Source organism: Cryptomeria japonica, chromosome 4 (assembly GCF_030272615.1).
Source record: "Cryptomeria japonica chromosome 4, Sugi_1.0, whole genome shotgun sequence".
In the NCBI taxonomy this organism is placed as follows: Eukaryota; Viridiplantae; Streptophyta; class Pinopsida; order Cupressales; family Cupressaceae; genus Cryptomeria; species Cryptomeria japonica.
In genome coordinates this window covers 147,507,697-147,579,785 of record NC_081408.1, presented here as the reverse complement: position 1 = coordinate 147,579,785, position 72,089 = coordinate 147,507,697, and the positions used below count along the sequence as shown (strand labels likewise).

Below are 72,089 nucleotides of genomic sequence, written 5' to 3'. Positions count from 1 at the left end.
CCAATAACAAGTGTAGAGGCAGAGGTAGAGAACAAGTGAATCACCGAGGTGGTTACCAAAGCAAGGCAAATGAGCAGAGAAACCAAGGAGAAGCCAAGTTGACTGAGCATGGTAGTGAAACCAATCTCAGAGGAGGACACTCTAGAGGAAGAGGTGCACAAGCTTGTCCAAATAGGGGTAGAAGTACCAGCAGAGGTAACACTTATTTTGCAACTATGAAGTGTTACAATTATGGACAATTGGGACACTGGGTATATAGATGCCCTAACAAGCCTACATCATCAAATAGTGACAAGAGGGTTGCATATGCACAAGAAGACTCTTCAAGCAGCAAGACAATGGATGTGGACTAGATTGAATAAGAAGTTGGTGAGAATCTGATGTTCAATAGGATTTTGATCAGACAGCTTGTTCAGGAGGAACCCAAACATAGGAGAGCATTGTTTAGGGTGAGATGCAAAGTTATTGGTAAAGTGTGCAAGGTGATAGTTGATACAGGCTCAACTGACAACATCATCTTAGAAGAGGCAGTTAGGAAGTTGAAACTCACAAGAATACCCCACACCAATCCTTACAAAGTGACTTGGTTGAACAAAGGACAGAGTGTGCTAGTCAATGAGCAGACTTGGGTAGAGTTTTCTATTGGAGGATACAAGGATAAGATCCTTTGTGATGTGTTACCTATGGATGCATGTCACTTATTGCTAGGAAGACCTTGGCAATTTGATAGGAAGGTGATCTATGATGGAGAGGAGAACTCCATATCATTTAAGAAGGATAGCAAGACCTTCAAGATTCAGTCTTTGATAGAGGATGAAGAGGGAACTTCAAAAACACGTAGTGTTTTAATGGCTACTAGTAAAGAGTTCCTAAATTTGCTACATGAGGAGGAGATAGTGAAGTGTGCCATCTTTGTGAAGCCAAAGGAGAAAGAAGACAAGTTGTAGGTAGAAATACCCAAGGAGGTGAAGCAAATGTTTCAAGAGTATAAGGACATAGTGAGTGATGGAGCACCTGCAACACTCCCACCAAGAAGGTCCATAAGTCATCAAATAGACTTTGTTCCTGGTGCATCCTTACCTAACAAGGCTGCATATAAGCTCACACCTAATCAGAATAAGGAAGTAGCAAGGCAAGTGCAGGAGTTATTGGAACAAGGACTGATTAAGAGGAGCATCAGCCCATGTGTAGTCCCGGTAGTGCTAGCATCAAAAAAAGGAGGTAAGTGGATACTTTGCACTAACTCAAGAGCAATAAATAGGATTACCATAAGGTATAGGTTTCCTATTCCTAGAATAGAGGATCTAATGGATTGTTTAGGAGGGGCTATGTATTTTACCAAGCTAGACCTTAAAAGTGGTTATCACCAGATAAGAATTAAGGAGGGTGATGAGTGGAAGACTGCTTTTAAAACCACAGATGGATTGTACGAGTGGCTTGTGATGCCATTTGGGCTTACTAATGCTCCAAGCACCTTCATGAGGTTGATGAATGACGTGTTGAAAGACTTCACAGGAAGATTTGTGGTAGTGTACCTAGATGACATTCTCATCTATAGCAGAACCAAGGAAGAGCACCTTGAGCATTTGAGGTTAGTTTTAGAAAGGTTGCATGAGGAGAAGTTATCTATCAACCTTGAGAAGTGTGACTTCTAGAAGCAAGAGCTGGTTTACTTAGGATTTGTGGTGTTTAAGGGAACCTTGAAGATGGATCCAAGCAAAGTGGAGGCAATCTTGAATTGGCCTGCACCTAAAACAAGGACTGAATTTAGAAGTTTCCATGGATTAGCTCAATTTTATAGGAAGTTTGTGAGGAATTTTAGTGGCATATGTGCACCAGTCTTTGACACCATTAGAGGGGGTCTAAAAACTAAGTTTGAATGGATTGAGTAGGCAGACAAAGCATTTCAATTGTTGAAATAGGAAGTAGCCACAAAACCTATCCTTCTCCTACCTACATTTGATAAGCTATTCACTTTGGAGTGCGATGCAAGTGGATTTGTAGTAGGCAGTGTGTTGAGTCAAGAGGGAAGACCTGTGGCATTTTTCAATGAGAAGCTTAATGAAGCAAAGAAGAAGTACTCAGCTTATGACCTAGAGTTGTATGCATTAGTGCAGTCTCTAAAGAAATGGAGGCATTACCTACTTCCTAAGGAATTTGTAGTGTTCATAGACAACCAGGCATTGAGCTACATAAACACTCAAGAGAAGCTAAGCAATAGGCATCTGAAATGGATGGAATACCTCCAATCCTTCACCTTCACCATCAAGCATAAGAAGGGGCAGCTTAATAAGGTGGCAGATGCATTGAGAAGGAAGTTGTTGACAGTTCAAGAGTTACAATTGCAAAGCATAGGAATAGAAGGTTTCAAAGACCTCTATGAAGGAGATGAAGATTTCTCAATAGCTTACAAGGTTTGCAAAGAGTTTGAGAACCATTTTCATGGTAAGTATGCAGATTACACTCTCCAAAATGGTCTCTTGTTCAAGGGTAACCAGTTGTGTGTACCTAGGGGATCCATGAGGGAGAACCTCATCCAAGAGAAACATAATGGCAGTTTAAGTGGACACTTTGGAGTTAACAAAACCTTGGATTTAGTAAAGAGGTACTATTATTGGCCTAAGTTGCCAAGGGATGTGAAAAGACATGTAGAACAGTGTGGTGTATGCCAAAGAGAAAAAGGTGGATCAAGCAATGCTGGTTTATATCAACCATTACCAATCCCAAATAGACCTTGGGAATGTCTAAGCATGGACTTTGTAGTAGGACTTCCCAAGACAAAAACAGGTATGGACAGCATCTATGTGGTTGTAGATAGATTTTACAAGATGAGTCATTTTATCCCATGTAACACTACACATGATGCAAGCTATGTTGCACATCTCTTCTTCAAAGAGGCTGTTAAGATTCATGGATTCCCTTTAAGCATTGTTTCAGACAAGGACAACAAGTTCATGGGTCATTTTTGGCAAACATTATGGAGGAGACTAGGAACCAACTTGTCATTTAGCTCAACTTACCATCCACAAGAAGATGGTCAAACTGAATTCATCAATAGGGTGTTAGGTAACTTGTTGAGGTGTTTAACTAAGGAGTATGGCCAAACATGGGACCTAATCATTTCTCAAGAAGAGTATGCATATAATGACAGTGTGAATAGAACCACTGGTAGAAGTCCTTTTGAGGTTGTCTATGGCAGACATCCAAGAGGAGTATGTGAGTTGAGAGACCTTGGTAGTTTGGAAATGAAGAGTGGGCAAGCAAAAGACTTCACTCAAACCATCAAGGAAGTTCAGAAGTAGGTTAAGAAGGCCATCATAGAATCCACTCAAAAACTAAAATCCAAAGTGGATGAGAAAAGGAGAGAAGTTCAGTTTAAGGTGGGTGACTATGTCATGGTACATTTGAGCAAAGCTAGGATGCAAGGAGGTAAGCCTACCAAACTGCAGATGAGAAGAGTAGGACCTTGTAGAATCCTGTCGCAATATGGTCAGAATGCCTACAAAGTTGACCTGCCTTCAGATTTAGCTATATCACCAGTCCTTAATGTAGCTGACCTGATCATGTACAAGGGTGAGATAGTAGGGCAGACTGAGAACCAAGCCAAGGTGTTACAAGACTTAGATGTAAACACCTTACCTCAAGTGAAGAAGCCTAAAGTAGAGGAGATCTTGGAATCAAGGGTGAAGAAGTCTACTAGACACTAGGTCTACCTAGAGAACTTAGTGAAATGGGTAGATCAACCAGTATCTGAAGCTACATGGGTGGAGGAGAGCAGGTTCAAGACACTTGGAATAGACTGGGCTCTCATCTCTTCTTCTTTTTCTTAATTATGTGTAGAGGGGGAGTATGGTACAGGAGCACCCTTCCAAACTCTTTCTCTTTCTTTTTTGTTGTTGGTGATATGCTTCTTTAGAAGCCATTGTACATAAAATAATGAGCCATGTGCTCATAGGTCCTAGGTAGGGTCCTAGAGGAGATCTTAGGGGTCATAAGTCAAATTGTGATTTTATTGAAAATAGAGGGTATGTGTGTTTTGGAGGTGTTTAGGGGTCCTTCATATCATGGTGGTGTCCTTAGGTTGGCCTATTTTGGGTCTAGGAGTCATAAAAAATAACATAGCGAAAGTTGCTCAAAAGTTGCAAGAGTTGCATGACAACTTTTAAAATGTCAAGCAACTTTTCCACCATGTTGTCAAAATCCTTAGGTTGGCATGGTCAAGAATAAATGTGGCACACCGACCAAGGTATGGGTGGTATAAGATGTTACAAACCCTAGGTTAAAGGGTTGGATGTTAGACTTTGTATGGCCCTGGCAAAGAGATCAGACTGAGACTGTAAAACTATTACCAATCAGTTTGAATGAAGAAAACAAGCAAGTTAATGGATTGAGAAATGTCTGAATCTATGTGGAATGTTTGTCATGGTGTAAATGCTTTCATTTTAAGAAATTAGTTTAGGTTTTTATTTGCAGATTGAGTGTGTTTGTAAATAGTCTGTAAATTGTCTTCTTACTGTCCAGTTTTGGACAGGATTGTGTAAATGAAGTCTTAACTCCATTCCCTGTTGTGGAAACACCATGAAACCATGGGGAATGAGAGTGAAGACCTTGTACCATATTGAAAAACAATAAGGGCCCTAAAAAATGTAGGAAGGCCAAGCAAAGACCCACTCCCAGGCAAACTGGACAGTGCCCCGGTTAGGAGAGGTTGAATTGCAGAGGTCTTGGAGAGCAAGGTTGGATAGAGGAGAGTACATCCTTTGGAGGAGGTGTAGAGGAGTGTTAGAATCATCATTGGTGTGAAGGAGGAGCCTCCACCAATATAAACAAGGTGGCTAACACACAAAACCTTCAGTGTGACCCAAGCACATCACAAAACCCTTAAAAACCCCCAAATTTTCCCTAGGCACTGTATGGCCACTTTGAGGACCAAAACCTAGAAAATCCTTGAGCCCTTGCCAATTGAATGGCAGTCCATTTTGGGAGTTAGGTTTTTTTATGCATCATTTGTGAGAGGGAGCCCTAGAAGATAGGTTAGGAGGCCTAATTTGTCCTAATCCTTGTAGCCCTATTTTGTAAGTAAAAACACAAAATAGTGAAATCGATAGAAAGGATGAAGTAGAAACTTCTTGGGAGCACATGGAGAGATGTAAAACATTGTTTAAGACTTGATTTAACCTTGCTAAGACCTTGGAAAGTGTGGAACAAACCTTAGCCCTTATTATCCATAGTAAGGGATTTTGAGTCTCATGAGTAGGTGAGACCTTAGTAGCAGCATAGCAATTCATTGGTGGGTGGATTGGGCAAGGTCAGGGGATTCCTCAAGTAGAGGGAGTCCTAGAGACCCTGGGGTGTGAGGAGAACACCAAGAGATCCAAGGAAAGGATCCAAGAGCATAGAATAGGCTAGTTTATCCCAAACCCCATCCCATCACCCATGCCATCTATATAGGGTGGTCTACCCAGTGACGTGTCCAATTTTGTTGTCATTCATCCTATCATCCTTTTTCTTCTCTAATGATCAAGTTCTTTGTGTATTGATGCACCAAGATAGGGGAAAGATGTTACAACAAGGTTCCCTAGAAGCCATCTCCTCTACACCCAAGGGTATGACCCTCTATCCCCTTGGGCCTTGGCCTCATTGAACCATCTAGTCTTCTCATGGAGGTGACATACCTAGAGGAGTACCCTATCATTGTACCCCCATTCCAAACCTTACTTCATCTACCATGGTTGGTTATAATAATCAAACAAAATATATATAGATTAATATTACATTATTTCATGTATTAAATAGTAATACAAAAAATAATATTATTAATCATCAATGAGTAGATAACATTCTTTATGATATGTGTAAATAATTCACAAGTTCTGCTATTTTCTGTTCTTAATGTTTTCTCCTTAAGTCTACTTTAAATCAGAATAATTAATTTCTTTTTCTAATTCCCCTTAATGCTCTCAAGGTAACCTTTATTTATAACCTCTAAGGTGTCCTTTCCAGACAATATTTATGTCTCCTTCATCAAGTTGGTTAGGTATATAAAACACTTTATTTAAAGTTATTAATTTCCTTGGCAAAAAAGGGTGCACTTATCTTTGGAGGTCGACTACCAAAATAATTAATTTTTATTTATTTATTTGCCCAATACTTTCTTCCAAGTCAAGCATCTTTATCCATGACCTAATTTAGGTCAACCCCTTCTCATTCCATGGATGATGTTTATATTATTACTAACTATTAGTGACCTAGTTTAATAAATGTCGTGGCTAGTTAAGTGGGGAAATGACAAAAAAAATCATATTTATCTTGGATATCTTGGATACAAGATGAAAAGAAGGTTTTGGTTAGTGAATAAAGCTTGGTAAAATTTAATATCTAAAATTATTATAATGAGGTTGTGTAGGATATATGTCTATGAATGATTGTCATATTAAATGTTAGGTAGACATTGTCAATTTGATAGGAGAGAAGTACATGATCGGTATGCTAATACATACTCAGTAACAAAGGATGGAATCAAACATAAGTTGAAGCCTTTATTTTTTCCTTATTTCTTATTTCTCTCTTACCTTCATGACTTTTCTTCAATCAACTCAAGTTATGGCCTTCTATTATGCTTCGTCATCAAGAGGTTACCTATTTCTTATCAAGAAACTCATTTCTTTACATTTGTCTTTATCATATTATTTCTTTGTTTTTTATTAATATTGGTCTACCTAATACATTGCTTTTAATTTATGGTTTGAATATTAATTTTCATCTTCTTATTGCATCCCTTATCTTCATAGCATTTATTTTTTTACCTTTCTTCTACTTCATTCTTTTTTTCATTCTCTTTACTCTTCATTCTTTTATTTACTTATTTTTCCTACCTTCTTCCATTAATTTTTCATCTCTAGATATTATATGTTTTATCATTTCCATCTCAAGTGTCTATTCCAACAAAAAAAATATAATAAATTTAGTCATTCTCTTTAATACTTCTCATATTATGCTTAATTTTATTCAATTAAATTTAAAGTAATTTTATATCTTGGTTTTCAATTTTCTCTACCCCCTTTTTGTTAGGACTTACTACCCAGTATGCCCTCTTTTTACGTCCAAGAAAACATCCCATTCTTCACTTTTCTCTATCTGATGATGGATCACTAAGTATGATCCAGAATTTAAATCAGGAAAATATACATAAAATAAATCCAAAATGTATCTTTATCATGTAGTAGTTTTTGTAGCTTTTAATCTCTACCTAGATCCATAATTAGATGTAGTCCTCTCTAAATACTTTTCAAAATGATTCTATAGTGAATTAAAATCTTCCAAACTCAAGGCTATGAAGAAATATTTATTTTTATATCTACCATTTCTCACTCATAAGGCAAAATCAACACATTAAATATATATATTAAATTTGGAGCCACATTTCATGGATAAAAAAAGATGGATAGCTTGGTGGAATAACATTTCTAGTCACCCTACCATACTATTTGCATAAATATTGGTGTTATATTTGACATTTCTACCCCTAATTTAGATTTTTATCCTTTTAACTTGGAATATTTACTTCACATGGCATCACTTAACGAATAGAAGAAAATTGTAGCTATTTTCTTTTTATGGTGCCCAAATTAAGCAATGACATCTCTAGCTTAAGATTAGAGGAAAGACCCCTAAGTTCATTTATAATACTAAAGAGGGGCTATGACTCTTTACAAATATACCATAAACTCTTTTCACCTTTATCTCACATTTTGAGGATGTATTTACTAGTTAAAATTATATTAAATCTTAAAACATTACTTTACAATAATGCCTTACTATAACTCCAAGTTGAAATAATATCATGAAGATGAGCAGGAGTGAAGGGTGTAGCTAGGGTTTTAGCTAACAATGTCGAGGATTTAGACAAAGGGGAAGAAGATGGTGAGACAGATGGATTGGGAGGGGGCAACTTTTCTGTTTTCTCTGAACTTGCTTTTCTTCTAGGCTTTTCCTGGGCTTGTGTTTGGAGGATTGGCTTGCTTGGTTTGGCCTCACACCCTACTTGGGGAATCGACATGCTTATGTCTTCAGCCCTAGTTTTCTTTTGGTTTGGGATTGCATCTGCAGGAGTAGATTGTCTATTTTTCCTCATGATCTAAGCAGAAGTCGGAGCCTTATGTGCCTTATGGGTGTTTTTGAAGATTTTATAGAGGGGTGTCATCTCTGGTCCAACCATGTTTGTGCAAGCTTCATTCTTTGGATGACCCTTTCTCTAGTATGGGCTTTGTTTTGGCTTTTTTTCTTTTCTTTGGAGGCTAATGCTTTTGATAAAGGTTTTATATTTTTCTCCAGCCCACTCTATATGTGATTGCCCCATTAGGATTGAGACTCTTTGTAGATGTCTAAGTATATCTCTAGGTCTTGTGAGTGTTTTCTCTTTGTTTCAATTTATGGACATGATGCTTTATTGGATAAATTTTTTAGGGTCTATATTGTTGTTCCTGTTGGGATCCTTTGTTGTCTCTTTGAATGCTCCCATTTTGCGGATACCAAAGCTATTATTTGGATTTTGGAGGATGTGGTTCATTTTTGCTATTATCATGTTTTCACCCCTATTCTGATTTTTTCTTTTGTGCGGGTATATTCAAATGTCTTTATCCACCTAATGGTGTTAATGATCCTACTCTTTGGGTTATTATGACTATTTATGTCTTTGTTGTCCCTATTGTTGGCTTCCCCTCTCTTTGTTATTTGATGCTAGCCTTCTTGCTTCTATCTTAGCAGCCTCATTTATCTTTGGTTTTTCTTATAAAGGTGGTTCTATCTTCTTTTGAGGTGGAGATAGACGGTGCTAGAGATAACCTTTCTCCTATTGAGGTGGAGTTGGGTATTTTGGTTGATGCTAGGAGGTACTAGTGGGAGGTTGATGGTGACCAATTTCTTGGTTGTATGGGAATAGAGGATGGTCTTTTAATTGGTTTCTCTTCTTTATCACCTATTGAGGTGGTGATCTTGGAGGGTATAATGTGCTCAACTCTCTTTATTCTCAAGATCAAGGCTATGGGAGGCTATCAATAACCCATTGATACAGGTGGTGGGAGCCTTGTAAAACCCACTCTCAAGGTTGAGGGGGCCAGGAAAAACCCTATTTTTTATGTTTCTCTGAAGGACAGGCTAGATGCTAGTAGTTTTCAAGGGCCCAGTTTGGCCAGTGTTTGTTTTTGGTTAGGTTTAGGCTTTGTGGTTTTTTGTGACCCAAAGAATTTATTACAGGTTATGGGAGCCTGGGAAAACACTTCATGTTGGTTGAGGGTGCTTCAAAAAGCCCTCATTTTTTTTTTTTGGAGTTCTATTATTTTCTAACTTAGACCCTCTACTTAGGCTAGCCTATTTTGTAATGTTTTATAGTTGATGTTTGGCTCGTGTTTGGTTGATTATGGCTGCTCTGAATTTTTGTTTGTTTTATGTAGTCTTTGGGTTTTGGGCTCACGATGCTTGTAAATCCAGAAGGCTTTAGGTTCTTTCTAAAACCTATTGTTCGCTACCAAGTAGTAGAGTCCATTAATTGATGATATTTCTCTAGATGTGAGGGTTTTGGGGCCCCTTCAAAACCTATTTTATGCTAATAAAAAACTATAACTCCAAGTTGAGTCTTCACATCTTATCATATTATTTGTAATTAGCTTCATAAAGGAATATGTGTGTCAGGTTATATATGTCCAATAACAAATACCCTAGCTTAGATAAATTACAATGAGTGAAGAACATTAGAAGGTCTATTTGGAATCTTTCTATAAGAATTTTTAAGGAAATATGATTAGTAAGGGAATATAATAATTTTTTTACTTAAAGATAGTAACCTATATGAATTACACAAGTGTTGGTTGATTACCTTAATAAATGTGTCATGAATTCCATTATGAAAGTTCTATCTCTAAATCTAGGGCCATTCATTACCTAGTTATATTTTCTAAAGTAATCTTACATTATTGTGTTTTTGCACATCCTTCACAACATTATCTCTCTAGGAAGTGATGAAATGAGCTAGATATTCTTAAAAACCTAAAATGTTTCTTAAAACTTACTTCAGTAATTCTTACATCCACATTGAATATCACTTCATTCTTGCAATACTTTGGGAACATAGCTTTAAGATTAATTTTATTCTTTCTATTTTAATACTATTCATTGATTTATGAACTTGCACTATCATTAACATTCAATTATCCAAATCTTTTACCAAATATTTCCTTTAGGCCCTATAATTTACATGCTTGGCCGTATTTTTTTAATGCAATCTCAATAATCCTTGTTCAATATATAGCCTCACCCAATTTATCTAATTGATTGGTTTATACGAACCATTTTATGAGTATTTTATTATTCTTTCTTTCAAGGAGAATGATCTCAACTTCTCCATTCTTGACCATGACATATTCTACCAAGCCGCTAACTATTAGCATTGTGTTGTCATTGATGTCAGCCAGTATAGATTGTAAATCAGTATGGGAGATTCATGAGCAATTTTGTCATTGATGTCAACCAGTATAGAAGGTTACTGGTATAGCCTATCACCGGTAATGAGAGGATGTCAAATAGTAAGCGATGTGTTGATAGTGTATGGTTGCCAACCAAAGAGCATGTGACCAGTGAGAAAGTAGGGTAAGCTAATGCAGAAGTGGAGAGCCAGTATATTGTTGGATGTCAATCTACAAGAATCCCATTGGATGAAGAGAATACTGACAATGAGTGTTCCAAATTGAATCATGTGTGCCTAATTAAAGATGTATATTCTTGATGTTAGCTAAGACATGTCATTCCAATGCCGAAAGAAGAATGAGATGTCAAGGACTCATTTCCACCAGTAAGTGGAGCTTATCCCCAACCTGCATAGAATGTAATTTAACTCTCAGGGATAAGTTAGCTAAGAAGTTGAAGGCAGGAGATCAGTGGCTCACAACAGATCTACCGATGAATCACAAAGATGCCTCTAGTGCATGAAATCAAAGATATGCACTGGACCAACAAAGAAGGCATGATGGGTTAGCAGGACAAATAAAGAGTGAGGGGTTTATCACTTAGACAAATGAGTCTGCCACCTTGACAAATTGATTAAGAGGAGAACCAAAGAAACGGTGAAGAAGGCAAAAGGTTGAGCAGTTGCAGATAGAGGATGTTGCTAGAATGTAGATGAAGTTGCCACTGGTGTGGATGGTATTTTACTAGTATACATGCAGAAGATACTGCTGGTATAAATATCAATAGGTAAGCTGGCAAAGTGCAAATGTAGAAGGCTCCCATCTATTGAAGATGTGCATAAGGTAGGTTGGCAGGTGTGATGACTAGTGAAGGTGTTCCACCAGAAGGGAAGAAAAGTGCAAGGGTGAAGACAAACCAGTTAGAGTAAAACTGGAAGGGTTTTTAAATTGGTAGATGAACCTAGTTCTATGATTTCTGGTGATCTCGTCTAAACCAACATATAGGTCTAGCTAAGGTGGATATCAACTATGATGCCATGTGAACTTGATGTGGAAAGTATGTAGAAGGTCGATGAAGTGTCTGATGATGAGGTAGATGGTGGTACGTCGATATTAATGTTGACTAAAGATATCATGGGATATGTTGAAGTGATTTGCAGCTCAATGACGAATGAAGATCTGCATGATGCTATGATCGAGGAAGGATATCCAGTTGCAAATCTGACTTGGAGAAGGAAACAAAAGGATTATTCAACATGATTGATAGAAGAAGGTTGAGGAATAGAGCCGTGTTTGCTAAACATAGAAAATGTGTATTGGAAGCCACAAGATTGGCGAAGCCTAATTGATTCATTTCGGGTGGTCAATCTCTAGAAGGAGATTTGATTGGATTTGGTTTTGTCTTGAGGTCAATGAAGAAACCATAGCACACCATAAGTTTGAATGTCATTTTGGTGGGAAAGCAATAGTATAAGCATGTAGATCGAAGACCAGTTCTATGTCGTTGCTGGATGAGAGAGTGAATAAGTCAAGTGAATCAGTTAATCAATTGCTCAACATTGATCAAAGAAGAGACTGTGTGTGCAAGTGAGAATCGAGTCGAAGAGTTCAACTCGTGAGAGTGAGACAACTGATGGAAGGGCTTAGCAGAGGTTTAACCGATAAGGCCAGAGCAACCGTTAAACTACAAGAGTGCATCAGTGAAGACAATCAATAGTGGTAGAATTAGAAGGGAGGTAGTTGAGAGTGAAGGGGTGAAGAGTGAGTGCTTGAAGAGATCCAATAGGGAGGAAACAAGGTGAAGATAAACCGACAAACAGAGGAACTGACAACAAGAGTCTAGTTTGATAGCTAATCTGAAAAGAAGAACTAGTGTGTAAGAAGGAGAACATGAGAAGAAGAGAGGAGAAGACTAAGAACTGACAGAAAGCTGAGTATAGGGTAACTGGTAGAGAAGAGTAAACTAGTAGAGAGATTATTCATAAGTGGTTGCAGAACTCATTTGTAATTTTTCTATTAATTTAATTTTATCATTTGTGATCACTGAGTTGGACCTCAATGTAGGGGTTGGTGCTCCTTTGGGTTGTAGCCCATAAATTAGTTAGGGGTTGGTGCTCCTTGGGTTGGTGCCCTAAATATTGTAATCAAATTTTTATTGTGAGGTTGAATTAGAGAAAAAAGTCTCTAGTAGCATTGCTCACCCAAGTTTTTCCCCACTATGGGTTTTTCTTGTATAACCAGTATTATGTGATGTGTAGCTTTTGTGTGGTTGCATTGTGTTATCTTCTCATATCTTACCTATAGGTAAAATTAGTATAAGGAACTGGTACATGCACCTTAGGATAGAGAAGGTAAAGTTTGGAAACTACTAATTCACCCCCCCTCTCAGTGGCATCTTGTGTCCAACAATTGGTATCAAAGCCTTGGTTCTTGGTTATTCAAAGCTTTCTCTAGCTTGGGTAGATTCTGGATTATGGACACAATAGTTTATTTCATATCAACCCCTACTCCAGTTTTGGATGGTTCAAATTATTCTATTTGGAGTTTTAGGATGGAAGTCTCCCTATCCTGTTCAGGGTTTGATGTATGGATGTCAGTAGTAAATGGCTGCTCTGGTAAAGTCAATCCTCTCATCGATTCAGATGCAAAAGGAAGAAACTAGTGCAATGATATAGCAATGAAGGATATACTTTGTGGGCTCTCAGATGATGTCTCATCACAGGTGGACAAATGCAAATTAACAAAGAGCTTATGGGATAGATTAAAGAAGCTCTATGGAAATGAGCCTAACACTGCAAAACAAGTTTGTGATGGAAAAAAGAGAAGTGTGTCACATGTGTCTATAGATGAAGGTAGATTTGTTAGCAACAACAACAATGATGAAGAAGGAAATCACCTCTTCATGGATCAAGACTTAGAGAATGAGAGGCACACATATGAATATGATCATGTAGACCAATCATATCAACAAGATGTGTTCGGTAGTGAAGAAGAATATGTAGAAGAAGAAGAAGACGAAGCTAATCTAGAAGGTGAGTTGCTAAGAGCCATTGATGAACTAAGAACTGTTAGGAATGAATTTAAGAATTACAAAAAACCAGATCATGAAGAATGCAACTGGTTGAGAATATACCTTGAAAAGTTAAACAAAAATGTTTACATGTTAACTATCCAACTTGAAGAGGCCAAAAGAATGACTGATGAATTGAAATCACTCTTGGATACCAGTGAGAGAAGATGCGAGGAACTGTAGCTAGAAGTGGAGACAATGAACAAAGAATGCCAAAACCTAAAAGATGAAATGGAGAACATTAGCAAAGAGCTTAAGAAGTTTAAGGATGAACTCAAGGTAAGAAACTAGTATGATGGCAGCACTGAGGCCCTGGACAAAATGTTGAATCAGCAAAAACATTCCAAGGATGCCAGAGAATTAGGATATGTTGTCAGTGAATGCTCCATAAGCAAGGTTGCCCCCAATAAAGATATTATTTTTATCTCCTAAAATGGAAAGAACAAGGGTCAGACCTTCACAGTTAGAAATGATCCAAAGAAGAAGATTGATTTGACAGCAACTGATGAAGATATAAAGAAGAATACTGATACTACAAGGAGGAATAATGCAGATGCAAAAGGAAAAGGGAATTTGTGAGAAGACAACTTCACCAGTAGCAAGAACTTGAAAAGACAGTCTAGAAGACTACCTACTAGTAGAGGAAACAAAAAGGATGCTATCCTCAAGTCAAGACAAGTGTGGGAAAAGAAGGGATTAGATAGAAGAGTTGTAGAGCATGGACAACCTAGGATCCATCCCCGGAGAAGCAGGAATGTAGATGCTAGATCGGTAAGATCTCCTCATGTATTGCAAAATAAATTTGTAAGTCATATGCCCTCCTTTACCGATTACTACTTCTCTTGTAAAGATTATGGTCATAGGGAAGTTGAATGCAAAAAGAGGTCTAGGAATAGAAATAATGTTCTCCTTAGAAATAACAATGTTATCTGCCAAAGATGTAATGGCTTTGGCCATAAAATTCATAACCGCATAAGGATGAATTTGCAGTCATATGACAGCAGGTATAGCAGCTATGCTCAACATGGAAATGGATATAGAGCATATGAGAGAAAACATGTTGCATGGAACAAAAGGAGAAGAGGTTTTGCTCCTACAAGATCAAGTGGTCCACTGATTTTGATAGCCAACCGCAATAGCCTGATCAGAAGAAGATGGTTACACCGGTTTGACAAAAGGTCCTCAAGTCAGCTGCTTGGTATGAACATTGTTTTCTTCTACAACAATATCTCCGATCATGTGGTAGAATCTAGCAAAGCAAGGACCCACTAGCAAAAGAAGGTAACACCTGCTCCCAATATTGAAAATGGGAAGAAGAATGAGACCAAGCAGGTATGGAAGAAGAAGTAAAAAGATGCAACCATGGACCGGTACTGTGCATTCAATGCACAAGTGATATCTCCTAAGGCTTAAAGGAGATACAGGACCTTAGGGGGAGTATTACACAAACCTTATCATTCACCCCCTCAGTGGAAGAGGACACATGGAAGAACAAGATGTTGCTAGTAAGAAAGAAGAAAATGAGATGGCAAGTGTGTGTAGTGGCTACCTTGGCTACACACCTACAGATAAAAGATGGATCACTACTATATGTGTCAATGGTTGGAAAATTTGCAATTGGGATCAGATGAAAATTGACACAAGAAGACATGAGTTATAGGAAGGTGCTTCGGTAGTGATGATCAATTGGTACATGAAACTGGTATGTGCAGGATGTTACCTGTATGAATGCTAACAGGTACTTGCAAGTTATGTAAGACAATGAGGTTTGAGATCATTGCATTAACTTTGGTAGCATGGAATAATGAGTTTATGTCTCAGGTGGTGTTGATGAAGACCTGAATGACATATGTTGGCTCAGTTGTTGATCATGTAGGCATGCATATTTTTGGGCTAACCAGTTTGATAATGGCATGATAGTGATATTATATGGCATTGTGTACATCTAGGATCATGTCATAAGTTGTGGTGGATATAATGGAGTAGATAGATCATCCGAGTGATCACATATTCTCAAATCAACTAGTATAAGGGGCAAATTGGAGCTCAGGATTAGAACCTGACAGACAATGAGGTCCTGAGATCTATGACTTGGGGGGAGTTGACAGCCATATCTTTTGATTGTTATTAGACATGCTGGACACAAGTGTCTATGGTTGTGCTGGTATGATTGTGTTTATGGAACTGTCTAGGGTTTTGAGGTATTTCAATGTCCATCCAATTTGTACTTAACTATAATCACAAATGGACCACTAGGAGTGTTGCCCGCAAAGAGGCAAAGTTACCCGCACAGGAGAACATACAGTTGCTCTAGAGAAGATACAATTGGTATCAATGTTAGCCTCAACACTTGGTATCAACAATTTGGGGTCAAAATGGCTTCTATATATCAAAGGGGAGATGATGTAGTCTAATCAGTAGGTATGTTGTATTCACTAACACATGTGCCTTCAATTGGTTTCAGACTTGTATACACAATAAGGTTTCGGGTTGTATATACACATGGTTGATGAATAATTGGTGTCAGTTGGTGGTTGAGCCCTCCATCTCAAGAGCTATGAATTGAGAGGATGCAAATTATGATGGTCAAAGGAGGATAAGAATTTGATAGAGAAAAAGGAGGAGAGAAACCCTAACAGTGTCCTTTGCCATTTTTGTTAAATGGGGAGAAAAAATCTATAGTATGTTGGATACTACATGTGTTGACATAAATGCCAAAGAGGGAGATTGTTGGCATTTTCTTGTCATTGATGTCAACCAATATAGGATGAAAACTAGTATGGGAGATTGATGAGAAATGTTGTCATTGATGTCATCTAGTATAGTAGGTTACCGGTATAGCCTATCACTGACAAGGAGAGGATGTCAACTAGTAAGTGATGTGTTGACAGTGTATGGTTGGCAACTGACAAGCATGTGACCAATGAGCAAGCAGGGTGAGCTAATGGATAAGTGCAGAGCTGATATACTATTGGATGTTAATCTAGAGGACTCCCATTGAATGAAGACAAGACTGACAATGTATATTCCCAATCGAATCATGTGTACCTAATTGAAGATGTATATGCTCAATATTAGCTAAGACATGTCAATTCAATGCTAGAAGAAGAATGAGATGTCAAGGACTCACTCCCACCGGCAAGTGGAGCTTATCCCCAACCTGCATAGAATGTTCTATAATTCTTAGGGATAAGTTAGCAACAATTTGAAGGCAGGAGATTAGTGGCTCACATTGGATCTACTAGTGAATCACGAAGATGCCTCAAGTGCATGAAATCAAAGATATGCACTGGACTGATAGAGAAGGAATGATGGGTTACCAAGATAGGTGAAGAGTGGGAGGTTTTTCACTTAGAAAAATGAGTCTGCCACCTTGACAAACCGATTAAGAGGAGAACCAGACAAATGGTGAAGAAGGCAAAAGGTTGAGCAGTTGCAGACATAGGATGTTCCCAGAATCTAGATGAAGTTTGGTGCCACTAGTGTGTATGGTATTTTACCAGTATACATGCAGAAGATACTACCGGTATAAAGGTTAATAGGTAAGCTGGAAAAGTGCAGATGTAGAAGGCTCCCATCTGTTGAAGATGTGCATAAGGTAGGTTAGATGTTGTGATGACAAGTGAAGGTGTTCCGCCTGAAGAGAAGAGAAGTGCAAGGCTGAAAATACACTGGTAATGATAAAACTGACAGGGTTTGTAAATCAGTAGATGAACCTAATTGTGTGAATGTTGGTGATCCCATCCGAACTAAGATATAGGTCTATCTGAGGTGGATATAGACTATGATTCCACGTGAAGTTGATGTCAAAAGTATGCAAAAGGTCAGTGAAGTGTCTAATGACGAGGTAGATGGTGGTAGGTTGACATTAATGTCGACTACGGATATCACGGGATATGTTGTAGTGATTTGTGGCTCGATGAAGATTGAAGATCTGAGTGATTCTATGACCGAGGAAGGATATCTAGTTGTAGATCTAACCTAGAGAAGGAAACCAAAGGATCATTCAATATGATTTACAAAAGTAGGTTGAGGAACAGAGCCATGTTTGATAAACATATTAAACATGTATTGGAAGCTGTGAGATTGGTGGAGATTGATTGATTGGTGCAAGTGGTCGATCTCTAAAAGGAAATGTGATAGGATTTGGTTTTCCTCGAGGTTTGATGAAGAAACCCTAGAATTCCATAAGTTTGAATCTCATTTTTGTGAGAAAGCAATAGTATAAATATGTAGATCGAAGACTAGATTTATGTCATTATTGGATAAGAGAGTGAAGAAATGAAATGAATCATTTAGTCAAGTTCTCAACAATGATCAAAGAAGAGAATGAGTGTGTGAGTGAGAATCGAGTTGAAGAGTCCAACCGACGAGAGTGAGGCAATTGGTGGAAGGTTTTAGTAGAGGTTTAACCGGTAAGGCCAGAGCAACCAATAAACTGCAAGACTAAATCACTGAAGACAATCGGTAGTGGTAGAGTGAGTAGTGAGGGGTAAAGAGTGAGTGCTTCAAGAGATCTAGTAGGCAGGAAACAGAGTAGAGATAAATTGGAAAGCAGAGAAACTGGCAACAAGAGTTTAGTCTGACAATTGATCTGAAAAGAAGAACCAGTGTGTAAGAAGGAGTAGGTGAGAAGAAGAGAGGAGAGGATTGAGAACCGATAGAAAGAAAAGTAGATGGTAACCGATAGAGAAGAGTAAACCGGTAGAGATATTATTCATAAGTGGTCGCAGAACTCATTTGTAACTAGGCTATCACTTTTGTATTGATTTGATGTTATTATTTGTGATCACTGAGTTGGAGCTCAGTGTAGGAGTTGGTGTTCCTTTGGGTTGTAGCCCATAAATCAGTTAGGGGTTGATGATCCTTGGGTTGGTGCCCTAAACTATCAGGGGTTGGTGCTCCTTAGGTTCGTGCCCTAAATATTGAAATCAGATTTTCATTGTGAGGCTCGATTGGAGTAGAAGGTCTCCACAACATTGCTCACTAAAGTTTTTCCCCATTGTGGATTTTCCTCATATAACCAATGTTATGTGATGTGCCCCTTTTGTGTGGTTATATTGTGTTATCTTTCCTTATCTTACTAGTAGGTAAAATTGGTATAAGGAATCGGTACATGCACCTTAGGATAAAGAAAGTAAAGTTTGGTAACCACTAATTCACCCTCCCTCTCAGTGGCATCTTGTGTCCAACACTAACTCCTATATTCAATAGTGAAAAACCTAATGCTATATGAAACTCTATATTCACAATCTTGTACATTTGGACTCTTTTGTTTGGATATATATTTATCATTGCTAATTTTTTCATTTCTACACACTCACTTCACTCTTCAACGTGTTCTTCCTATCTTTAGTAAGTTCTCATTATCTATAACTACAAAAAAGCTCTTGGATTATTAAGCTATTTTGAATTAATTTTCAAAGTTAAAATTTGACATTGGAAAAGAAAATTGTGAGTTTTGATTCACGTTTGGCCTCTTATTTATATGCAATTGTCTTCCTTATATAATGGTGTTTGACAAATATAATATATATATAATGATATACTAGTGCCTCAAATATCCCTCTATATGTTAACCTCAAAACATCATTACTTTTCGAATACCCATAGTAGATCTAGTTTCAAAGTAACTATGTAATTAAAGTCACCCATTACAACCGTAGTACATGGTGTGGGCTTACATAAACTCACTTGAGTTATATGAGTGGAACCTACAATAGCTAATAAGGTTACCTAATGGAAAAAATGAGTTGCAAAAATGTCTAGTGTTTGGATAGTTGGTTAACTTGCAACATTTAACAACTTTCAATGATTATGCAAAGTGAAGTTGGAAAAATCTTGGGACTATAGGTGGTTTGTGACCCCATTATCAATTATTACAAGGATTGAGATGTGATTTATCACAAGCTAAATCTACATAAAAAGTACAACAATTTTAAGTTAATTATTACAATTAAGATAGTTTACCTAAAATAGGATTGAAATATAAGGGAAAAAACTGAGCTTATGTGAATTCCACCATCATGCCCACACATACTAGTTATCTTGTATCTAGGAAAGTATTGTTTTTTAATAGATATTAACTTTTAACTATTAATATTTTTAAATCATTAAGGTTTTCTCAATGGTTTTAAGGTCATTCTAGATGGTACTACCACTAGAGTTTGTATGCACTATTTTTACATTGCTTTCCTTGCTTCCTCTATTGTTGTTGGCTTCTAAATGAGCATTAGGTTTCCATTACTTATTTACAAAGTGGTGATTTGATTAACAAAAATTCTAGTAACATGAAAAAAAATTGATCTATATTTCTCAAAAATATTGCTAGCTTACTTCATTTAGGAGAGGTATATGGAAGACTAACATTTAAGAAACCCTTTAACTTGAAAATCAAATAATGATTTATAGCTCAACCTTTAACAAAATTATGCATGACTATATTGGTTCTACATTTTGTTTCTAGCTTCTATTTATAATAGAATGTTGATTTAATGAAATGATAGTAAATAAATACTCTAGTTTAACACCCTCTAAGGTTTGTATTTCTTTCATGCATTTTGGTTTTATGAGGAATATTGATACCCAACTTATAGTAAGTAATCTATGTTGTAGAAATATAGAGACCTCTCTTAGTGGATTGATATTAATACACTATTCATATATTTATTCTCTTAATTAATTAATTTTCTTAATGAAGAGTTATTCCTAATTATCTTTGATTTTTGATTCTTTGCATCGATGACTTTTCCTCACATGCGCAATCCCGTGGTTGTGTATTCTGCGTGGATTGAACGCTTAGGCGTTTATTTATTTTGAGAGTTCTTTCATTATATACGACGCATAAAGGTTATGCTTATGCTTTTTAAATTTCTTCTACAGCATATCAGGCGTTTCAAGCCCTTGGATTTTCTTGACGGACGATAAACGTTTCTCATAAGACTTGCAACGAGTAGCAAATTTGTGCGTACAACCGACTGAAAACGCAAGTGATCTTTATTTAAATTAATCACCCGTCATTGTTATTACTTGTAGACACCCTAAATAACAGAGTCAAATATAATTGCACCGAAGAAACCTCCAACAAATTTACAAGAAAATCACTTCCTGGCTTTATTCGAAACAAAGAAATGCATTTGGATGGAGAATAAGTTGGTCTGCACGCATAATACAGTAAATAGTTCTTACTATCCTAAAAAGCGACGAATATTGATCATAACTATAGGCTAAAAACATATAAGGGTACTTGTCAAGTTACATGGAAATTATGCTTCACGCTGAAAAGTAAAATGAAGTTAATCATCGAGCCACTCCAAACTAAAGTGTGTCTCAACAATTTCAACCCTTAGCTCTGGAATAGAAATGTTCTTTGCCCGCAACCATTGTTTCCCAATCTTCTCATCACAGATAACAAGCTTGAGGGAAGTCAGTTCACAAACAGCTCTTGGTAAGCTCATCAAACGAGAACAGTCTCTCATATAAAAATCTGTCAGTTTCTTTAGTTGCCCAATCTCCTCTGGAAGTCCTCTTAGCCCCTCACACGATGAAATGTCTAGACATTCCAACCGTTCGAGTTTTCCAATTGATGCTGGAAGCTCTTTTAGGCCTGGTAAAGCTGATAACCTTAACATTCTCAGAGAGTTCATATTTCCAAGGTCATAAGGTAACATCTTAAGCAGATGACAGTTGCTAATAGATCACATCTGAGCAGAGGACATATAACAGAAACTAAGGGGCACCTCTTCCAAGCTGCTGCAGTGATCAAGGTTAAAATCTCGCAGCTTGATACTGTTGAATGTGGATACATATTCAAACCCCTCGCATAAGCTTAAACATAGCTTCTCTAAGCTGGATATTTGTTTGCTTTGTTTTAGAACAGGGGATGCAATCAACCTCTGCAAGCGGACACTCTTGAGTTGAGTCAGTGAAGACAGCACATCTAGATCTTTTATTGTTGCCCTCTTTGTCCCATAATTGAATACCATGAGAAATTTTAGCATTTTCATAGACTTCAGAAATGGAGGAAGAAATTACTCATTTGAAGTAAAGAATAGCAAGAGAGCCTCTGTCTCACGAAAATTCATCTGAAACCAGTGCTTAGCCTCCATAGGACCTACATGATTAAATCAGAAAGGAAATTGAATTAGATCATTATACATGATGGTTATGAATGCTAGTTTTATGGGTTTAATTTTCGTCATTTAGATGTTGATTCCAGAAAAGATGTAAGTCGAAATTAGTGCTCAATGTTACATTATGATAGCATAAATAGCTTCAGGAATCAATTGTCTGAGTTTATTTGCTTGACATTTCAGATTATATTCTGTGATCTATTCATGTTTCTCTTGTTCTGTTTTCTCTCAATGATGGATCATAGAGTGAAATGTTGAGCAAATAAACTCACACAATTGATTCCTGAAGCTATGTATGCTAACACTCTGAACTGTGGAAATCATATATCTACAAGTTGCACTATGATTTCTGAACAGTAATGTTTCATAATCCTTATAACGAAATAGTATGATAAAAGCAATACATCTCAAATTTTGAATAGCTGGCATAGCCAATTTAATCTACACCTAACAAGTGACTAGAATATCAAAATCTTATTACTACAATTTTTTAGAGGGAAATAACTTAGATTATATATATGTTGTTATCTCTATGTTTATATAGCGAATCAGAACAATTTGATTAAGCATACCTATAAATCAGATCCAACTGATTTGAATAAGCATACATATAAACGGGATCTAATCTGTCAAAACCATTCAGAAATTAAACCTATCCTTAACATAGACTAGTTTGAGTAAGCATACATATAAATGGGATCTAGTCTGTCAAAGCCATTCACAGACTAAACCTATCCCGAGTACTGATGACTAAGTTGTGGAAAATTTTGGAAATAAATTAGGAAGAGAGTTTTGGAATATCCTACCTGTCTGAATGGACAGCAGTTGAACATCACATGCTCTATGATTAAGCATCTCCCACTTTTCTGGCCAGCTAGCCTCTTTCCTAGGCATCATTCCACCATTCATAATCTTTAGGGTGGCAGACGAGAAACATTAACTTATGCCTTACGAAGCACGACAAAGTGCTTCAAGAGCAATTTTATACGGGAAAAGACAGGTTCGAAACTTGTTCTACGCTACAATTATTGTCCACAAATTGTTGTACAATATTCGTTCTTTAGTATGTATATCTGTCTGAACTTTCTTTAGGAGAGATGTCTCATTCAATACTTGCTGTACCAAATTATGAAATTCCCAGCTAAACAAATAAAAATGGTTAAGAGTTGGCCATTGCATTACCGATTTACAGAGCTGTAATGTAGTAAGAAAAGTAAATATGTAATAGTTATATTGGTCAAATATTACATAGGATGATTTAAACCAAAAAAATATAAACATAGAGTTCTGAGTCAACTATTTATGTGTATCTATCGATCATCCAATACTACCTTTCTACCAGAAAACAACAAGGAAAGAAAGCTCAAGGAAAATGGCATGAAGAGATTATCAATAATGTTCTTAATAATTGTATATCAAGAAGTAGTAAATGTGATAGAAAATTTATAATATAATTTTTTTAATGATTTTTAATCTTCTAAGCCTTCTTTAAAGAAAAAACATATATATAATTTTCTTTCTGATTTTATTTTTGTTATATATATATATATAATTGAGTAATTAAATTAAAAATTATAAATACTAGGGCTTCAATTAAATTAAAAATTATAAATACTAGGGCTTCGGCAACTTAAGGCATGGGTATGCTCCCCATGGTCTTGAGTTCCAATACTTTTTGAATAAAACAAACAAGTTTTTTTATTGATATTAAATGTAATTCTAATTAATTTAATTTAAAGTTATGATAAATTATGTAGCAAAAATTAGACATATTGTTCACTATTTTTTATTTTTATGATGGATTATTCACACTCTTCAACTAAGAGCCAGCAACCTGGGGATTGTTCACTATTTTGAATATAAATTATAAATTATAATCCAAAATCACAAATATTTGAATTTACAAAATAAAAAGTTAAATTAGTTGAATCCATGTGTATAAATGGGTCATAGCATATCCATGAGTGAAATGTTAGTTTTTCTTACCTTGCTTCTCCATTCCAAAGACAACAGTTTTATGCTCTGTGTATTCTGAGTTACTTTCCATACATTTCAAATGATAAATATTACAGTATTACAGAATAAAAGCAATTAGTAGAACATAAAAAGTATACCTCCTTTACTAGATTTGCGTCTACAGTGCTTGGAATTGATGTCCGTCCAAAGGCCCAGAAGCAGAAAAGTGACAGAGCATCCTCTTTGCACAACAATGGCAACTGATACAGTCTAGTAGTCTGGGTTGTGGGGATATTAGAACGGTCTCTGGTTGTTACAACAGTTTTGTATCCCGGCCCTTCGAATAGCAAATTTTCCAAATGTATTCTAGACCAAACATCATCCAAAATTACCAGAGTTGACTTGGGTTGTCTCAAAATCAATTGCTGCAGCTGCTTGTGTCCATCTTCCAAATTCTGAAATTCTTGTTTCTTCCTTCCACCAATCTTCTCCCACATAGTCTCTAAAATTCCTATCAGGTTTGGTGACTGTGACACGGTGATGAAAGCCACATTTTCGTGGAAGTATTCTGCCATCCATGAAAACATAAATTTGATTTAGACTAAGTAAATTAGCACAAAACATCAGATGTAATAGAACCTAAACCAGAGTACCATAGGGACAGGTATAATAGAGATGAGAAGTATACCTTTGATTTGAGGATCATTGCAGATACCCAATGCCAGAAAAGTTTTCCCCCCGCCCCCCATCGATTGCGCGCCAACGACTGACACGTCTTTGTCTAACAACATTCCCCGCAAGTCTCCAATACATTTCTCCAACCCCACGTAAAACTGAGATTTCCCAAGAACACCATATGCACAATCGTCCACTATTTCAGAAATGTCAATGGAACGAACTAAAGCCATTTCTGCAATTTGAAACTTTGAAACAGCGTGGTCTAAGCTTCTTTCTTCTTACTAAATTTCATGTCTCTTGTCATTCTAAGGCTATTAGACATTGCCTTTTTATAACTTCTGAGACGCATCATGAAACAACCGAGTTGGATTCCAGAAATTTATAGTGAAACAACCGAGTTGGGCTTAAGAATAAAATTCTAAAAGGCCATGATTTTGCTCCTCGAATCAAATTACAGTCACAACTATTTAGGCATCTCTTGACTTGAGAGGACTTAATGGAGCACTCTGTTGCACCGCGGAACACTCCTGTTAGCATAATCGCAAGTTCTATGTAAGAGGGCTTCCTCTTGATGGAAAATAATTGTAAGGAATAATATTTTGTTATTCCAAGTTGGTGGGTTTGTTTAGTCAAGTTGGTCAATATGGCTGCTAGGAAGGTCGCTTTTGTAAGAGGTTGTTTCATTTAATATATTGTTAGAGAAAACTTATTTGTGTAAATTTTACAAAGTGCAGAGAATCCATAGCGAAAGACTCAATTTTCTAACCTTTTGCATAGGTACTTATTTCAAAATATATAATGTCCATGTGTGTTTCAAATTTTTAAATATCTTCATTGTTCTTATTTTTACTTATTTTACTTATTGTAATTAATAATTTTATGGTATAATTTTACATCTATGTCAATTTGTATTTAATTTGATCAAATGATTTAGTAAAATTGCATATAGATAAATGACACAATCTTGTTTGTAGTTGTGATTCTTTACTCAATCCTTCATGCATCATCTCTTACATATATTTCTACATATTCAATCATATATAATCTACATCTAAATATAGGTTTCTATGCATTTGACATTGATTAATACTATTGTTTGCCTCAATTAGTACATTATTTTTGCATCTTGATTTGTCTCAAGCCAATTTTGCAACATTTAGATTGGAGGGTGAGAATCCCGATAATTCTTCTAAAAAAATATTTTTATTCACAATAATTTTTAAAATAAAAAAGACAATTGCTCTTATAATAAAATTCTAATTCTTATTTTTCAATTTTAATTTAGAGGATTTTGGATTGACTAAGTTATTGTTGCCTCACTAAACTCCAAAGATGCAAGATTTTAGGAGAGAAAAAGTAAAAGTGAGAAATGGGATGAATGATTGAAATATGTGTTCAACCATTATACTAATTATAGGAAAAAATAAGTGACTAGCTTTATAAGTACTCATGGACTTATACAAGAGATGGTGATCAAGTAAGATTTTGAGTAAAAGATTAACTCCACAATAATGATGGCCTCTTAGCAACAGATAAGACTCTTGGGTTTTTTTGTTTGAAATAATCTCAACTACCCCACACCAACCTATCACTTTTGTATCTTCCATTCTACAATGAATCCCAGTATTAAATACTAACAGTAAAAACAAAGCTTCATAAGGATTTGACTAGATCTCTCCTCTATCACATCTGCAATCTAAAATCCATTATTTTATATGTGAAATTCTTGAAGTTACATGTGATCTAGTCTAGAAAGATCTAAGACCTTCATAAAAAAGAGGCACTTGTAATTGAATTGGGATGAATAAAAACTTTGTCTTTCTCTTGTTCTACTCTATTTTTCTCCTTGCTCTATTTTTGTGTTTTGTTCTATCCCATTTCTAATAGTGGTATCAGAGTCAATGGTACATGATCTAAAAGATCCAAGAGGATGGGAATATTTAAAGGGTGGAAAGTTAAAAAGAATTATAGGAGTCTAAACTAGAGGATGGAGCAGGTTTGACAAGATTCTGAGTGCCATAATGGATATAGCTACTAAAGACCAGGATCAAAAAGAAGTCATAACTCTTGCTACCATTTTGAAATAATAGGCAAAGAGAAGAGACTACATCAAAGATACAAAAGTTTGTTGTGAAAAGAAAATGAAAAAGGCAAGAGAAGTCCAACGTGGAAGTGTTTGTAGTTGTTAAAAGAGATGGATAGTCCAAAAGATGCCACTGAATGCAAGATTTGGTATTCAATGATACTCAATCTTGTTTGTACTAACACATTGTTTTCATTCCCTAATGTGGCATCTGATTTCACACTCTCATCCAAATTTCAAGCCATTTGTGAGATATAATCAAATAATTGCAAAAACCCTAATTTGCACCCAAATTAAAATCATAGAAAACCTAACCCCTATATAATTCTAATATCTTTCCAGAAATGTAAGAAAATCTAAAAAATTCAGTAATTTGTTCTCAAAATTAATTTTTAATGAAAAATCACAAAAAATACAAATGTACTCCAAAATATTTGAATTTGAAACTGTATAGTCTTGATACCATTTCCAACCTGAAAAAAAATCGTACAAAATTTTTTAGCCGTTTGTGAGATCCGATCAAAGCATTGCAAAACCCTAATTTTCAAAGATCTGATTTTTCATGAATTACTGTACACCCAAATTAAAATCACAAAAAATAGAAGCCCTATAAAATTCTTGAAGATTTCCAACAATATAAAATAATCTAAAAAATTTGCTAATTTGCTCCCAAAATTATATTTTTTATGAAAAATCATAAAAAATTCAAATATGCTCCAAAAAATCTGAATTTTAAACTCAACATTCCTGATACTGTCCCCAATCTACAAACCAAATTTGATGTAAAAATTACAATCCATTTGTGATATTGGATCAAATATCTCCAAAATCTTAATCTCGTGTCCAAAACTCTAGCTACACAAGGTTATTCTCCAAATTGTTTTACAAAAAAACAATATAGGGTTATAAAAACCTACAAAAAACATAGATCGAACAAAAAGACATCTCCCACCGAGTGTGCCAAAATGTATGAGGTGAAAAATAGTAAAACTGATACGGTGGATGTTGACCTATTACTAGCTAATTCCACCTCCAATTAGGAGAAGTGCTTTCATTGGGTGATTATTGAAATCCTCTTCATCAAATAGGGAATAAATGATATTATTAATACCTTCACTGAGACCCTAATTCCTAACAAAACTAATAAACTCTTTAGAATGACCCAAAAATTGACTGAAGATGTTAAAGTCATGAAAACAAAGCACGAATCCAGAATTGCCAGTTTGGAGAAAGAATTGGAAGACCTTAAGGGAAGTCTCAGGAATTTGGTTGAGATTAGTAAACATGAAATGAATAATATTGTTGAAGGCCTTAAAAATTTGAATGAGAAAATAATAATCCATAAAACTCAACCGATCAACAGTATTCTGAAATCTGCTACTAGATCTAAAAGAAAAAATATGGATACTAATACACAAGAATCAGAGGTGCAGGTTTCTACCAGCCCGTCTACTAGGACTAGGAGAAGGAACTAAGAGAAAATTACCACAAGGAGCATCATGGAGGAGCTGGAAGACATCAATAACAACTTTATTGAGAAAATATTTGTGCTTTTAGGAGCTCTTATTTAGCTTTATGCTGGATTGCCTAAGGTTTTAGTGTAGTATTTTAGTTGGGCTCTGTAGGGTCTTACCATTGTTTCTTTTACTATTTGGTTGTTGCTTTTGGACTTTCTCACTATAGTTTTTCTTTTTTGTACTTGGATTCGGGTTTTGGGTCCTTGTAAAACCCGTTTTATCTTAATCAAAAACATATTTCAAAAGTCTTTTCCCTACTTGCCAATGTGAACATTTGGAGACTCCAAGAACCCTGAAATGAGGCTAGCTATAAATGTTATGTATAGCCTTGTGGTTGTTAAATACATGAGACTAAAAACAAGGTTTTAATATAAATTTGGATTTACATTGGATCCTTTATCATCCTTACTCAATTTTAGACCTGTTGCAATGAGTGTTGGAGCTGCTTTGTAATTTGTCATATTGAACCTTTTCAAAATATCATTTTCATACTTAGATTATAACATAAATATACCTTTATTATTTTGACTTACTTCAATACCAATAAAGTATCTCATTAAACCTAGATTAGTCATGTCAATTTACTTTTTCATAGCTAACTTGAACATGTCAGTTGATAGATCACATTTGAATATCAAGTCATCAAGATATTAGTATACAATTATGAGCTCACCTTGCTCATTTATCTTGGTGCATAGAGTAGGCTCATTGTTGCACCTATTAAAGCAATTTTGAAAAAGAGAAAGAATCAACACTACTATACCATCCCCTTGGGGCTTTTTTAAGTCGATTAATTGCCTTCTTGAGCTTGTACACCTTATTTTCATGGCACAATCTTATACTGAGGTGGTTGCTCCACATAGAACTCTTCTTCTAAAAAGTCATTCAAGAAAGCTAATTTCACATCCATTTGAGATACTACCCATTTATTCTAAGTTGCTATCGCTAATATTGTCCTTACAGTGTCTAAATGAGCTATTGGTGCAAATATCTCATTGTATCCTACCTTCGGTTGTTGTGAATAACCTTTTTCTGCAAGCCTTACCTTGTATCTTTTCACATCAACATTTGCACTCAATTTTGTCTTGTAAACCCACTTCTGTCATATCAATTCTTTTCCTCGTCTAAGATTCACTAACTCCCATGTTGGATTATTTTCTATAGCAAATGTTTCTTCATCCATTGTATGCACCCATTTTTCTTCCTTAATAACATCTTAAAAATGAATTAGATCAAGTCTATATGTGAATATAAGACAAAAAGAGAAATCAGACCTACATTATTTTTGCCTTCATTTTGCTCATAATTCTCTCTTAAACTTCTAATTTTTTGTCTTCTCAAGCTTGCTAGTGTGGGGTTTGACATGTCACTTGAACTTGTAGAATGTGGACTTGATGGTCTAGCACCAATAGTACCAATTGAACATGGTGTTTGCCACACATTTGATCGAGTATTTTCTTGAGTGTGTGGGGTTGTCCTTGCACTAGATGAAGGTATCTTTTGACCACTTTTTTCACATTGGGAGGAGTACTTGCTGGTATAAAATCTTTATTTTCTTCTTGTGGTAAGTTGGCTATAATATTGATTGTTTTATCCAAACTTCCATCCCATTCTTCATCTTCTATGATTTGCACATCTCTGCTGATTATAACCTTTTTTTTTATTAGATTGTATAACTTGTATGCCTCGATTTAATCACTATATCTCACAAATTTGTATTTTTATTCCTTGTTGTCCAAATTTCTTCTCAATTCATTGGGCACATGTGCATATGGCACACATATAAATACTCTCATGTGAGAAACATTATGTTTTCTTCCACTCTATGCTTTTTCTAGAATCGTGTTCTTTACTCTTTGATGGACATCTATTAATAATATAAATTGCACATGGTATAGCTTTAGCCTAATATTCATTTGGCAAATGTTATCATTTCAACATGCTTCTTTTCATTTCCATGATCCTTCTATTTTTCTTTAATCTCCACCATTTTTTTTAGGGGTATACCTTGTAGTGAATTATTTGTGGATACCATAATCTTTGCAAAATCTTATGAAATCATTTAAATGTATTCACCACCTCTATATGTTCTTAATTCTCTTATGTGATGCCCACTTTTGTTCTCAAAAAGAGCCTTGAATTGACAAAAATAATCAAACACCTCATACTTATATTTTATAAAGTAGACCGATATCTTACTTGTGAACTCATCAATGAATATCAAGGAGTAGTAGCTTCCACTAGTTGAGGATGATTTCATTGGTCAACACAAATCTAAATGAGCAATCTCCAATGGTTTGTTTGCCCTTATTAACTTTCTTTCTAGAAATATTTTTATGTTTCTTACCCAAAATGCAACCTTCACATATTCTATATGTTTTTTCTATTAGTGGAAACCCCTTCACCATTGTGTTATGCAATAGATTTAAGCTTCCAAATTTTAAATGTCCAAATCTTAGGTGCCATAACCAATTTTCATCCTTACTTTTATCTTGAAATATTACTTGGTTGACTATTGTAGTTTTCTCTTCATTCTCTTGTAAGTTTGTTGAAGGGTTTGCTTGAGCCAATTTTACCTTCAAATATAGTTTTAGCCTTAGGAAAATTGTGCTATTGCTTGTCATTTGGACCTTTGCAATAAGCTAAATACTTGAAAATTTATCTAGGATTATGCATTCTCCATTTTTTAAAAAGACCCTATACCCCTTTTGAATGAGCTACCCTACACTCATTAAGCTATGCTTTAAGCGAGGAATAAAATACACGTTTGAAATAAAAAAATAATTCCCCTTTTTGGTTACAATGTTGAGACTTCATTTTCCCATTACTAACACTTTGCTTGAGCCAATTATACCTTCAAATATAGTTTCATCCTTAGAAAAAATATTCTATTGCTTGTCATTTGGACCTTTGCAATAAGCTAAATACTTGAAAATTTATCTAGGATTATGCAGTCTCCATTTTTTTAAAAGACCCTATACCCCTTTTGAATGAGCTACCCTATACTCATTAAGTTATGCTTTAAGGGAGGAACAAAATACACAACAGAAATAAACTTTTTCTCCCCCTTTTTGGTTAGAATGTTGAGACTTCATTTTCCCATTACTAACACATTGTTTTCATTCCCCAATGTGGCATTTGATTTCACACTCTCATCCAAACTAGAAAATATTTCTAAGTTCCCACTCTTATCATTGTTGCAACTTGAGTCTAAAAACCATGTCTTTCTCAATTTATTGTGAAACATTACAAGCTATGAACTTGTTGCCCTGATTTTGATTTTCTTTGGTAAAATTTGCACTTTGTTTTTTAGAATCATATTTTTTATTTTTACATTCATTTAAATAATGCCCATAATTCATGCAATAGTAACATTAAATTTGAGACTTTTCATACCTTTGTCTTTACGACTGATTTTGGTTTGGGATATGACTTGGATTTTGACTACCCCATCTTCCAGTCAAGCTTTATGGGATACTTATTCCATCTCTATATTAGATTTTTCCTCTACCTTTGAAATTTGATCTTCCCTTTCCTCTACCATGGTTGATTGATACTTGTGTCTTGAAAGCATGCTCCAAATTTGAATTTTCTAACCTATTTAGCTTATGCTCATGAGAAATAAGTGATGTATGTAGCTCATCAAATGAAAATCAATTCCCACAAATCTTGAGAGAAAATCAATTCCTTCATTATGATTATCCAGTAGTCATATTTTTTCCCATTTTACTATGGAATCTATGGATTTGTCAAACTTGTGCTTCAAGCTACTATGGTTGCCTAGAAATAACTTGCTTCAAAAATCCTTTAAACTCCTTAAAAGAACTTTTCTGGAATACTTCACTCAGTAACCTTCATCTCTAATACCACTAATAGTCAAATGTAGAGGATTAAAGAATCTAAAAAAGAGAAATAAAATAGAGATAAAACATAAATGGCATGCATTTATATATATCTTAGATAATACAAAGTGCTTGATTGCATAAAACATAATAAAGAAGTTGCAACACACTGATTATACATCCATATGAGATACATAAACAAAAAGCCCTATTCTATTTTGAAATCTTATTTTTGATTAAGATAAATGGGTTTTATAGGGACCCAAAACCCACATCCAACAAAAAATAAAACATAGTAAATAGAGACTAACCAGATACTAACTAGCTACAAAAATAGAGGATTCACCCCAAAACAGGAACCACAAAAAATAGAACTAAACAAGATAGAACAACATAAAGAACTAAGATAGAGCTTTCATAAGCTCTGCATTTTTATGGATCACTTTTTTATTAATCTCTTAGAGGTCCTCCATAATAAACCTCAAACTACCAGTAACTTGATGTTTTCTCTCAGTCCTGGTACATAGTCCCATGGATGCCCGCACCTCTTGGTTCAGCGTACTCAAGTTGATATTTGGGGGTGTCTCTAGTCTTGCCATTTGCTTCTTCTACAAAGCAATTTCCTCATTGACTCTCTTAAGACACTTGGCATTGTTGTACATCACTTCCTTGCCGACTTCCACTAAACTTTTTAGTTTACTCTTCAGTTTCTCTTTCTCTTTCTCCATCCTATCGATTTTTGCCTCATGCTCATTCTTCATGATCTTAAAATATTACACAATTGGTTGGGATAACTTTAGGAGTTCATCAGTCTTATCTGGAGGAGGAGTCTTAGTGAAAGTGCCAAGGAGATCTTTAATCCCTTGTTTCAAAATAAGGATTTCCCCAGAAAATGATCAGAAACACTTTTCCTGATACAACAATGATTTCCTGAGAAGCATATCAATGTATCATTTTCATCATATTTGGTCTCATTGGGGTCCACATTGATGGGGATGTCGAGTTTTATTTCATTATCTTCCTTGTCAAGATTCATCGCCTTATTTCTAGTGTTTTGTTTCTTTAGATTTTGAAGGCCCAAAATGTGGGTTTCCGAAACAGGGGTTTTCTTTTTAGTCATCCATCTAGGAGGGTTTTTTCTACTGCTACTAGCACCAGGAGTCTTTTTCAGGGAACCCTCATCCTTAGAGGGTTTATAATTTGAGTCATCTAACACCTGGACATCATTCCAATCCATAGCTTTCCCATCCTCAGTATCCTCAAACTTCGTATCTAATATATCATGCACCTCCTAGTTGGCTAAAGACTTATGGTTTACCTAAACAGGGGAGGGTTTAACCTCATGGGCCTTTGAAAACTCAATGATCAAAATAATTAAACCGTCATGAAGAATCAAGTTATCCTTATTCTTAGCATGTTTACTAATAGATAGCTCCAGGGAAGATAACAAGTAAAACATAATAGAAATTATTTTGTCATGTCTAAAATGGTTCAGAATTGCGAAATGGTAATAGCAAATACTAGCAAAGAGACCATCGAGGGTAATGTACCTCATAATGAATTTTGTCATGTCCACCCAGAGACTTTGAAGTTCTAGTTGGTTGTAACTGTCATTCAGGTTCTTCTTAACCCTCCTCCTTTTACTTAGTTTATCATACAAAATAGAAAGGGCTTCTTCTAAATTTTTCTTTTCCCTAAAGAATTTTCTACCTTCCATACTAAGCCCACAAATCTTAGCCAAGAATGGTTCATTGATTCTAAACTCTACCCCACACACATGTGCAACACCCCATTATCCCAATTACTCATAAATAAGTCTTTAAGCTTATGATTCTGTCCATGAAGTTTCTAAACAAAGGGCTCCATTCCCCCATCCACAATTTCCCTCCAGACCTCCTCATTCTTCTCCCAAAGCTCACATGAGGATGACTCTTTTATGTTTTTTTCTCCACCCATTATGATAATGCTTCTGTGATTTTTTCGGACAACACCAGAACCAAACTCAAGGCGAACACAAAACAAATAGAGTCATAAGAACAATTGGGAAACTCGCCTTCACTCTTTTCTATGAAAATCCCTACACGTGTAATTAGTCATCATCAATGATCGAGTGATGAAAATTTTTTGGCCTCCTTACTTGCCAACTCAAACAATTGGAATGGAAAGGAATCCCCTTCTTACCACTACATTCCATCATCTCTAATCACACCTAGATTAGTGACGTGGTTAGTCAGCCTATTACCCTCCCTCAAAACATGTGATATTTTAATATCCTCAAATTTGTTCATCATTTCAAAGAACTCTTGCATCAAATGGTTGATCATCCATCTAGGTGAATAATTTTTGTTCAAATAGTTTATTATATTTAACAAATCACTCTCCAACCACACCTTCTCAGATTTGTTCTGAAATCTTGTTGTTGCTGCAACACCAATACAATTTTTTTGCTCTTTTTTGTGAGACCCCAACACACAAGATTGCCCCCATTCTTTTAGAAAGCACTATTTTTTCTACCTATTGTGTTACAATTGTATCTAACTTTTGGACTCTTTTTTATGTATATGCCTAGCTAAGAGGGGAACACAAAAATAAAATTGCATTTAATTTTGCATTTATATCTACATCGAATGAGTATCAAATAAGTAAATTTGTAATACATTTTTTTCTAAGTCTATCCTATTTGTAACAATTTTGTAAATGTGATGAGTTGGAGATATTGAAATTCGACATACTTGAAATGATGGACAAAATGGTTTTTGATGAGAAGAGGAGGAATTATATGAAGGTTATTAATAATGGTAGTTGGGATTAGTTTCAAAATTCCCAAAAGTTCATTAAGACAAATTTTCCTGTTCCTGAAAAATAATCCCAAGTCTAAGAAACCGTCCTTGGCTATAGCATCTAAGCATTCGGTATTGATCTATGACATTGTAATTAGCCATTTTCTATCATAATGCAATTTATATTTTCTTCTAGGAATCTTTTTATTTCCCTCATCAAAGTATTGTGTGATTCGCCATGTGTAGAGCTCACTATCACTAAAATTATTTATTAAAGTAGTTGTGAACGACCAATTTGAAGCTTAGCTCTATGTATTCACTAGTTCCTTATTCTATAGTGTTTTTTTTATGTGATTTCTTTTCTTTTGAACACTAATAGAAGTGTCTTCTTTATATAAAAAACTAGACATGAGATATAGTAAAGGTAGTTTTAATAAAATCAGAATTCTCAGCATATATGTGCATCCAAATTTCCCTTGTTATCATAGTAAATTTAATTACAAGACCTGTTCAATTCAGACACATAGGTTGACTTTTTATGATGTCCCTTTCGAAGAATTGAAAAATTGGTAAACACATAATACAACAATCAAAATACAACTTTGACTTTATTTATAACTAGTGGTTGGACCTGAGGAAGGTCCAATTTGTACTACCGATAGCAATTAGACCTGTTTTTGTTATCTCTTGGTTCTTTTCCCTTCAAAGATAAAAAATTTTGGAGTACAAACATTCACAAAAGTGGCTAATAAATAAAACTTGATGACTAAATTTGTAGCTATTGACAAATAAGTGCAAGGTGTTAAAGCATAAATCCAATATTGTCCATTATGAAATGTCATCATACGAACAAACTATTATTTGATCTGAGACAACAAGTTAATTTTTCATATAAAGAAACCTAATACAAGTTGAATGCTTATGATAGAGAGGACAAATCCCTAGAACCAGCCCTTACTGTCTTGTACCCACACTACTAATGTTACTGCTAGCAATGAACCCATAGACATGCTGAACAAAAAATCAGTTGAAGAAATTTGGCTCTACCCCATGAATAGGCAAAGAGCCCTTAATGCCTCCAACACCAAGAGCCACGAGACATGGACCAGTGTAGAGAATTATAGCTTGTCCACCTTCCACCTTCTTGCAAATCCTAGCTTAGGATGGATTTCCCATGTCAGATGCCTAAGGCTTTAGTGACAGAAATGTGCCCGTATTGTTAATAACACCTAACCCTACATATTTCATAAACACAAAATTAGAATCTAAACAAGTTTGAATATTTCATGGATGTACACTAAGAATGAAAATAAGCTACACAATTCTGGAGAAGCCTGAAGAGAAAGAACATAGAGAAATAGACTTACTAATAGCTCTATGACTCCATATAATTTTACATTTTCTTAAACTTTGTTAACATGCTGATCCGATATATTGATACTAAAAAATCACACAACCAAATTTAGAAACACCTAAATTATAGATCACAAATTCAACGTTTTTCTGAATATTTATAGAGAACGAAAGCTACAGCAAGGATTCCTCTATGTTTGGATTTATCCACAGGTTTGTTTCTCTAGTCCACATATTCCTCTAGCTGGTGTGCTTCACCTCATTCAGTTTCCTCTATGATCCATTAGTTTTCCTAGAGTAAATAATAATTTATACATCAATAAAATAAAAGAAATCTAGGCCTTCAAATCATGTTTCTAGAAAAGGAACAGACTAGAGTTGAAGGACCTTTAAAGTTTCTCTATGTATAGGTGTTGGAATTTGTGGGTATCCAGTCTGATAAATAAAGGAAAAGATGTTGTATTCTTTACATAGTCATTGAACACTGATAAAAAATAAACATACATGCTGAACAAAAACTAGTCAAAGAAATTTGATCTTAGCTTTCTCTTGTTTACATCATTCTCATCGAAATTTTCTCCCCCTTGAACAGGAAAAGAGGCCTTAATGCCTCCAACACCAAGAGTCGCAAGATGCAGACCAGTGTAGAGAATTGTAGGCTTTATTGAAGGAAAATGTACTTGTACTGTTAATAAAACCCAACCCTGCATATTTCATTAACATAAAATTAGAATCTAAACAAGTCTAAATATTTGATGGATGTAGACTAAGAATGAAAATAAACTGCAAAATTCAAGAGAAGCCTTGAAGAGAAAGAACATAGAGAAGTGGACTTACTAAGAGCTCTACGACTGCAAAGATTATTAAAAAAATGAAGAAGATCGATACTTATAATTTTACATTTTCTCAAAGTTTCTTAACATCCGGATCTAATATATTGATACTAAAAAATCACATAACCAAATTCAGAAACACCTAAATTATAAATTCTATTAAGACAAGTTTACTGCAAATGTTGTTGATGTCTAGTTACTGCTAAAGCTACCTCCAAACTATTTTGTTATAAAGTCAGCATTCTTATTTTGTTACTATTAATATCAAAAATATTAAGAACTATTACAAAATCAGATATCTAAAAAAATATCATCCTCACATTTTAAATTATTTTGTCCACCACTAAAAGATTTGATAAGCATCATTAACAGCAAAAGAAACTAATCAAATTAGAACATTATCTTCTCAAATAGTAAGGAGATTAATGCAAGATGGATGAATTAAAAAGATAACTGGATGTAGTTAAATTAATGGCCATAAAATAGTACATTATTTTGTTTCGGAGACATTTCACATCGACAGGCACAGAAGATCTATGTAAAGTTGGAGTAATTAGCTAGGAAATTGAATTTAGTAGGCATTTCTAGATTCAAGACATTTAGTTGATGCTGTGAAAGATAAGAAAAAATAAATAAATTATTTACCCGACACTGTAGTCAAAAGTTAGCAATTGCATTCGGCTTGTTAAACATAGCCCATGGAACAACTATTAGAGTTGTTTACAACCTTCAAGTATATACTGATTGCTACTCTGCATCTAAATTCATCTCCAAGGTTGTTGCAAGAGAAATTATTCTCAAAGATGTGAATTGTTTATATATTTCAAACATTGACAATGTTCTTGTGGAGATAACTAGTGATGCTAAATGAAAGAATCTGAAAAATAGACTTGCACTATAATAATGCACACTATCATGTAATAATGAAGTGATAATGTCCATTGAAAAAATAACAAAAGGGAAATTATGTCAGATATATAGATTATAAAGTAACAATCTATACTTTTATTCTCATGATGGCAACCATGAAACAAGGTATGAACACGCATCGAAGTGTAAAGAAGATGGATTATGTAAGAAGAAAAATGTTGGTATAAATAAAGGAAAATAGTGGATGCACAGACAAAGCATGAGTTTTGTTTGATAGAATGCATCATTTGCATATGTTCTATTCTTTATCGACAATGTTCTTGTGGAGATAACTAGTGATGCTAAATGAAAGAATCTGAAAAATAGACTTGCACTATAATAATACACACTATCATGTAATAATGAAGTGACAATATCCATTGAAAAAATAACAAAAGGGAAATTATGTTAGATATATAGATTGTAAAGAAGAAATCTAAACTTTTATTCTCATGATGGCAGCCATGAAACAAGGTATGAACATGCATCGAAGTGTAAAGAAGGTGGATTATGTAAGAAGAAAAATGTTGGTATAAATAAAGGAAAATAGTGGATGCATAAACAAAGCATGACTTCTATTTGATAGAATGCATCATTTGCATATGTTCTATTCTTTATCTATACCCACTAGCCCCAATTCAAATGGTGAATGGGCTACTTCCATGGCAAAAAGAGGGGAAAGGTGGAAGTTACATAAAAGTAACACAACTATCTTATAAGGGTAACTGTTGGAACATAATAAGGGAATTCGTTAGAATGTTTCTCCTGAAACCTTGAGAAATACGTTTGGATAGAGATCAACAAACCTACCTTATGAATGAGGCATATGTCACACCATAAACGTTGAGTGAAATAGAATGCATAAGTAGATTTTATCATCAAACAGAAATTGTGGTTCATTCAAAGGTGATTTTTTAGATATAATCAAGAAAAGAATTACGTATTAATCTACAACATTGATCTACAAGCAAATTAATACGTAATAATTTTATAAGAGAATGTCTGATTAAAGTAAACCATGTAATCAGTTTCAGTATTAAGTTCAAGCTACAATTTCTCAAACCTAAATTCAAATATCTATGAGATGGAGATTACCAAAGATAAGTTCTATTAGATAAAACTAAGCTTCTTGCAAAATAAAATTGGTCACTTTAGGCTGAAGACAGGTTTCAGATACAAGTTGAACCTTTAGTTCAATGATTGAATGAAAACTGCAAAAGAAGAATTTTTTTTTTAAATGGAAAATTTTTCAATATTTTAATACTGGATACAAATTCCTTGGGCTGGAAAAATAGGAATAGTTAAATCCAATGAACAAAGATAGATGCAAAGTACACATAGGAGGAGAAGCTATCCAAGTAAGAATTACATATTAAAAAATCTCCAAGCATGGAGTAGAAATTATGTGCATAGGGGTTTTACATCGAGTGTGGATTATTGATTCTCAATATTGTCCAGTCTTTCATGAATACATTTAGTCTCAAACACTATTACTATCAGTTGCTTGAGAAGCGAGCACAAAGTAGAGCACATTCATGAAATCAGGGGTGAGTGACATACAATCCTATATAGTTTGAGGATATTTTCAGAGTGGCTAATATTTCAATGTAAGAGGTAGCTAGAGAAAGAGTAGCCAAATAGACATTTATCACTTGTTGCTTACCAAAAATCCCACTGGCTGTCTGATATGCATGTGCTTATTTCAACTTGAACCAACACACTGTAGTGTTGCAAACTTTCAATTTTCAGTAAGGTATGTCAAGTCCAAAAATACAAAATAACATACAATAGTCTAACAGCATTTCATGTGCAGATATATTCTAACCTGTCGGAAAGTTCTACATTGATGAACACAAATATTTGAATGAATATTTTATTGACCAAAATTGATGACACCTACAAGATAAACAAACCCTAAGAAATATGCCCAAATATTATTGTTACTACAGGAGTTTTGCTATTTGGCTCAGCTAAAGTAGTGCACAATTATCTGAAAATGATTCACGAAGCATACCTTTTTTTTATCTAGACAGTTGTTGCAGTCGAGCTACTTCCTTTTTCCTTAGTACCGTGTATGGATTGTTTTCCATTTTTGCATATCGCTCATAGGAGAATGCCTAGTCAATCAAGAGGTCTCCTAAGGATTTCACTATGGAGACTACAGTAAATGTTAGACCTTGTCTTTCTATTACACCGATATTGATGGTTTCCTTCTATAATGTTAAACCTTGAGCTTTATGTATGGTCATAGTCCATGCCATTTTTATTGGTAATTGCCTAAGGTTGCCTAGTGATACTGGTGTTATGGGTACAAGTTTGGGGTCGTTTGGGTGCCACTGGGGACCACTGTAGTTATCAAATTTGACCATGATATACAATGGTATGTCAAGTGGCTTGGAATTAGAGCTATAAATTATTTCAATTATCTTACCAAGAGCTCCATTGACAAGTCTTGTTTGTGTCCATATGTTAGTTGTGAGCATTATTCACTGGCCTGGTGACATTAGGACTTGCTTATCAAGTTGTTCATTGTCAGCATCAATAGTTTTTTTGCTTGTAGTTTTTGTAGCTCTACTTATTGAAATTCGATGATTTAATTCCTTTAGTATTTGTTTATTGTGAAGGGTTACCATATCATTAGTAGCAAAGAGGTGGAATAACTATCAAATTGCTTATTCACAACTAGCGATAGTTGGTCTTTTATTTGTGTCATCAAGCTTTGCCAATCTTCTTGGGTCGGGTGTGCACTACATATGTTTAGTAGTGTTTGGTAGAATTGTGATTGCTTTAGAGATTCCCCTTGTTGGCGAAACATCATTTTTAGGGTGATAATTGTTGTGAATTGGTTCCAAAGTGTTATGGCATTTGAATGCGATGTGTATATTGGCTTATCCATTACAGGTGGTAGTTGGGCGAGGTCTCCAATGAAAATCATAGATACACTCCAAAGTATGAATGTTTATGATGAGGGAAAGCTTCGTGAAGTTAGCTATCTATTTTCAACAATAGTTTCGGACCTATAAAGCTCATCTCATCAATGAGTATATATCTTATGTCCTTCAACTTTTCTTGGAACATTGTTAGTGCTTGGCCATGTAGTGGTTGCATTTCTTTGATGGGGATTCGTAGTGTTGAATGAATAGTTGTCGCATGAATGTTAAATGCAGCAATTCTAGTACGAGCTAGTACGAGTATTAGGTATTTTTGTTATGGTGAATTTTCATGTAACATATTTTTTATTTAATTGATCAAGTATGATTTTCCTGTACCTACAGTTCCTTGTATGATCATGTCTAATTGTTTGTTGAACACACTAGTGTTATGATTTGAGACTATTGAAAGAGCATTCTTGTGTTTTGTTGATAGGGTATTGGTGGGTGTATACTTTCTTGTTGGTACATATTCGTCTTGGGTGGCTATTTTCTTTATATTTCTAAATTGTGATGCAGTATCATGCAATTCATGTGGTATTTTGGTTTCAGCGCAATTATAGTTGGTGTCAAATTCACGTTGGCCTAGTAATTCAAGTTCATCCAAATTGTTGTTGACTATATGCCTCATTCTTGAAAGTAGTTCCCACTCATTCATCTCTGATTCGATAGTTTTATTCCTTTAATCTTCGCTATTTTCATCTTCTTGGGGGCTAGCATTTTCTTCGATGTGTCGGATGATATGCCATACATCATATTTGTTTACATGCATTTGATGCCAATTGGCAATTATTATGTCCTTGGTAACTCCTATATCAGTTGTAATATTTTGAAAGTGTTTATATAGGAGTAATTCACTCTAGCAAAATATTTCAAAATGTTTTGACTCTTCATTGGGTATACTGTGGAATTTTGGGTAAACATTAACAATGGCTTGTATTGTTCTCTCTTTCCATTTGCATGATTTACGACTTGGAATGTAGGTGTAAGATCTTGCAGATTCAAGTAATGTGATTGTCTCTAGTTCTGGAGGGTGGCCCATATACGAGCATAAGTAACTATTTTCTACAATAGTCTCATTTTGTGTTTTAGTTAATCAGTGTAGCACTTTTCGTCTAGCATTTAAAGTTGTAAATGGTTTGTTACAAACAAGAAGGGGTAATTTTTGCAGCATATGGCAAGTTTCTTGTGCACCAATGTCACGTTTTGCTACAATCTCTATCATGAATCTTTGATATGCTACTACTGCTAGGTCATCTCTTTTTTGAGTTGTGGATATTCTTGTTAGCATAGCAGTACAGCTTTCAGATATTCTCTCTGCTTTTGATGCATATTTGGCAATGTATTTTAGTACAAGTTCGCGTGATATGACAAGTTGGCAATCGATATTAGCTCTCCATATTAAAATCATTTCTGGGTTGTGGATGTTGAGTCTATCATAGTTTCTTGCAGGTTCATATTTCTTTGTGCCCATTTCATCGTGAAATAAGATAGAGGTACGTTGTTCTTTCCATGGATCTTTTTATTGGCATTGTAGTTTTATACCCTTCTTTCGTAAGCATGTGCTCTCTCTGCATTTTGGGTAACTTTGCACGTAGTTCACTAACTCTTCATAATCATTCAATGGATTTGTGGCTAATATGTCTATTGTGTTTAGGAGGCATGGATAGTCACATGAAGATCAATATATCTGGTTATTCCTATGTGTTGCTGCACGAGGGTTCCAAGTGCTTACGTACTTAAAAAAAATAAAAATTCTTTATCAACATCTTCATTATTTTCCCAATCTAGCTTGTCCATGTCCGGTGCATCTTGGAGCCACAGAAACCCATGAACGTGTGTGGTTCCTCGGTGTTGCCATTCATATCTATACCAATAATCCGTCACACCAAGGAGTTTCTCAATAACTTCTTCATAGAATATGGTGAATCTTTGATGTAGGTATATTGATGTTATATGCGGGTTATTAATAAAATTTTCAAGATGGTGCTTATTTGAATGCATGGAACGCTCCATATTATTTGTGAGGAGTTGTTGGAGGTCTGGCCACTTTGTATCGTTTGTGCTTAGTGTGAAGAAGAGGGTGGGAGATCCTATTTGGTTTATCATGTTTGTTAATTCTAAATGACACTTGTTCCAATATGGTTTGGTTCCTCTCATGGTAGAGCCAAAGTGCAGTAATTCCACAACTAGTTGTGAGTCAGGGAGTTCTTTCAGGTGTGTGCATAAATTCTCAATAGTGGTTGGTAAGTTCTCTTCTGCATTTTTTTTCATGAAAACTGTTATGAGTGATTGGCTCCAAGGACGCATCATAAGGTTATAGATGTAGTATCAGAATCTTGGATGTTGCCCAAATCTTTGAACATGGAATCGCATCAAGTGTAGTACATATTCATGCACCTTTATTTCCCTAGTTCTTGGTTGTATTTGTAATCCAATTCCGTTTGGGAAGTGTGTTGGAAATGCCATATCGAGTAGGCCCTTAGTATTATATTCATTAATTGGGGTTAAGCCTATTTCTGGCCAGTTAATGATGTTATTTGTGGTTTCCTCAAGCTCTAGTGTTTTCTTAATTATCTATAGTTTGCGGTGTTCATTTGGTAGGTGTAATATAAATGATGGTGAATTGCTTATCGTGCCCTCATCTTGGTCTTCATCAGCGTCTTCACTATTTGTTACCATTACATCATTGTTTGCTTCAATGGTGTGAAGCATGCTTGATACATTTGTTCTTTCCTTGGGGATTTGGTTTAGATTGTTATAATTTATTGACACATCTTTATAGTATGGGTCATATTTCACTTTGTATTGTAATGCATCCATAACATGACCCCTACTTACATAACATTCATAGTAGTTTCCTTGAGCCTAGGGTCTATGAACTATAAGGACATCTATGTCTCCCAATGTACGTGGGAGCACAGTTGCAATGTTTTGTATGTCTTGTGTGAAGCTAATTGTATGGCCGCTATGTTTATACTAGCCTCCAATAGTATGGGTAACCTGTAATATCAGGTTCACTCTAGCAATGAGATTTTCTTCTACTTACGTCAATATCTTCAGCATAATAGGTTGATCTCCTAGGTCCATGTTATTGTGTAGTGAGAATCGGTGTACACCCTTTTCATTAATGCATCTCCTATAGGTGGGGGTTCAGCATGATGAGTGTGAAAGCATACCTGGGTATGACTCTTTGCATATGTTCCATACTTCCAAGTTAGAAAGCACATCTATTTTCCTATGAAAAATTTTCATTGTTGTTCTGAATCTAGCATTAGCATTCAACCCTATTGTTCTTGTACTTGTAGTTTTTGGTGGGCTTGAGGATTTGTCACATTTGCAGATTTTCCATTCACAGGGTTAGTTTCGTTTTGTTATTTTATTCTCAAATGCCTACATATAGCTATTTGCTCCTTATGACTGGCATAATATGTTTGACTTCTTTTTCAATTTTGTTCTTTTTGATCTTGCATTTTTTAAGGTGATTGTTGGTTTCTTGAGCGCTTGAGTCAGCTATTTGATTGCAATATTTAGTGGGAAATGCATGGTTAGGGTGATTGGTCTTCCCTTAGCACTAGAGGCAGCCATGTGATTGTAGTATTCAGTGGTAAAAACATAAACACCTTCACAAGCAAGCTTTGCACCAAATAGAAACATTACAATATAATATGCATGGAACATTGCATATTGGAATGGACAAATAAATTGAGCTCAAAATACAAAAGGAAGGAAACATGTATTGAAGAACATGGAAACAGGACTGAAAGTAAATTGCAATTCAACGTACTAAAATGTTTTGATGGACTTGAATTATAATAAGATAAAGTCTATTTGACAATTAGAAACGTAAATGAAAGTCTTTTTACCTGAAGACACATAAACCATCTAAATGCATGTCTTTTGAATCAATTACAAATATTGGAAGTAATGATATATTCATTCTCACAGCAAACATTTTAGTGTAATCAAAAAGTCTATATTTCAAAATGATTGGAAATTGATTCTGGCAGCAAGACTTCTAGAATAATGACAAGTTCAAACTTAATTTGGGGGAGAACTGCATAGAGCAAGACAAATTAATATTGAATAAAAACACAACTCGGAATATATGACAGTTGTAAATCACCAAAATCATCAGTATGGAATGATTCAAATTTAATCTCAATGAACATCTCTGCAAATTCAAATGACAACTGTTGTCATAAACCTTTGTAATTTTGAAGGATTTCAAGTCTTAGTGTAAGTTGATCAAGATATTGAGAGTTAACCATGTAACAATGATATGAACATGATAGCTATTGCTGATAACATAATAAGAAACTCGAATAAAACATATGCTTGAAAAGAAATAAGTTAATAGTAGTGACATAAATCAGACAGAGATCCTTAGTTTAATACTTAAATTAAGAACTAGTAAGATATTTGCAAGAGTTCTCAAAGTTACACATCTCAATTTGGGATTATTTTCAGTTCTTTTGAATGCAAATAAGCTTTCATAGATTCAAATATATGTAAATAAAGAAAAAAATATAGACAATCCAACACTAACAACATTGCACTAAAATATGTACTGAATGTAGTCAAATCAAACAAAATGCAAGCATCTTGGCTTGTGGCTCAAGACAAGGCAATAAGTTTCCCCCTCATAATTTATTTCTACTTTTGTAATTTCAATAAAATAAACAAACTTACTTTGCATGGTATGCCAAAATGATTGTAGTACAATACATATCAAAGCATGTCATTCATGCAAGTTGGCATTCATCCACAATGCAAGTTTGAACTTAGCATATAGTATGTATTGCACAAAAATATTCTCAGACAAGGTTCAATGAATTGTACACACTACTAATCCCATATTTTTCCTATATAATCTCAAACTCCTTACAAAATCCATATAATATCAAGCCCAAAATAGGTATTGGCATTCATGATTTATTAATTTTCAATGCATACACATCATGAGGCACAGACAAACGCACACATACGCACACACATAGTAAATTACATTTTCACTTTGTTCACAACTGTACACTGATTCTCATTATTTGTATTTACAACTATATGTATTTACAAGTGGATATATTTACAACTGTGTGCTCACCTTAACGCTAGAGGCTTGTATCAGTACACATTTCTTTTACTTTTTCTAGAAGTATACTGCTCTTTGAGGCAAAATCTAGCTGCTTTGCATTGGTGATGGCAACCTTTAGCCATTATTCATTATTGTATGTTTCATTTCTGCATGTTAGGTTCAAGAGGAACTGATTATACGTTACATTTTTTATGACCTATGTGGTGCTTTTCTCAGCATTGTCATTGGATCAAGAAGCATGAATAATGTTTCTGCAGGCATGCCCATGAGTTTTGTTGCCCCTTCATCAAATGCAATTTCCCATATTGTATTTTTGTGATCCTGCAGGTTTGTCTAGGGGATGTATCTATAGTTACATTCAGACAAGGTCAAGTTACATTTCAAACAATACCAGGTTCCTTGTTTGGTCTCATCTAATTGTTTCTTACATGGTTTTCCATTTACTTGGGTGGGACATGCTTGGTAGAAAAATCACTTAGATTTTATCTGTTGTATCGTTACCTTTATAATGCAATAAAACGGTTGTACTGAATTTGATGCATGTGCCCAAATTTCACTAATCATCATTCTTTGAGGGGTGGAAGCTGGTGCAACAAGCTGATGCAAAATTCCTTGTTCAGTGTAAACATTTTGGTTGTACCAATCTTTTAGCTAGGCCAATTCCTCTATAAGAGGGTCTATGGTGAGGCTTGTATTAAATGTTGTACCTATTACCTTTCCATTGAACTAACATACACGACCATTCTTGATAGCAAGAGTAGTTATTTCTTGTAAATAATGCCTTCATTCAAGTTCAGTACCTTCCTTTTCTATGATTGCGCCCCATAGTGTAACATCGATGGTTGTTCGAGTTATGTCGACTAACTTAATGGTATGCCTAGGAACCTCTATACCATCTCTTTTATGTATTGTTGAGCTCGGATCAACACTAATGACAATTCCAATAACATCAATGGTTGAGTTGTTATTTATGGTAGCCACTTGATCAAGAGCCATGAAGGTGTATCTGTGCTTGGATATAGAAGAGTCATCATTGCAGGCAGTAACCTTTGAATCATCTACCAAGTTTATTTCTAGTCCACTGTTGACTTGTAAATTTTATTGGCTGGCTTGATTGCTCCCCCAGATAATGTGTATGTCACTCCAACTTGGATTTTATCATAATGGGTTGTTGCAAGTTCATTGAAACATGTAACACGTGTTTTAGTACATTCACTGTCTACAATGTCAAAGCTAAAAACATCACCACTTGCTTTTGTTGTATTATAGTGATAGATGTCCTTCTTCACTAGGACACGGTCCTTGGTGGACCAGTTTGGTTGGTAGGGATTCAAATTTCTTATGGGAGTAATTGTCATAGGTGCACTACCCACGTTTCGAGGTGTCCTGACCCCAAACAATGATCTATGTCACCCGGAACCCTTACATTTTGTGGATGTTCTTGGCTCTATACTTGCATCACATAGAGGAGGCGTAGTTTGTACTATGTCATCTTCATGTTTTACACAAAGGAAAATTGGTTCTCCAACTATAGCATGTGTTGTACATATAATCTCTAGGTCCTGAATAACAATCCACCTACACAATTAAACAATCGAAAATGAAATATTTTATGCAATTCATTTTGTAAAATGTAATGGTTATATAAACTTTGTTGGAAAAACAATAGGCTTATTGACTCACCGGGAACCATGCAAATTCGGGAAGATATATTTTGTTAGCTGTAGAATAGAGCCAATCATGAGTCATTTGGAATCTATGTCATTGTTATATTTTTTTGGCAAGGATGCCTTTTGTTTGTGAATGCCATCTAAAACATCAACTCTATAACGATCACCATGGTCTGGTCCATCCCCAAAGTTAGATATAGCAGATATTTGGAGACATGGAGCCACAAGGATGCACCCATCATACATAAGCTGGATAGCATTTCGAGTTAGTACATCCATGAGATAGAGGATTAGGATGCTGCCTGCAAAACCAAGAGAAAACTACTTCATTGCACTATATGATGACTCAATAAAAGCTTGGATTCATTAATGTTAGCGCACATAATATACGATGTGTATGTATCAAGCCTTCATTAACAACCTTATACATCACCGAGTAGAAGCAGCAATAGTGTCATCAACTATGATACTTGAACCTTATTCAGGTTACAAATTAATGTTTGTGTTTTTCTAACTATGACTATGAATATGACTATGTCTTAGTTGTGAAATCAATAGAATGATATATTTATGCTTGTGCTTTTTTCTATGCTACTTTTCCAATAGCCCATAATAGGGTAGCCCCGAGAGGATGTAGAATGTAGGACAAATTTAAAGTTTTGTGGTAGCTTGAAAGGGCAACATAGTTGACAACATCAATATAGCATAATACACAATCGGAAGCAATTTAAGCATTGTACCAAGAACAAGTATCGCATGTTTCACTTGGAAGTAGCAATTTATATAGGTTGTTGTCCTAACATGATCGCTTACATCATAGTTCATCAGTGCTCTTTAGTTTGCACAATGTGGAGTCTCCTCTTGCGCAAGATGCAATCAAAATTCTCTGTTACAAAGTGTAGAAAACTGCATCTAACAAGTGAAGCATGGGCATCTGTTCATGAGTTTACTTTTGCATTTACTATTTACTGAGAATAACCTTGTTGCATATTGTGTTTGATCTGTTGTATTGCGAATAAAATTTTATAATAGGAGATAGAACATGGCCATTGTGTTATTTGATTTTAGTTGGCTCAATTTTTTTCCCTCTGACAGGAAATGAAAAAGGTAAAATCAAAAGGAAAAAAGAAACATTTAGCTAGTATCTTTAAAGGCAGATGCCATGTGCAATGGATCCCTGAACAATAACAGCTAAGATAATTCAAAGGACAAAGATGTCACTTAAAAAAGTTTACAATTCAACCAAATGATTAGTACCAATCCATCTCTTAAATCTAATCCGATAAAAATTGTATTGACATAATGAACAAAGTGATGGCTGCTTATTGTTTTATTAGGTGTAATACCTTCTTTCTTGGTGTGGATTAGGATGATCAAGTTTTATTATTGTACACTTGAACAAAACATGAAACTAACATATAAATTGAACTTTATCATTATACAACACAGACGTAAAATTCAAATTAAAAAAAGTCATTTTTACAATATGAATCGAGACGAGAAAGTGCTAATTTGTTTAAATTATAAATTTGTTCTTGCACCATGTGAAAAGTATTATACTAATTAGCAGGTTCAATACCAAGTACTAATGGATCGCACCCACCCATGTTAGGTATATAATAAACAAGTCCATGAGGATTTGATTTTTTTTTTTCCCACGGTTGAGGCTCCTATTTATAATGAAAGATAAAGAATAAGTATATAAATCCACAAACACCGAATCACAAATAGCATTACCAAATGTAAGTAAAACACAAGGTAAGTGTGGGCCTTACACATTAGCTTATCACAATTAATCATATCTTCTCAAATTTCAGCTTCCCCAATTACTAAATTCTAAATCTCACAAATTTGTAAATAACAATCTATATCAAGTTTCACCTTCACAAATTTCCTCTCTTAAAGAGAAAAAAACTTATGCTTATTATATCACCCTCTACATTATTTCTTAGTAATCTTCTACACTATCTCTTAGTAAATAGAAGATAATGTTTTGATATGAATAAAAAATACTAATGAATTTAAACATATACATATATACTTGTTTGTATTCTAGAAATATAAGGTTTTCTTATGTTTATTTATCTGAATTTAATTTAGTAATATGTCTACATCTAAACATAGCTATGTCAATGTAACAAACTATGATAAAATCTATCTTAATATAATATACTATACAAATAACATAAGTCATTTAAAAGAAGTTTATTAAATCCTATAATTTCATAGAGAAAATATATAAACACAAAATACAAAAATTAAGATAATTTGATAGAGAATGAACATTCTTGAGGTCCATAGTAAAGTAAAAACAGTTTGTACATTTTCACTCTACACTTACACCTATCTAAAGGAGAACTACATCTCTTAAGTTAAAATTTCTATGAAAGAAGGATGTTTGATAACTACGAGGCTTCCTAAGAGGCAACTTAAAATTTCTATGAAAGAAGGATGTTTGATAACTACGAGGCTTCCTAAGAGGCAACTTAAAATTTCTATGAAAGAAGGATGTTTGATAACTACGAGGCTTCCTAAGAGGCATTTATCCACTACAATGAAGATGATAAATAAACCTACAACAAACAGTAATTCAGATAATCTTATAATCTCCCCGTGGTCCATGATTTAGCACACCTATTATCACACCCAAACCAACTATGGCATTTTTTTCCTTTTGGAATTGATCATTATAAAAAGGAAGTTCAGTGAATGGAGTTGGCAGCAATGATCGTTATAAAAAGGAAGTTCAGTGAATGGAGTTGGCAGCAATGATCGTTATAAAAAGGAAGTTCAGTGAATGGAGTTGGCTTATATAGCGAAATCGAACCAATGGCATTCAACAGTAGGACATAATTTCAGTAATTAGCAACTGGAATGTACTACAAATCTACAAATCATTTTTGCCACTTTTTTCCTCTGACAGGAAACAAAAAAGGTAAAATCAAAAGAAAAACATAAACATTTCACCAGTATCAATGCAGACAATCAAATTTTAGTTGTAGTTTAGAAATCAAGTTGCGGGCTCAAAAGGTTGGCAAGAGGCTTTATAAAAAACACTTGAATGAATGGTGGTGATAGATATAATTATTGTCCAGACAACTTTGCTTCTTCACAGTTTTTGACATTTTAAATATAGGAAATATGAAGATTTTGTTACAGAATTAAACTTTTGCCTTCAAGATCTCACACAAATATATATCCTAAACATCAGATTTTCATCTTCATCTCCTTGCTGAAATAGGGCTATTGTAAATCTCAAGCAGTGCCATATGTTTTCTTGTTTGAAATTCGATATCTTTAAGCAGCATTGGAGTAGATTTATTCATAAGAAGATTAGCAACATAATAGAACTAAAAATTATGGTCTAAATGTTACTAACGATATCAGAGTTTATCCCAGATTGTGTAAATATTTAGTCAACAGTGTTGATTATATTACAGTTTTACTTTTTCAAGGCTATATCATACGGAGTTTTAACTTTTAAGTTTTAAAATCAGTTATTCTCTAAAGAAATAGAGTAACAATTGGAGAAGAAACATTTGTACTTATTTTTCTATATTAGGATGATTAAAAAAATCCAACTTTTTTAGATGATAATACACAACAAAGGCATTCAGAAAAACAGCCAACTGTAAAATTGTTAAAGAATTATTATTTTATAAAACATGATGTGGATAAGGAATAAAATCACTTTTGATTATTTAACAATTAAACTGTAAACCATTACTGTCAAACATCAAACATACGCATATCATCTGAAAACTGAAACCAACCTGATCCTTATTGATTCTCCTCATGGGTTCCTAGGAATAAAACCTTGAGCTTCTCATGGGTTCCCAGGAATAAAACCTTGAGCTTCGAAGCTTCAAATATTGCAGGCCCAAATAATTTGGTCACCTGATAAACCAGAAAGAAAAACCCAAATTATATAAAGAAATATTAGCACATGAGATTCAGAGACAAAAGAGATTGATGATATAGCACATGAGATTCAGAGAAAAGAAAATATTAATGATATAAGTTTTCAATCCAACACAAAACTTCTTAATTTCTAAAGTTAAAAAAAGCACAGCGACAAGAGATTTTCAGAAAATACACCAGAATTCATATCGAGGGTTTTGGTCAATGTTTGGTTAAGAGAAAAGGGATCTAATTCAGGCGTTGCTGGGCCACCCATCACTTATTAATGTACGCCTGCTAGCCCTTAAAATAGTAGGGGGCCGTCCAACATGAACCGACCGATCAATGAATGAGAAGAATACTCCCTCCGGATAATCTCTCCGTCCGCACTCCCCCGATTACAAGGACTCGGCCCTAAAGATTTCTTTGGTAGGCCCTTGGAAAACTTGAGGAACCCTAGATGTAGCGTGAGGAAGGTCGTGTTTTATTGGGCAAAGAGGGTGATACTATGATTGGAAACAGAGCAGCAAACCCAAAAAACCCCCAAAACCCAATTCATACAATTAAAACCTCAATACCAAAGGGTTCAAATCGAAGGCAGGACCTCTAACCGGAGCATAAGAATCTTCAGCTCAATCACTAAACTCGGACGTTGGATCACGATCCCGATCACGAAGGTTGTAGGTCTCTTTGCTCCAGCCTCTGCTAGTGGTGTTGCTAGATCTACTGTGTATGCTTCTGGGTCAATGGATTAAGCTCTCGTTGTTCACTCAATAAATGATGGGGGGAGCCGAATTCAAATGATTCAAGCTGTCGACGCAACCCGCATGCAGGCAGCCACACCAATCTACACCACATGCGGAATGTAAACCCATAACCACCCGTTGCAGGAGCTGTCGCAGAAACCCATTTGGGAAAAATTTCGGCCGTAACAGGAAACTCGCATTTTCGCGGTGTGAGACAATTCCAGTGGGGTCCAACCCCACAAGCAATTGCCTATTGGCTAATTAATTAAAAATAAAAAAAATATGTTCTAATTTTAAAAGTATTTCATAAATACAATATAAAATCAGGATTTCAGGTTTTTTAAATTATCATAACTAAGTGTAATTTCTAAATAGGATGATTTTTAAATATATTTTTGAATAAAAATATTAAAATAGTATATTTAAATTTTATATTGACGTGTTAAATCATAAAATGGTGATATCTACTTTGTTTAAATAAGTTTTATATCAACTTATCAAATATTTATTTTAGGTGTTAGTTTTTTAAACGTATAACTAGAGACTGTCCTCGACTCATTAATAAGACTTAATCAATTTTTAAATTACTAAGGAAAAACAAACCTATATTAAAATAAGAAAATTCTACTGTTGACAATCATAAATGTGATTGTAATGGCTCCAACAAGAGCTTTCAATTGATGTCAATAAAATGAGACACTAATCTCACTACATATTTCTCTCACTACTCTCTCTACCTAACTTTCCCTCTACCTCTCCCTTGACTCATATAATGCACCTTCTCTTTCTCTAGCTCATTATATCTCCCTCCCTTGTTTCCTCCTTACTGTTTTTCTCACCTCTCTCTATCTTTACCTCTCTACACAACTCTCCCTCTCTATATATCTCCTTCCTAACTCTCTATCCATCTCCCCTCTAATCTTTTTTCTCACCTCTCTCTACCTCTCCCTCCCTCCCTCTTACCCACCCTCTCTATCTCTTTTACCACCCCTTCCCTCCCTACCTCTCCCTGCATCATTATCTCCCTCGCTCTCTAGCTCTTTGTATATCTTTCTCTCTCCCTCTCTCTCCATTCCTCCCTTGAACTCTTTCTCTCTACTTGTCACTTCCTCCCTACTTCACTCTTTACTATTTTTCTCAACCAATCTCTCTCTTTACCTCTACCTCTACCCTCCTCACACCCTCCCTTTCATTCTACTATTTCTCTTATGTCTATCTGCCTCTCCCTCTCAAATTCTACATAGATCCCTTACTCACTCCTTCCCTCTCCACTTCTCCTTTTCTCATGTATTTGTCTCTTTCTCTCTAAAATTCTTCCTCTTTCCCCTTCCTCATTCCCTCAAATATTTTTCTTTCATAGATGTCTACTTATACCTCTCTCTCACTCTTTTTTCTGAGTACTCTTTCTATACCTACATCTCCCTCCCTCTTTCATTTCTACTCTTTTTCTTACCTATATCTCTCTGAATATATCTATTCATCCCTATCTTTATCTATCTCTCACACCATCTTTATCTCTCTATCTTTGATTCTACCTTTCTTTCTATATCTCTCCTCTCTTACTTATTTCCATCTCTATCTCTCCCTCTCTCTCTTCCCCCTCTCTCTATATCTCTATCGCTATGTATTTCTCTATCTCTCCCTATCTCATTATCTCTCTATCCCCCATCTCTCTTTATCTCATTCTCTTTTCCCTCTCCCTTTTCCTCCCTAGAATTTTATAAGATAAAAAATGGAAAAAAATTATGAACCCAAAAATACACCAACATTTTATGTCCCATAAATTGGGCTTACTTTTTGTGGCTCACAAAAAATGGGCATATTTTTAAGCTTTACAAAATGCACTTCTGTTATGGCTTGGTATTTTCCAAGCAATAACATGATTGTGTTATTTTATTTTAAACAAAATGTGAACACTTATATATAAAATTTGTCATTGGCAACTCTTTTATACACTATTCCCATGCACATGCTCCTAGATTTTATGTTGCACTCCCCAGCTTGCCTCGATCATTGGGCTGGGTCATGGGGATATCCTCAATATCTATATATTCTTATATCCATTCTTATAACAATAAAAGTCATTAAAAAAAGTCATTAAAAAAACTCAAGGCTATTTCTATCCATTCTTATAACAATAAAAGTCATTAAAAAAACTCAAGGCTATTTCTTTTCTAATTACTAACCACTTTATCTATAATGAGATAGTAGTGCAAGATACTCTAGTGCTGCAACCATACTCTAACAACACTTGTAAAATCATCTTGGATTCCACTATTTAAATCATATAATTACATGTCTTGATAAAATATTATTCAACCAAGAAACTTCTATCTAATATAGATGTATTAGCTTGATGAACTTATTATCCATACAATAACTCCATGCTCTAGCATTACATACATTGAATATGGTGAGCCCCTAATGTCATAGTCAAAACCTACACCTAGACTTATTGCTTGAGGGTTCACTCACAATGGCATTTCTTACATATCCCTTCAAAAAAAAAAGGCTTTATAGTTCACACAACAATATTTTAAAAAAAAAATCCTCTAATCTAATATGACATCATTCATCTCACATTTGAACCCCTAGGATTAATTGATCGTATTCTTCCAATTGAATCTATTCACATTTGTATGGTACAAAATTCATTGAAGTCAAATGTTAACTCAAAGCCAACAAAAATGTATTAACACAAACAAAACTACATATTAGTGACCAATTTGTATACATCACATGTACATATCTAGCAACCTACTCATGAAATAAAATAATATATATATACATAATGTGACTAGTTCATGACTCCATCATATATACCTAGTATGATTAACTAATATCATAGGAAAAAATAGTGGCTAGCTAATGGACATGCCATTTATAAATTGTGTGACTAGATTAATCACTCTTCATAGACACATAAAGTCACTAACTCATGCATACGTTATAGACACACATTGTTACCAGGTCCTACAAGAGTCGCATATATAGATATTTTACTTAATCATGCATATGTTATATATAATTTTTTTATTAGATCATATACAAGAATAACATGTATCTATAATGACTAGCTCAATCATGCATCAACTATAAAAAGCGTCACTAGCTCATACACAAAACACTAGTACATATAATGATGAACTGATTTATATGTCATATATACATAGTGTGACTAACTCATGCACACATCATAGTTACATAGTCATTAACTCATCCATACATCACATATACCCAATGTGACTAGCTCATGCACATATATCACTAATAAATATAGTGACCAATTAATGCATACATAAACACATATATATTGTAACTATCTCATGCACACCTCGTAATGTATATATTGGTTAGATTATGCAGACATACAAAATAAATAGTCTTACTAGCTCATACACACATGACATGCACATATAGCAGCTAAATCATGTATTTCTCACATAACATAGATTGACTAATTGATAAAAAGGAACTAGTGGAAACATCACACCAAACTTCTTTTATTTTATCTAGTTCATTAAGACATAAGATCTTAGGTACACCCAACTAGAAAAAATATTGTTGGTGCATCCCATACTAAATGTATAGGTACCATACCTTTTCAAAGTTTGTTACCAATTGTGATGAAAAAAAAGTATCTCATACTAGTAGCCATTGCTAGATGAGATGTAAGTGTAAAGACATTCAACACATGAGACCATTAACCTTCCCCATTCTTACTTGAATATTTGTACTCGCTATTTCAAATATTAGTTTAAGCGTGTTAATAACTAAGAGATTGTTTCCAATTTTATATTTAAAAAAATTGACACCTAAAATAAATGTTTGGTAAATCTATATCCAATACTCATGAAATATAACGCAAATCATCATTGCATCCCTAAAATTATTTCACACCTAAAAATGGGTTGCTCATAAACAATTTAACATCCTTGTAGAAAAGTGTACATATTAAAGATATGATTTCAAATAAGATTTTGTTTTATCTGACAAAGTTTAATTCATTTTTTTTCATTCTAGATGTTAAAAATATGAATTGAGGCAAGACTTAAATTTATTTGAGAGATCTGATTTGTTTTTTTCATATTCACAAGTCATGATGGAATGCATTGTTCACCAAGACATTAAGTCCAGAAATGTTCTACTAAATTTTGAATTCAATGCAATGATGGGGACTTTGTATTGGAAAGTTTGGTGAAGCATAACAAATACTTTCAAACCTCAACTAGATCATAAATGGGAGAACAACTGGCTCCATAGTGTGCCCTCTTAGGAATTTCCAGTGTAGAATCATATGTGTTTAATATCTTGTTATCTCAACTATTTTTTTTTTTCCATTCACTAGTTTTTGAAACCTTAACTTTTCTTATAATGTGAATTTTTTGCAAGATATAGTTAGTATGAGCATGCAAATCATACATAGAAGAACTTAGAAAATCTATAGTGAAACATTTAGAAAATAAATTTACATTGAGTTCTTAGGATAATAAATATATGATGATGTTTAGGGATAGTTGTTATGTAGAAGGAAAATTTAAACTTAATCATGAATGGATATAAAATTTATGAGTAGGTAGCAAATATTTTAAGAAACTACTATCATCATTCTCAACCTATGTTTGGAGAAAAAATGTTGATGGGATAATGATCTCTTTGATGTCTGTATACACCCTATATAGCTTACCTTCCAAAAGATTGCTAGGCTTATTTTTAATAATATGTGGCTAACCTTTTTTCTATCATGGTAGCATGCATTCAACAACATGTCCTCAATTTTTCATGTGGGCCTCCACTAACTTGTGTCGAAGCAGAAGAATGACATGAGGGGGGTTGTCCTTGCAACCTAATCTTTATGGAATGAGGTGAGAGCCTCAACAAATTTGTGCAAAATCTTGAGGTAAGTCACTTGTGATGTTCCAAATAAGTTTTATTTTTTCAAATTTGTATGTGGTTGGATCATTTTTTGTTATGCTTTACTTTATTCTAAAAAATTCATAGTGTTATCCAATAAATGAAGGTGTGCATCTTAAGAAGGTTATCTCACACTTGGACAAACAAATATCAAGGAGTTGAAATATTGTCCTTCGATCTACTTTTAGTTTATGGTGAATAGATTGAAGCAAAGTTGTATGAAGACTGATTTCAGCCATCTCATTTTTAAAAAATGTTTTGTGGTAGCATTTCTTGAATTTCCTACAAACTCTACCATTTTCTCATTAGCATTGTTGATAGCACGACATGTGATTTGCGTAAAATTTTGAGGTAAGTCACTTGTCATGGTCTTGATGAGTTTTATTTTTTAAATCTGGATGCAGTTGGATCACTTTTTGTTATGTTTTATTTCATTCTAAAAGAATTATATTGTTATCCATCAAATGAAGGCATGCATCTTCTAAAGGTTGTCTTATGCTAGGGAAAACAAATATCAAAGAACTGAAATATTCCCTCAATAGGGAGAATGCAAGATTTTATGTATATTGCCCTCATTGGTCGTCACCCTATTGTCATTGTGCCAACAATTCTTTATTATTTTATACATGAAAGCTATGTCTACAAATTTCATTGCTACTGTAGAGCCCTCCACACCAATAGGTATCCCCACATTTGTTGTTGCTAATGTCTAGGCATCATTATCTCCATTACCTACCATGGCATTGATGCCCTCCTCCTTTAGGTCTCTAATAAAACTTAGAGTAATTAAGCATGAACTTCAATTTTTCTTGCTTGCATGCCATTACTATAACTCCTCTATGAAGTAAAAATGTTGTGACAAGATTGTCTTATCAAATAAACAATAAATAATACGGCTCCTTAACATAATGTATTTTTATATCCACATAACCCTTACAATTCCTTTCCCTGTTTATTTAAAAAAAAAAAACCTCCAAAGGTTGTCCCACTTAGAAGTAACGTTAGCAGTGATAACCTAGAACCGAAACGCGGTCACGAAAGGCTCCTCTATGTTCTTAAATTATAAAAAAACAAATATTTTCCAAGGCGTGAGATAACACAAACCCCGTGAAATGAGAAGCCAGCTTCCTACGTGCCTGGATTCAACAGATGTCGTGCAGAAATCATTTTTAAGGCGACAGGAATGCAACAAGCAAATTCTAAACCATTTCTAGGAAGATCTAGTGAGGAAAGATTGATCTATTCGATTTCACGCGAAAGAGCGTACAGAACTAACACAGGCGTCATGAAGTATTCGCGTTAGATTCCATGAAGCCTGTAGTGAAAGCATAAGGAAGATACATTTTAAGGGTTCACTCGTAGAATTGATGAGAAATCGGCCTTAGAGTTGAATTACAACAACAATTTAATTAAGATTTTATCAAACCGTCGCCACAAGAAAAGTCCATGCAGATTTCTTGGCGTACACGCTGATTTCATTGCAACTTCAAACCGCGTCAATTTAATATTTGCCGCGTTTATTTCTTCTATAAAGAAGCCACTTCTATTAGCATTGCAAAGAGAAGAAATCACAGAAAAGAAACACTGTAAGGACAAGGCGTTAAGCATTACGCAGCACTAGGCTTCATATTAGAAAGACATTGAACCTTTTGGGATTGTTTCCTGTAGACAGCAAAATCTTTGGTGATGCACTTCTAGACATCTGGGTTTATTTCGAGAAGCTACAAAACCGTGATGCCGGCTTACCAGAACTTGCGGACAGAAATTTGTTAGATTTAGCTGGCAAATCCAAGGTAAATGTCTGTACTTTTATATATTGGATTTTTTTTAATCGTGTTTTTCAACACTAAGCTGACATGCTTTTCATTTACCAGAGGAAGTACAACAATCCAATATGGAAACGCTTCAGAGCTATACGTCTCCCACCGTGATGTAATTCGAGATTTGTTATTGTCCCCAAGACAATATACTCCACCACAAGAGGCTGTTCACAGAAAGGAAATCCGGTAGTTTGCTGGGGAAGCGCAAGTTTCTCAGAGGTAGAGCATTTGACGCTCAGATTCTTTGCATTCTCACAGGCCGTTTGGAGGAAAATGACAGGTATGATATGAATTTCACTGAAACAGGTATTAAATAAGTGTATCGTTATTTTTATTTTATTTTTTGTTTTTATTTGAATACTCTTGATTTACATATATTTTTCCAATGGTCTATGATTAATATATTTGTTTTCATATTTAAGTAAGTTGTTGTTTAACATTCTCAATATATTAACAATCACATAGCGAAAATAAATTATGTTGTACAAGTCCTTATCATCATATCTCCAAAGAATTTCTCAACCTCACATAATTCACTTTTTATCTTTAGAGTCTTCAAGGTGTAGATTCGTTCTTCTTAAAATTATGTAAAAGATGAAGAAATTAATCTTTTGACAAGATTAAAGAAAAAAATAGTGATTATTTTATCATATATTACTAGCATCTAACTTATGTTTAAACATCTTAAATAAAAGGATTAGATTTTACTATTAGACACAACTACAACCCAAAAGAAATCAAACAATCAAACAAGACACTACATTACTGAATTTACATAAAAAGATCTAAGCTATAGAACTCGGGCATGCCAAAGCACCTAACTATTATATGCCCAAAGAAAGAATAAAAACTAAAATAAATGTTCATTAAAAAGGTAAAAATGTGATAGTAATAACTAATATATAAGTTACCTGTCGGAATCTGTATACCATCCACTCTCACATTGTCTAATTTATAGCTGTAATCTGCCATCTAAGAAGGTTATCAGCATTACCAGGCCTAAAAGGAGCTTACGTCAATAATTGGAAAACTTGGACAGGTGGAATTTATCTAGATAGTTCAGATGCAATAGCTTGAAAGAGCTTCTAAAGGAAATACGACAACTCAAGAAATTTAGGGAGTTTCATATGAGAGCTTGTGTTCTCATTTTACGAGGTTCCCTAAGTTCCCTAATCCCGTTTCTTTGATGAGATGGTTGAGAAGAAATGGTTGTAGGCTATGAACTTTTCTTAGAGTTAAAATTATGGATGAATACTTCAGTTTGGATTAGCTTGATGATTAAACTCTTTTAAACTCTCATCGCGAGACACAAGATCAAAGGATCCTAACACCTCGTGATAACTGAAATACAGTTTCATACTCACTGGAACAAACCAATATAAGTTACATTGTATTTCAACTTCGTTTGCCACGCCTAGTAAAAACTACACATATATCTCACAGTTCTCATCTTCCCGGTTTTGTTGCAGACATTAACTAACTGTAATTTGAAATGGCTCATAAAAGTCATTTCCGTGTTGAGGGGATCTACAACATTCCCAGCCAGAGGCCACAGATTGATGGACTCAGGCAAACTATGCGAGGAATCACCAATGCTGAATTCTTTCTCGAAGAATTGACTGTCGAATTGGAACACAGTTCCACTACAACATGCAACGACATAGGTATATGCTTTCCATATTTTCCTCTTTAGCTTGTTTCTTTTCATTCCTTTGTCAGATTATAACTTTCAGATCCTAGCGTTATGAGGGTATTGTTTTAGGTACTTGTCTGTGAGATCCAAGCACTTACAAGAAATCGGACTACGTCTCTAAGCACTCTCAAGCTCCAGAACCTGCACACACACACTTGCACAACACGTACAAACTTGCACATCGGAATCATTACACAATGAACACAATGTTGGGGCAATAAGATAGATTTATTGATCTGAAGAAATGGCCCCTGGCCCGGTCTACAAACAGTTCCAACTATGTCGTTGGTCACTACCTTGAGTACTTTCCAGGCACCCAATTACAAGTTCCTGACCCTAGATCTGCATCCACTCTTGAAACACCGGTACAGGTACCACTGCACCTCGCCCCTAGCTGTAGCTTCTCATGTAGACTCCTGATCCACAAAGACACTATCTCCTTCGGAACTCAACCTGGTGCACCACTGACTCTCTCGTGAGCCCACGATGACTTACCCTGTACACGACCTAGGCCCCCTCCCTGAATGGGGACTCCAAGTCTCACTGCTTCTCTACTGCTGCTTCTACTTCACCTCTACTATGCAATCGCTCTAAACACTTTTGCTCACTGGAATGTTGTTTTGGTCCTCCTTGGATTTGTCCACCATGAACCTTCACTTGGAAAAGTAAAGCACACTATAGAAATGTTCTCTCATGAATGGCGGGGTACTCTGCTTCCCCCTATATAAGTTTTTCGTCCAGTTCTCACACAACTGTAGCTTGGCATTAACCGTTTGTCATTCACAACAACTTCCACCTTCTAAGAATCAGAAGAGACTTACAACCCCAGAAGCCTACTGATCTCCCCGAGACAACAACCCCTTACATCCTGCCCCACTTAAAAATAGGCGATGTCCTCAACGCCGACAACACAGTCCCGGACTCGTACTGCAGAGGCCCCCAAATTTGTTTACACTTAGAAGGGGAGGCTGGAGTTCCGTTTCAATAACTCCAAAACCTTGGCTTCATATTTCCAAAGGTTCTCAGCCTTCTCCCAAGTCACCTCTTCTCGGGATTGGCCCTGCCAATGAACTAAGAACTCTCTCCACTTCCTATTTCCAAATCGTCTCTCCTTTACAGTGAACACTTCCTCCACATCTAGTCCCGACCTATCCTTGACAAATGCTGGTCCTCAGGTTGGTATGTTCCTGTAGACACTTAAAAATAATTATTTTAATTATTTTTAATTCCTCACATAATTAATTAATTAATTATGTTAATTCAAATTCTCCTCAATATTAATTAAGTATAATCAATATTGTCACTATTGTATGTGACTGATTTATTTAATAAATCAATCCCTTTCTTTATTCTTCCAAAAATTAAATCCTCACAAATCTCCCTCTTAGCTAATTAATTTCAATTAATTAGTTAACCCCCATGATTCCTACAAACCATCTTCTTAATTCATCATTAACCTAATAAATTCTTCTAGAAACTCCCTAAACTCACTTAACCTTATTCTTCTAATTTTTAATTCCCTCCACTCATTCTCTCTCCTAGTCAAATCCTCCTACAACTCCTAATCCCACCTAACATTTCCTCTAATCCCCCTCCTAATGAGTTGCTAATGGCTAATCATCATGATTAGCCACAAAGTCAACCCCTTGTCCCTTCCATCCAACCACCAGCATTTAATGCTCTTTTCCTAGGAGGATGTGAGATTTTCAAAATCTCACAATCCTCTAGGCATCTCCTCTCCCAAGGAATTTTTAATTCCTTTTTATTCCTCTAATCCCCGTGATCATCCCTTTTTGGAGAATTTTTAATTCCTCCTCTCCATTCTTCAAGGAATGTCACATCCCTTGCTCCTCTCAAGGCACATTAGGAAGTCTTCCCAATGCACCTTGTTCTTCCCAAGGTACCTTGGAAGTCTTCCCAATGCACCTTGTTCTTCCCAAGGTACCTTGGGAGTCTTCCCAATGCACCTTGTGGAGTGTGGAGACAAGAAATGTCTTTAAGGCATATCTCTTGGTCTCCACACCCTCTCTTGGACCTTGTGTGAGCTCACAAGCAATCCTAGCCCTTCATCTCGAATCTATCCTAGCCATCCATTCTTCCTCTCTTCCTCTTATAAATTGAGGACTCCATCCCTTCATTTTTCACCTCTAAGTTTAATAATCATCTTATGCTACCCATTTGAGCTCAAAAAAGTCATCAAAGCATCCAAACTATAGCCAAATCCATACTCATCCATCACTTAGTCATTTATCCATCCATCTCATCCTCCCATCAATCATATTGTGTACATTTGGAGAGTCATCCACATCAAGCAAGCAAGAGGAGCCCATCCAATCAAGTTGAAGAGGGGCGCTATTCAATTTCACCAAAGGCTCAATCCAAGGGAGAGGTAAAGGTTTGAAAGGTATATGCATCTTATTCATGTCTTTATGTGGTTTTATGCATGTTTCATGTTTTAATATCTTTTAATGTTTTATTTGTGCACTAACCACTTGAATTCACTTTGCTAATCATTTTCCCCTCTTCAATTCCTATTGTTGTCCTCTTTATCCTGATGATACAGACGAAGTTAGTTGACATGGAAAACATTGTGGACTCTAAGATACGCTGGCAACTTTGTCTTGTATGCCACTCTCCCAATCCACCTTGCAATTGTGAATGGTCTGTCAAATCTATGACCAAGTGATGCACTCAACCTCTTGGGTGTCTTAAACTGAACTGGGTCCATCCTGAGAAAGACCTTGTCGCCAACTTTGAACTCCACATTGCTCCTCCCCGAGTCTACATAATGGTTCATTCTTTCTGAGGCCTTGACCAAGTTATGCCTCGCATGATCCACTCGATCTTGCCACTCCTTCAACCTATATTTTGCATCTGGACAGTCCTCGACATATCCATTCAAAACCGTATGAGGTGTCATTGGCTGTTGTCCTGTAGCCAATTCAAAAGGTGAATACTGACTCGATGCACTCTACTGCATGTTATAGGTAAACTGTGCTGGGTCCAACAACTTTGGTTAGTTGGATTGGTCCGACCAAACAAAGTGCCTAAGATAGTCCTCCAGAATCCCATTGTTCCTCTCGGTCTAACCATCTGTCTCCAGGTGATGACTCGTCGACATGAGTAGCTTTGTCTCGATTAGCTTAAACATCTCCTTCCAAAAATTGCTGGTAAAGAAAGCATCCCTATCACTAATGATACTCAGCGGAACACCCCAATACTTCACAACATTCCTGAAGAAGTAGTTGGCAGCATCCTCGACTCTGCATGGTGCCTTGCACGGTACAAAAATAACATACCTCGAGAACCTATCAACTATGACCATGATACTACTGTACCCGTCCACTTCCGGCAACCATGTGATGAAGTCCATACTCATGCTTGCCCACGGTCTCACTGGTACGGGTAAGGGCTGCAACAATCCTCCCAGAGGTTTTGTTACTGCCTTATCTTGTTGACATATGAGACAACTCCTAACAAACTCATCCACATCTTTCTTCATGTTCTAGATGCCTCTCTCAACCAATGCAAGGGTTCTCTTCTGTCTTGGATGGCCTGCCCACAGACTATCATGACATTTGTTGAGAACTTCCCTCCTCATATTCTTCCACTTCAAAAGGTAAACTCAATCCTGGGTGAACAACAACAAACCATCCTTGATGCTGAACTTTTGAGTCCTACCCTCCTTAGCTTGTTTGTATAGCTCTGCTGCTTGAAGATCCTTCTAGTATCCCTCCTTGATAGAGTCTAACACCTCGCTAGATAGTTCAACTCAGCTAGCCCTGGGTCGTGCCTCCTAGTCCCCTTCAATAGCAGCTAACTATCCCTTCCTACTAAGAGCATCCACTACAACATTCTTCTTTCTTGGGTTGTAGAGGATCTCAAAATCAAACTCTGCTAAGAACTCTTGCCACCTAGCTTGCTTTGGAGTTAGCTTCGCCTGAGTCTTGAAATAAGTTGAGGAAACATTTTCTGTCTTCACCACAAACTGCATTCCCAAGGGATAGTGCCTCCAAGTTTGAAGACAATGAACGATCCCTGTCATTTCCTTCTCATGGGAAGGTTAATTCCTCTCCCTATCCTGCAACTTTCTCAATTCATAAGCCATTGGATGTCCATCTTGCACCAACACCCCTCCGACTGCAAAGTCTGAAGCATAGCTTTGAACCTTGAATGGCCTCATGAAATTAGGCAATGCCAACACTAGCATCGACGTGAGTCTCTCCTTGAGTGTCTCAAAGGCTGTCTAACATTTGTTTGACCACTTCCACTTCTAGTCCTTTAGATGTTCTATTAAGGGCATAGCACATCTAGAAAACCCTTCAACAAGCCTCCTATAGTAATTCGCCAAACCAAGAAATGACCTCACTTCATGAAGATTTTGTAAGGGTTTTGAATCCCGAATTGCTCTTAGTTTCTTTGGATCTAGATGAATGAAACCTTTTTCAATGATATGCCCCAAGAAGTGCACCTCTTCTTGAGAAAACATAGATTTCTCCTTCTTGACAAAAATCTTGTTCTCCTGGACCAACTGAAATACTTATGCCAAGTGTTTCTTGTGCTCCTCCATGTTCTTATTGTAGACTAGTATATCATCCAAATACACCACCACAGAATTATCTAATAGAGGCCAGAACACATCATTCATGAGTGTACAAAATGTTGCGATTACATTGCATAGCCCAAATGGCATCACCATGAACTCATATGACCCATACCTGGTCACACATGCAACCTTCTCCTCGTCTCCCACTACAATCCTCACTTGATAGTAGCCCTGCTTAAGATCAAGCTTTCTTAAGACCTTTGCCCCAGACAATTGGTCAAAGTCAAAACACTCAGCAATAAGAGGAAGGTGATACTTATTTTTGATGATCAACTTGTTTAGGTCCTTGAATTTGATACATAACCTCAATGTTCCATCTTTCATCTTCTAGAACAACACGGGCACCCCATACGGAGAACAGGATGGCTTGATGTAACTCACCTCAAGTAGCTCCTACAACTACCTCTTTAGTTCTACCATCTCTGGACCAGATAACCTGTATGTAGCCTATGCTAGTGGCTTTGTCCCTGGTACCATTTCAATCTTGTGATTTACAGCTCTCCTCTCTAGGAGTTGAGCGGGTAGCTTGATTGGCATTGTGTCCTCAAACTCTAGAATGACTTCCTCTACTTTAGGTGGAATGGGTGTCTCCTGCACATCCTCAAGTTCATCCCAACCTTGAAGTAGTGCTGCTAGAAACATCAGTTCCATACTATGCTTCATGGCAGTCTTTTTCATTCCCAATTCTGAAATCATCAGAGCCTTCCCAGATTATCGCCTCTCTATCATCTTCACCAAACATGTCTGCTTTGGATCTAAAAAAACCAATGAATCTGGGTGAGATATCACTGCAACCTTGCAAATCTTCAAGAACTCCTCACCCAAAATCAACTCAAAATCATCCATTTCGATCACCGTCAAATCCATGCGACCCTACCATGAGAAGAATTTTAGTGGTATGTCCTGAACAATACCATGTATCTTTTTGAATGGGGAATTCATCACCTTGAAAGAGCATGCATCCGCGTCCAACTTCAACCCCAGATCTCGAGCTCTCCCGGCTGAGATAAAGTTGTGAGTGGCTCCTAAATCTAACACAGCCAATGTGTACTTCCCACTCATCTGGGCCTACACATAACACAACTTGTTTCAGTTCTCAGGTTCGATAGCCGTAGTCCTAGGCTACTCAGTGGCATTGACTACACCCAAACATTGGATCAAACCCATCATTACAATCTTACCATCATGGTCTTCTGCCATCTATGTAGAGTTCAACCTCTGTCATTACGGACATTCTCTCACCCAATGTTCTGAGCCTCCACAGATGAAACACCCATGCCCTCTCTTGTCACTCTTTGACTCAGCATCTTTCAAACCTTTGCTGGAACCTTTACCATTTGAGGACTTTCTTGTCCCACTTTGTTTACTGCTAGAAGAGTCCCCCTTTCCCTTAGACTTTCTATCATCCTTGGGTTGGATCCACCCGAAGCAACCTGTGCCTTCAGAAAATCTTTTTAGTCAACCAGTCAATTCGTGACTGAAATGGCCTCCTCGACATTTAGAATCTTCATCTTTTGGAGCTCATTCTGAGCCCATGATACCAGACCTTTCAAGAAATGATACAACTTAAGATCTTGGTCCATATTTGGAAAATCCATCATCAGGACCCGGAAAGCTTTGATGTAATCTCTGATCTTTCATGTTTTCTTCAAGTCTGAAAGCTATTTGAAGGAGGTCCAACCTGCATTCTCTAGCTTGAATTTCTCCTTGAGTGCATCCCGCAACTCATTCCATGTGTCTACCTTGACTACTGGCCTACAAGCCTCCATGTCCTGAAGTCTATCCGTCCACCAAAGCTTAGCTGCTCCAGTGAGGAATTATTTGGCCGTCTCCACCTTTTCTTCATTTGTTAATCCCCTGATTGATTTTAGGTACCTTTCCATGTCAAAGAATAAATTCTCCATGATGTTGTCATCTCGATCACCCTCATACTTTTCAGGTGGTGTCACTCTTGCTCCCTTGGTAATCCCTGTTTGAGAAACACAACTCTTGACAAACTTGATTTCTAGAAGAGCCTTCTTCAACTCATCTTCGAGTCTAACTTGTTCTTGCTATTTTTGTCCATATAGGACCTAGAGATGCTTGATATCTCCTTCACTAATTCCAATCATCCTTCTGCAGTCTCCATGCACCTTGGCAACACCACATCTTCCAAAGACTCCAAACGGTTGTTCACATCAATAAGCCTATCCTTTGTCTTGGACCTCTAACTGACGTGAGCATGGGGTGAGCCTTTCTCTCCTTCTGACTCCCTGTCAGCATCCCCACCCCTGGCCATAACTGCTGAAAAATTGAACTCCCTTAGTGTTCTAGCTTGGGTGAATCAAAAACCTTGTGCTCTGATACCAACTGTCATGGGGCTAAATTTACCCGTGCGACACTGATGATCTTTTAGGTACTTGTCTGTGAGATCCAAGCACTTCCAAGTACTCGGACTACACCTGTAAGCACTCCCAAGCTCCAGAACTTGCACAAACACACTTGCACAATACATACAAACTTGCACAATGGAATCCTTACACAATGAACACAATGTTGGGGCAATATGATAGCTTTATTGATCTGATGAAATGGCCCCTAGCTTGGTCTACAAACAATTCCAACTATGTTGTTGGTCAGTACCCCAAGTACTTCCCAATCACCTAATTACAAGTTCCTGCCCTTGGATCTGCGTCCACTCTTGAAACATCGATGCAGATACCACTGCACCTCACCCTTCGATGTAGCTTCTCATGTACACTCCTGATCCACAAAGACCCTATCTCCTTTGGAACTCAACTTGGTGCACCATTGACTCTCTTGTGAGCCGCAATGACTTACTGAGTACATGACCCAGGCCCCCTCCCTGAACGGGGACTCCAAGTCTAACTGCTTCTCTACTGCTGCTTCTAGTTCACCTCTGCTCTGCAATTTCTCTTAACACCTTTGCTCACTAGAATGCTGTCTTGGTCCTCCTTGGATTTCTCCACCATGAACCTTTGCCTAGAAAAGTAAAGCACATTGTAGAAATGTTCTCTTGTGAACGGCGGGGTACTCTGCTTCCCCCTATATACATTTTTCGTCCAATTATCACACAATTGTTTCTTGGCATTAACCATTTGTCAATCACCACAACTTCCACCTCTTGATAATCGAAAGGGACTTACAACCCTAGAAGCCTACCAATCTCCCTGAGACAACAACACCTTACACACATGTCTACAGTTCACTCATATTCACATGCCTAAGTTCATATAAGACCATTTTGAAAATAACAAAATATCTTTCAAACTTTGTACACTGGTTAGAGTTTTTTAGAGTGGAGCGATTGATATATTTTCTATATCAAGATTAGATCAGAGACATAGAATGCCTACTTACTTTTATCATACGAATTAATCCCTTAAAAGATCCAAGTAAAAATCTTGTTGTAATGGTCATCCAATAGTTTACACTTATCCCAAACAATGTATTGAATATGATTCTCCAATCATATTCAACAAATCATAATTAATGAATATCGTGAAATAGTAGGAAAATAGTATTCTTAATACTTTCTAGTGGCAATGGTGTATAATACTGACATAGAGATGGCATCGATGATATAAATAGGCTTTCAAGAGTTAGTAATGGTGAAAGAAGTTACTCAAATTGGGGAGGTGATATTGATGACATGAAGAGCACTTCTGGTGGAGCTTTATTTCTTGGAAAGAAACTGGTTTCATGGATCAGCAAAAAATAGTCATGCATTTCTTTATCTACTGTAAAAGCTGAGTATGTTGCAACAGCAACTAATTGAACTCAAGTCTTGTGGGTGAAGCAAATGTTGAAGGATATTAGGGTAAATTGTAGTGAACCGATAGTTATCTATTCTGATAACTCTGTAGCTATTGACATATCTAAGAATTCAGTATTTCACTCTAAGACTAAGCATATTTCAATAGAGTATAACTTTCTGAAGGACAAGGTAGAAGCAAAGGAAGTCAAATTGGTTTATGTGAACACTAAAGAACAAATTGCAGACATATTCACTAAACTGCTATTTAAGGAATCATTTCAGTATTTGAGAGACAGGTTAGGCGTTTCTAGCCCTCTGATAGAGACTTGATTGATGAAGGTTGTCATCAGTCCGACATGCATTATCAGAGACATTATTCATTCCAGCACTGATGAGTGGTGCTACTACTCAGGGGAGTAGTCAGGTTTGAGATTCAAAGGTTTATATCATTGCTTTGATATTTTTGTCATATTTCTGGCATTGATGTCAAAGGGGTAGTGATAGTAATGTGAAAAATCATTCAGAACCTTACAAAGATATCATTCATAGGGGGAGAGCTATTGATTGTTGGTTGTCTTCCATAGGGGGAGACTTGTTTGGCATTTCTTGGTACTTAGATGTTTTTCACATCTAGTGTTGCCATAAATGCCAAGGGGGGAGATTGTTGACATTATGGATGAATTGATTTTGTGATCTTTCTTTGTCATTTCTTCCTCGAGCCGCAACACTCAGCTACCATCCCATGATTTGTGGTCGTTTCATTTATGTCAACTAGCTATTTCAACAACCATGCCGATGGAACCTTACCGACCTCTGCAAGCACACAAGTTAGGTAAATTTTAGATCCAAAAGACTTTGTGAAATAGGGGGCTTTCAACAATGCGTTTTTTGACAAATTCAAATATCTGATTTTTCATGAGTTCTTTAAAAATTTCTTAGCATTAAATTATTGGTGACATTAAATGTTGCTAGCACTTTTCCCATGTTATCCCAGTATGCTTTGCACTCCTAGCTCCCTTCGTATTTCTTCTATTTTTGGTTTCTTTTCTTCCTTAAGAGCATGATAAGAAACAAATTCTACCCCTTCCAATAACTAATTTATGCCATAACTATCATTGAACAGAAGTGCTTGCACATATGATAATGTAAGCACGAAGCTCAACAGAGTAGAATACAAGCAACAATACTACTAGAGCTATAGCAAAAATAGACTACATAAAGAAAACCAAAAGTTTCAGTTCCTTGCATGTACTAGGTGGAGGTTTTCTTACCTTGAGATGGTGCATTGGACATATTTGATGATTGTCACTGAATTGTTTGTGTTGTTGATGACTGTGATTGTGACTGTTGTTCTGTAGAACATCTAACATTCTGAAATAGAGAAGGCAAGTTATGAATAACATAATCCTATGTCGTCAGGCTCAGTAATAACTACCATTTCTAGAGCTCAATAAAAGAGAGGCGTATGGCATTAAGATTTCAGAATCAAAATTTGAGTAGCAAATCCAGAAAGAAACAAGTGAATGTACTAGGATATTAGTTAAATTAAAAGGCTACTGACCACAACTGAATAGGTTACTTGATTGGATGACGTTGTAAGAGAGTCCGACCAGCTGATTTATAAGCCATCAACATAGGTTTCCATCTTTTTGATGTTTTTTGATTGAATGCTAGATTATTTTTTGATATTGGACTGCTAAAACTTGTAGAAACCCCTTGCTTAAAAACAGTTTTCTCTGCACAAAACAAGCAGCATAAGCATGTGTAAATTTCAATTGCAGGCAAATTGTAAGCCTAAGATATTGCAAGAAACCACCAACTTCAATGTTTTTCATTAAAGAACAAGCTACTTTGTCCATTTATGTTGTGAGTTGCACCTTCCTCTTCGTATTGGATATTCTATCCTGGTAAATGTTCAGACAGATATAAACTTTAAGGGAAAAAAACTATCCTGAGAGAAATCAGTTTTTGCAAGAAGTACTTGGATTAATATTAATCTCGATTATCGATTTCTTTTCCGAAATAAACTCCCTTGCAACCAATGCTTTATAATACCGAGAGAAGCAGAAATTCAAGGAAATGGAAATAAAAAAGACCTTTCCAAGCAGATGCTAAATGATTGCCAACAAATTCAATGTGGCTCAAATCAATTTCTTGTCACAAATATCAAGGAAGGTGAACAAAATGAACGCATACAAGTATAAACAGTAAATTGAGGCCAGCGGCCAAATAAAAGATGTAAGAGCACTACAAAAATCTGAGCATCAAAGTAGTTTACTTGGGGCTGTGATGCTATGTAAGTTGAAGTCTCCCATAGCTTTTTCATAAATCAATATCCCGCCCATGAACAAAACGAAAACATACAACATAAGCATGTGTTAAAAAATTTAATCGAAATACTAGACATACGGATATAATGTGTACCTTTGAAACACTATTAGTAAGATTGAGCTTGGCACCATGTGCACCTATAATCTCTTGTGCAGATTGCTCAATGCTTTCTTTCAACTGTAAAGAAATATTTATACATATCAGCATGTACCACTGAATGCTAAGAAAACTTGCAACCCAAAGGACATCCTCTTCATAGTGCGGCACCTTGATAATATTGTCTATTGTGGGTACCATGATAAAGCAGTGTTAAAAATTCTGCACCCACGCATTGGACCGCTGATGTTTCAAAATCATCCTACCAAAACAAAAAAGGGGCTGCTAGCAGGCATCTTTTGCATACCCAACTATAGCCACAAAATTGGGGCGGAATGAATCATAGGATCCATCAAACCCCGAAGGATGCTAGCAGGCATCTTTTGCATACCCAACTATAGCCACAAAATTGGGGCGGAATGAATCATAGGATCCATCAAACCCCGAAGGGTGCCACAATGGGTGAATATGTATCAAGATTCCAATCTGCTTGGAAAACCCCCAATTGAGTATGGAAAATGGTCATGCCTCACAATTGGATTTTTACCTTTGAAAAGAAATGGGCTAATTCTTTCAGCAATCCTAAACTAATGAGGGTTGTGTATAAACTATAAGCATACGATGAGACATTGGATACTACCCACAGATTTGATGTAATCCGTTCCAAACCAGGCAAGGAGGAAAGAAACCCTAAAAGTACAAAAAGAATTGCGTACCTCTAATTATCTGGGTTGGGGATATTTATATTTCATCAAATTATCATTCTATGTTGCGGGACAATCGCAAACCCTTCAACAAAGATGATTAGAGAACAAAATAAATTGACAAGATTATGAAAAAATTGTAAAACTTTAATCGAGCCGCGATATAGCAGCATTGGCGTTGTTAGCATGGCCTGTTTTCAGAGCATTGTATGCA

The 72,089-nt window shown here is 35.6% G+C and overlaps 1 protein-coding gene and 1 long non-coding RNA gene across 2 annotated transcripts; both read right to left on the bottom strand.

Annotated features, from left to right (window-relative positions):
* Nucleotides 1-20,618: 20,618 nt before the first annotated feature.
* Nucleotides 20,619-22,558, bottom strand: LOC131079834 (uncharacterized). The gene is made up of 2 exons (XR_009372129.1): nucleotides 22,469-22,558; nucleotides 20,619-21,643 (listed from the first exon to the last, which is right to left on the bottom strand). It is a non-coding gene; the product is annotated as an uncharacterized LOC131079834 (long non-coding RNA).
* Nucleotides 22,559-22,676: 118 nt separating this feature from the next.
* On the bottom strand, nucleotides 22,677-24,526 carry LOC131079800 (probable disease resistance protein At4g33300). Its single transcript, XM_058017840.2, has 3 exons — nucleotides 24,307-24,526; nucleotides 23,777-24,186; nucleotides 22,677-22,778 (listed from the first exon to the last, which is right to left on the bottom strand). Exons 1-3 carry the CDS (start codon nucleotides 24,524-24,526, stop codon nucleotides 22,677-22,679), a joined length of 732 nt encoding a protein of 243 aa, XP_057873823.2.
* Between the last annotated feature and the right edge of the window lie 47,563 nt (nucleotides 24,527-72,089).

Excerpts from the sequence above, each read along its gene's own strand:
- LOC131079800 (XM_058017840.2), bottom strand. The coding sequence starts at position 24,526 with ATGGCTTTAGTTCGTTCCATTGACATTTCTGAAATAGTGGACGATTGT. Across the intron at positions 24,187-24,306 it reads CAATGATCCTCAAATCAAAG|AATACTTCCACGAAAATGTG; the intron begins GTATACTTCTCA and ends CATGGATGGCAG. Across the intron at positions 22,779-23,776 it reads ACGCAAATCTAGTAAAGGAG|CAAGTATTGAATGAGACATC; the intron begins GTATACTTTTTA and ends AATTTGGTACAG.